This window comes from Cucurbita pepo, chromosome 9 (assembly GCF_057944985.1).
Source record: "Cucurbita pepo subsp. pepo isolate OVF chromosome 9, ASM5794498v1, whole genome shotgun sequence".
NCBI lineage: Eukaryota > Viridiplantae > Streptophyta > Magnoliopsida > Cucurbitales > Cucurbitaceae > Cucurbita > Cucurbita pepo.
The window spans coordinates 9,604,306-9,676,394 of NC_141806.1; the positions used below are offsets into that span (position 1 = coordinate 9,604,306).

Below are 72,089 nucleotides of genomic sequence, written 5' to 3' on the forward strand. Positions count from 1 at the left end.
AGTAATACTCACAACTTGTATAATTTAATGAACTAGATCTTCGAAGAGGTTCTTAAACTAGTTTGTAATAGTCTAAATAAATTCTAAAGGGAGTAACAGGATAAACTCTTAAGAGAACTTAAGGTTCTATAGAGTGAGCGTTATATAAAGCTCTCAGAGTATGAGTCTTGGATAAACAAAAATGTTTCTCTTGAGCACTGATCTTTCGACATAAGGCTCTCCATGCTTCAGTAGATCTTTCGACATGTTAGATCGGACGATACCAGTGACATACAAATCCCCTACCACAATCCCTCTTAAAGTATATAACATATGTTACATATCCATGCTTCGTAAATCCTTGGCCAACTTAATGCACATTCTATTCCACAAACTTCTCTAGGTAGACAAGGACTAAAGTTATTTCGATACAAACACTTTGGACAACGAAAGTTCTTTTAGAGGTATATGACGTAACAACCATAAAAAAAAAAAAATAATAAAAAATAAGAAACCATGGTAATTGATTTTTTCACCTTTCCATTAACCTTTCCCCACTTCTTCCCAAAAATAACTATGTTAACTTCCTTCTTTTACTACAAAAACAAAGAGAAAACAAAAAGGGTTTATGCACATTTAGTTTTGCTAGGAGAAGAGATGTCGTTTGAAGAGATCATTAGTCATATTTTATATCTTCCTCCTATTTTTTGATATCTTCCTCCTATTTTTTGAAATGTATTAATTTCATTGCAATTATTTAGATTTTTCTTAGAATTAAAAATGAAGAACAATTAACTTGTTATAGGAAATCATGATGATCTTAAAAAAAATAATAATAAATAGGAAAGAAAAAAAAATTAGGAAAGAAAAAAAAAAGTAAGAATCCATTAAAATTGGCCTAAAGTACTATGAATAAAAGAATAATAATAAATAAAAAGAGAGAAAAAAAAAAGGAAAAATAGAAGGAAAACCAATTGAGAAAGCTTAAAATGTTTTTAAATTGTTATATGAAAATAATATTATAACAAAGAATAATTGGATGGTTTGAAAACTCAATTGAGAAATAATGAAAACATGAAATTAAATTTTTACCAAAGAAATTAAGTGAATATTCAAAATAGGTGAAGTCTCGACATAAGTGAGAACGAATTCAAATGACGAAAACAAGGAAATTTGAAGCTAGATAGAACTTTAGCTAAGACCAACCAAATAAGTTGTATTACTGAATGCTCGGTCAAAAGACTTGTCTTATGTATGACGGCACGTGCTTTATGGCCTTTACACGTGTCATTTATGCTTTATGTTATGTGATGATATAATGATGTTGTATGATGATGTGATGATGTTATATGATGATATGATGATGTATGTGATGATATGAGATGATGACATGACGATGATAACATGATGATATAAGATGCATGATAATGAGATGACTTAAAATGATGATATTCCATATTAAGATGATGTGAATGTATTAAATGCCATGATGCATTATGACGACGAGTTTTCTGAGATACAACCCTAATTGATGTTAATGATGATGAACGTATTAAGCTAAATGCATGCATGTTACCTAGGGTAATGTGTGAATGCTGTATAGGTTTGTGCCATAAGAATGATTTAAAGATGAAAACCATAGGAACCTCATGCACACTGTGTGTTCATATACATCGGGTTACAACCCATTTATGATGATGAGCACAGACGCGTACACTATGGTGATGATGATGGTGATCATGTCTTGTGTCACAATCGTACTCTTGAAATAGCGGGATAGCAATTGTGCAGCACTTATTTTAGTAAAGCAAATAAGTCAGCTGTGAGAAATTCAGACATCGTGGACAACGTCGGCGTATATTTAGACCTCGAGTCATATTGCGTAAAAAGGTTTAGAAAACGTGTGCAAGGAAATACATTTGAAAATGGTTTGGTTTGAAGACTTTATTAAACCAACCTTATATGACCATAAGAAAATTAAGAAATACCACGGTTTAAATAGCATATAACTCAAGGTAGGTAGAAGTGACAACTAGTCATATCTCCCTCTAGTACATTTTTGGGCATTTTAGCCCTGACAGGTATAGACATGATTTTGATGAACAGTCACACCTCGTATTGACCCAACGTGAAATGGTAAAGGGCTATTTAGGATGAAAGCACGTAAAAAGGGTTTGGAACGGGCATGCAACCATGGACAACATGTCTTGGACAAGAAAAATCGAGACATCTGCCATGTTTTTTAGAGGTTTGTCTCTATCTCCCTCCTTCGGCGGAGGTGTTGGCTCAATGTCTCTCCCTAGCCCTTGGGTGAGCACTAACAGTGGTATTTGAGGGAAATGAACCCAACTGCTAGTAAGTCATTTAGCTGCTTGTAGAATTCTGCTTGCTTGGCTTGAGTCATATGACATTCGTTTGTGGCACGTGATTTTTTCCCCGATACGACATCAACCTCGCTATTTATCTGCCTAGGTAGAGATAAATAATTTTTCTGACTTCCTTGTCTCGTGTTGCGATGTTTCTGAGTTGACCGCGAGGCCTTTGTTGGGGTTGGCTTGTTCGACCTTCCCTCTTCCAATACGTTAATGGTAGCGAGCATAGGTTCATTCTGGCTTAGATCCTGTCTCAACTACAATGCTAACATCATCTTCACCCCTTCTAACTGCCAAGTGTTTATCTAGATAATCATTGGGTTTGACCTCGTTAATACTAAACTCTTTGCTAGGGGCATGAGAATGACTTTGTGTTCTAGTAGGAAATCCATCCCTAACATAATGTGGAAGTCGTCCATCTTGACTATTACAAAGTCATTTCGTCCAGTCCAAGTCCTCAGCTTGATGGAGTTCTCTTCGCAACTCCTAAGACGGGCTTTATCTTACCTGTGTCTCGATGCCAAAGGATATTCAAGCGTTTTGCTTCGATCTTCGTCATGAAGTTGTGGGTTGCTCTAGAGTCGACGATAGTGTTTCTGGGTGCTTTATGATTTACTCAAATCTCACCATACATGAGACCGTGTTTCATTGGCTCTTCTGTCTCTTCTGCTATTTTCTGAAGAGAAGACAAGTACTTTAATGCTCCCATGCGAGGTGTCCAACAGTCCTAGCTAACAGTATTTCTGTTTCTACCGTCTCGTACTCATCTTCTAAATTAATTTCAAGTTTTGCTTAGAAGGCGCATAATGTTGCTTTCTGTGCCCATTTGGATACTTGATGAGCCCCTTACATATGAAGCAAAAAGGGGTCATGGTTTTGACTCTCACAAGTCAGGCTGTGAGGTCTTCACCATGGAGTCCTAACTTTTTGTTGGGAGGATTTGTATTCCTCCTCCATGGAGTCCTAACTTTTTGTTGGGAGGATTTGTATTCCTCCTCCTGTCTTTGGATCTATCACTTTCCCCACCTCTGGGGAGTTTGGTCGAAAATTCTCATTTTTCATTTGTGGATGCTCTATTCTGCCTCATCCCTAGGGCTCATTGCTATCAAGATCAAACAATTATTTGGCAATAGCATAGACTCTGGAGAGGGTTTGAACTCTTTGTTTGTAGAGCTTGTTTTTCACCAACGACTTTAGTCCCTCGATAAAGTTGAAGATCTTGCTTAACGTAATCTCGAATACCACCCGTATGACTCATCTCTCTTAATTTTCTTCTAGCAATTATCTCGACATTCCCTGGGAAGAACTGAGAGCGAAGTTCTTATTTCAAGTTATCCCAAGTGTCCACAGTACATCGGCCATCTTGAATGTTCATGTACTTAGACTCCACCATAACTTCGCATCATTGGCTAGATGCATTGTTGCCAATATGACCTTCGCTTTCTTTGCCACAAGACTCAAAACGGTTTGAATAATTTAAGAAAGCAACGTTATATGACTATAGTAAATTAAGAAATACCACGGTTTAAATAGCATGTAATTCATGGTAGGAAGAAGTGACAACTAGACTGTTCATGTACTTAGACTCCACCATAACTTCGCATCATTGGCTAGATGCATTGTTGCCAATATGACATTCGCTTCCTTTGCCACAAGACTCAAAACGGTTTGAATAATTTAAGAAAGCAACGTTATATGACTATAGTAAATTAAGAAATACCACGGTTTAAATAGCATGTAATTCATGGTAGGAAGAAGTGACAACTAGACACCCCGTATTTACCCAACATGAAATGGAAATACCACGGTTTAAATAGCATGTAATTCATGGTAGGAAGAAGTGACAACTAGACACCCCGTATTTACCCAACATGAAATGGTAAAGGCCTATATAGTATGAAAGCATGTAAAAGGGGTTTTGAATTGAATAGGCATGCAACCATGAACAACACATGTCCTGGACAAGAAAGACCAGGAGCGAGCTGTCTGCGGACTCACGCTCGCAAATATAGGTCATGTGTAGGGAAGTAATACAAATGTTGCTGCCCAGGATTGAACTGGGGACCTTTAGTGTGTAAGACTAACGTGATAACCACTACACCACAGCAACTAAATGTTGATAATAAAAAAAATACTTAATAATTAAAAATTTTAATGTTTTAAAAAATATCCTTAGAGCCTCCAAAAGTTTCATCAATAATCTTTACACACGTAAAAAAAATCTTTAAATATATCTTTAACTTTTCAAATAAATAAATAAAAATAAAAAATACTTTTATAAGTAGTTGGTTTAAAAAAATAAATACCATAAGATCTTTTGAATTTTTTAAAAATTTAGGAATATTTTTATCAATTTAATCAATATTACACTTAATGAAATTTAATGACACAAAAAAATCGTCTTTGCTAATCCACTACACTATGCAGTCATTTTTTAAAGTTTATACATATACTTTAATATAAATATATATATTTATACTTTTATGTTTGAATTCCCACTTATCATACTATGATGGAAAGTATGGGGACCTGATCTATAATTGTGTGTTCATATGCATCGAGATACTTCCCCATTACGATGAGTACAGATACGTACACCATGATACTGATTGTGACAATCATGTTCGTCGCTACAACGACTGCAATTCCCTCTGGGTGTCCAACAACAGCTCATTAGTGAGTGCTAGCCCGACCAGCAGGCCTAGAGGGCGTGCGAGCCCATCTGGTGGATCCACGTTCACACGTGTGGGCCATGTGTAGAGAAGTATTACACATCTAATTTAGCCCAGATTAGAAAGTCGCCTAAGAGAATGAAATGATATTTTAAATGATAGGTCCCACCATGTTGCATGTGACTACATTTCATAACCCCAGTAGTGGGGTCATTGACTGAGTATTTATTAAAATACTTAAGCCATGTGTTACTCTTATTTCAGGTAAAGGTAAGGAACCCCTTTACAAATGACGATAGTGTCACATTGAAGACCATGAAACTTGTGTTAGTATAAGTTGCATGTTATTTATTTTGTAGTTCTTAAGTTAGATTAGGGCATCATTTCAATCCTTTTTTGTTTTATATAAATTTCATGTTGTTTTGTTTTAAGGTTTTGTTAGGAATGTTTTAAGTCCATGACATCATGTGTTATGAATTATTTAAATGAATGTTTGTGCAAAAAAAAAAAGGTCACATCATTCACATCGTAACGACTCTATTTCAGTAGAAAAAAAGGGTCGTTGCAGTTGGTATTAGAGCTCTAAGTTACAATTCTGCATACTAGTTTATGAGGTAGTTTTAGTACGTTCCATGGTCCCACCGCTGATGCTCCGTCGCCATCAAGTATGTCATACGTAAGATAATAAAAAAGATATTTAATGTTATTGTTGAGTGTGCTATTGTTTACTAAGTCATGTGTATCATGATATAGTGTATGACACGTTTTTTGTACTGAGAGATCCACACTTATGAGTAATTACGTGTTGATTATAGATCATGTCACTTAAAGGACGTGGAAGATGGTGTAGGGAAAGAAGATGACCCCCTATTAGAGGACGGGGTAGAAGTAGAGGGAATCCACCTCACCATCCCTAACAGTACCGGTTGCTGGAATGTACCCCATGACGACCCTGATGTTGGAATCATTCTAGGCTATAATTCAAAAGGTGGTGACCACCCAACAAACCATCAGCACGCAGTCCATGCGAGAAGCGCTATTTGCGGGATTTCAAGCGATAGATCATTGTGCCTTTTATGGTGCCTCAAAAGACCCAACAAAGACACAATTGTGGCTATCCTCGATTGAGACAATCTTCTTATTAATAAACTATTTGGATGATCAAAATGTGACATGTGCATCGTTTATGCTGAAAAATGATGCAGAGTTATGGTCGAAGGATAATCGGGAGATTCTTAGCCAAAATGGAAGTGTGATACAATAAATATATTTTTTGCTTTTATACTTAATATAGTTAATATATTAAATATCAATGTGAACCCTCTCACATTTTTTTTTTTTTTTTTTTTGTCTATTTATATTTAATATATGTAATATATTAAATAAACACATTAAATTAAATATATTTTTCTCTATTTTTATTTAATATATTAAATATTTATTTTCCTTCTTTATATTTAATATATCTAATATATTAAATTTTAATTGGAACTCTTCAAAATTTTCTTTTAACTAAAGGGAACCTTTTAAGTGTTATAGGGAGCATATGAGCTAGCAAGGAGACCTTATGAACATATAGATTATAAGATCCAGGACACAAAATTAAATAATTAAACTCTTTAATTAATCAATTTTCATTCGTTAATTATAGGTCACTCAACTATATATTTAGAGTCGCAATTTTATGCACAGTATGAGAAGTTGTGTCGATTGATATAATCATTACAAGCAAGTCAATAATTGCACTTCATATGTTCCAAGTGGCATAGTTTGAATACCTACCCTCAAAATTTCATACATTCAAAACAGTGTAGTCTGAATCATGAACATGATATACTGTGAGAGGTCTTAGGAGTTTCTTGAGTTTAGGTTTAAGGACCTTGGTCCCTTATTCTTGAGTGATACCTTGTGTTCTTCTAACCTTGGTAGTTGTAGAGCTTGTGTAGCATTTTTCTTGGTTTGCACGTCTTCAACATTATATAAATTCTAAGGTTTGTAATTTCTGGAAACATAAGTCGTATCATGTATTCTTAAGCTCTCCAAAACTTAGTAACATACATGAGTCTTGAGTTTTGAGAAGAATTACTCGAGGTAATTCCTTTAAATATTTCTTAAGTCCTAACTTAGTTTAGGTTTCAAAACTATTCTAATTAACTTGTATTAAGAAATTTTATTTATGATATAAAGTTAGTTATGAAATATATTTTATATAGCAGTGATCACTTAGGATTTTCCTTTACTTTTAGGAGTTCATTGCAATATATTTTATGTTATTGATTGGTTAATAGAATATTTTCTCTTATTTCTATGATTTAGTTGGTAGCTTGTATCCTATTTAAACCTTATAAACATTAATGAAAATTGGACTTTTGATCCCACTACGATTTCTTATTCTTAACATGGTATCTGAGTTTCTCATTTTTAACATGGTATCAGAGCAGGAGAAGAGGAAAAACATAACAGAAGAAAAGTGATAGAAATTGGAACAGAGGACGACGAATGAATTGGGATCACCTTCCACAAGATATATCATTCTTTTAAGCCCCCATCTCAAAAGTTTTAAGTTCTTGTCTCTATAGCGATTGTCCCTGATTGAGCACCGCAAATCATCAATATTTTTCCTTTCAACAATAAAATCAAGAACATATTCATTATCAAGATGTTTGTGTTGAGCTATCCAGACTTCGTCATCAACAGTTAGCCTGCTACTCAATCAGGATCTTGAATTGACTACAAATATTCTCAATCATTCTCCTAGACCGAGAACTGTGGTTGTCAAACTGTTCTCGATCGTCCAACATCAAAACTACGTTATAAGCATCTTCAAATTTCTCACCAAAGCTCAAAGGTGGCATGCTCAAGATGTTCGTATTTTAAAATTTTGGATGTTGATTTAACATATTCTTATTACATTCACCATTCTGATCAGCCATGAAATTCACTTGTTGGAATTAAATTAAATGAGACAAATTACCAATCTTGGATTATATCATTTATGCATGAACCAAGAAGTGATCGGGTAGGGTTTCATTCGATGTCCTAGGTAACTCGATCTTAATCCTGAGCTAACTATGAACTCCTATTTATTCAAAATTGTCCTTAGATATGCATGGGTGAGAGTGGCCCGAGTTCGCCGACTCAATGAGCCTCCCATTTCAGGGGTAAAACTAGGTGAATAGTTGGTGACATAGAGTGCAAGATGGAATTCCCTCCTACCCGCTTTTAGGGATAGTAGAGAGGTTGTTCCCTTAAGTACTGACTCTAGGTCTTGAACAAGGGGCCCCACCTTCTCATTGGCCCGAGAGAGATTCGGTTTGGTGGTTGGACCACAAACCAATTGTTCATTAGAGTATCAGTAGGACTTAAGGAATAAGAAGTAACTTTAGGGGTAAAACGGTAAGTTGACCCAACTCTAGTTACGAACAACCTGTGAATGATCGACTTACTAATCATGATTATAACAACTTGACAGAAATATATCTATAGTGAGGGGAGTGATACTAGGCTATACTGGAGAGTCCGGGTAGTTAACGAATATTGGTTAACAAGGTTAATGAGTTTAGCTAGTTGATCTTGGATCGTTAGAGCCCATGATCTGTAGGTCCATTAGATCCCCCAGCTAGCTCATATCGGACTAAACCTTAGAATAGTGTGACGAGTGAGTTTGAAGTGTTCGAATTCAAATTAAGGAATATGCACTAAATATATACGATATATTTAACCGCATTTTGTTTTATTATGAATCAAACAAAAAGAGAGAATTGGAGATATTTAAGTAAGATTTAAATATTTTAATTATGAATAGGGATTCATATTTTAATTTAAAATTAATTATTTAAATTAATTGTTGTATTAAAATAATGCAAAAATCCATGTGTGAATTATTAGAATATTGAGTGTAAATATATGGTTTAACCAAACTTGCATGTTTTCCGCATAATCCCAATAATAAAATTTTGAGTGTCAAAATTTGGTAATCTCAAATTTGTACGAGCATACAAAGACTCTATAAATGGAATAATCATATTCTTGGAAAAATGGTTAGAAAATCCCTCACAAACTCTCTCTTTCACATATACTAAATCCCTTCTAAGTTTAGTTACTCACTAGATTCCACAATCCCCGTTACAAGGAGAATAGTAGGGAAGACACTAGTGGTTCCAAGGTCGGAGAATAGTAGGAAGACACTAGTGGTGATTTGAAACCGGTCCAGGGAAGACACTAGTGGTGATTTGAAACCGGTTCAGGGAAGACACTAGTGGTGATTTGAAATCGGTTCGTGAGGAAAAATAAATTTGAACTACAAAAGGTTAGTCTTCAAACTCCTTGTGTTTTAATGTCTTTGAACATGCTAGTTAATTTACTGTAATTGATGTACTTAGAGTGTCTATGATCCAAATTGCTTCGGCATGTGTTATATTAATACCATCATAATCAAGTCAAATGTAGATTAGTATCAAAATCCGAATGGAAAACAATTGAATGGGAGTCAAATTAAGCTTAAAAGGGATCTCACACATCGATTCACGTGCCACCATGCATCAGAGAAGCCTCCCATGCGCACCATCACGCCCAGGTACAAACACGCCTTAGGGGGGAAGGACGTGTCTTTTCGTGCAACCATGTCGCACCAACAAATTGGTCTGTCTGAAGTTGAGTGCGTGGGTTCGAATCTAGAGACGCGTGCTGCAAACCCAAATTTTCTTACGCTGATGCATGGCACACTCGAAGTCAGGTCGAAGCACTGGTATGGGTCGCACGCGGGTCCTCGGGTTGTCGGTTCGGGTAGGGGCCGTCAACCTCTGAATCCTGTCAAACATGAGTTTTTTCGCCGATTTCTTCCCACGAAAATTGGCTTGACACGCATCATCTCTTACGGTGACGCGCGACCTCTTTTCTGCCTGACACGTGTCTCTACCGTCGTCTAACGCGTTCTTCTTCCTCTTCAGCGTTGTGAATTCCAAAAACTCTATTATTTTTTCATTTTCTTTGCATTTTTGTATTTCTTGAAACGTAACTCAACTTACTCTACTCTCCAATTGCCCTTTCAAAATTGAACAAAATCATTTTTCACTAATTACTAAACCACTACACCATTTTTTATATCGGTTCAAAAGCAAACTCAATTCTTTTTACTTAAATCAAATCGTTAAAATTGTAGGGATGTTTTAAATAATACACCACTATCTTTAAAAGAGTGGATTTACGCGTTTGAGCATAAATTTTATCCTCACAATAAAATCAAAATTTCTTTGATAAGATGAAAAGAAAAATAAATTGAAAGCTCAAAAGGATTCAAAATTGTAAAAGTTGTTGGAGAATAAATTGAAAGCTTCATCCACTAAAGTGATTATTCTTGTTATTAAACTTCATTCTTTGGTGTTTATTTAAATATTTTAAATAAAACTAATAAAAAAATAAGTTCCAATAATTCAAATTTTCCTTATTAGGCTCGTTGTGTTTTAATTGTTTAAATTAACTTAATTTCTACTAAAATAGAGTCGCTATCATATACACTACATGTAACAGCCCAAGTACATCACAAGCAAACATTGTTTTCTTTGGGGTTTACCTCAAAGTTTTTTAAAATGTGTTTGTTGGTAAGAGGTTTCTACACCCTTATAAAAGGATGTTGCGTTTTCCTCCCCAACGTGGGATCTCACAATCCACCTCTCTTTGGGGCTTAGCGTCCTCGCTGGCACTCGTTCTCTTCTCCAATCGATGTGAGATCTCACACACTTTTCTATGTGGAAACATTCATTTAAAATCATTCACAAAGACTTGTATGTTTGCATTAAAAGCTTGTAAATAAAACCATGAAAAAACCAATGTGAAATATAAATAAATCAAAGAGAAAATTTAAAACGATGCCCCAATCTAACCTAAGATCTACAAAAATAAAATACGACTATCCTACCACAAGTTCCATGGTCTTCAACGCGACGCCGCCATCAACCGTGCAAGAGTATCTTGCCTTTACTTGAAAAATAAGAATAGCAATGTAATAACTCGTACTCCTGACAATAAATGAGGAAAAAGCTACTTATACCAACATTTGGGTAAAGGGAAAAAAAATAATAATAATAATAACAACAAAAGAATATGACAAGGCGGAAAGGGAGGGCTGAGAGGAGGGGGTAGGTTTGCCACCTACCACGATTCCCTCATAATTTTCGTTGGTGAGAGGCCAAGATATTTAAATAAGAGAGGGGAGTTTGAAGGAAGGGAGTGTAAGCATTAGGCGTTTTATTGGAGTAAAGACAATGCAACGGGAGAAACTACCAACGAAGGAGCTCGCAACGTTAAGAATCCACCATCGTCACCACGGTGCACGTCGGGGAGAAACGTGAGGCCATAGGCTTGCAAGGAACGACTGTTGCTCGTAAACAAAGTCGAACGGCCAAGGGCCAAAGAAAAGGGAAGAAGGAACGTTGGCAAGTGACGAAGAAGCTGAAGAAGAGGAGGAGAGTTGCGGGGAGGAAGGAGCTGACCCGCTGGAATGAACCAACCGTAGGACCGAAATGACCTGCCAACCTGCACCAACCCGTCAACTGACCCTACCCACCTAGTGACCCGAAAGCAAAACCAGCCCAACTCAACCCATTTAGTTGACTCCGACCCACTACCCAGACCCGACCCAAAGGTAAGCATGACCCAAGATCTAGAGACTCAATTCTCGCAAATTGCACCGTTTTGACTTGATTTCTACCCCAAATTTCTATGGTATGATATATTTTCTTAATGTAGTACCTAATTGAGAATTTTTAAAGGAATTGGAAATTCTTGAAGACCCAAAACAAGCTCGGGAAGTCTACCACAAGTAAGTAACCGCATGGAGCAGGTTTCTAAGAAATGCTTGTAAGAGTCGATTTGGGATGTAGGCATATGATCTAGTACCATATTTAGGGATTGGTTAGGTGTAGTTCCATGAGAATTGTACTTTGATGACGTGAATGGTTATACCTTGATTTTTGTTAGGGTTAAATAGTTTCTGCTTGCATGAATGTGAAATCTCTTATAAGGGTTTGAATTTATGTGCTTCGTTGAAGTAGATTGTTATTACTTGATTAACATGGTGATGAATGTTGTATGCCTTGATACTTTGTTCTACTTGGGGTTTGGACAGCCCATTATTGCCCATTTGTGAGTTGAACCACTTGCTACGTGGTAGATAAAGTGAATTATGAATTTCATGGACCATGAGTTACCATTTTTTAGCTGTCACCTATAGGGGATATGGGTGGTCATAGTAAGTATACTATTGTAGTACCACGTCAGGGGTGCCTAGTGGAGAGAGCCATGACCTTTTTACTGATCCAACCCGAGTGGCATAGTGACAGGTAGTTTACTGTTATAGCCTGGAAAGACAACTAAGATAGGTAGATTTTACTGATTTGAACCCGACAGGGGTGTAAGACAGGTAGTTTACTGACTCGGCCCAGCGAGGCGTAGTGGCAGGCAGTTACTGATCTCAGGACAGATAGTTGATGTCAAGCACCACTAGAGAGAACCCTCTAATTTTGAGCTCAGTAGGTAGATGGGTATGAAAAATCCAAGTCAATATGAATCATACGGACTCCTCTTGAGACCTCAATTAATTTTGTTAGAGACAACTCCGAGCACATAGCCTAAGATTCTGAGAATAGGATTAAGTCCAACAAGAGACTACAAGTAGGTTGCTTACGGAGTATTTTTATACTCATCTCATGTTTCTATTTTCCAGGTGTTAAGGAGACCGATATCGGTGGTGGGAAGTGTGGAGCTGTGCGGCTGCAGAGGAGACCCTTAGATCGAGTCCTCTCTTTCCATGACGTTTATATATATATATATATATATATATATATATATATATATATATATATATATATATATATATATATATATTTTTTTTTTTTTTTTTTTTTTTTATGTTTATGTTTATTTTGGGAAGTCTCATGCTATTTTGTAACTGATTTTTGATGTGTGTCCGTGTATCTCCTTATATTTTGAAAACTATTTTGGATTTTAATGCTTATGAATAAACGTTAATTTTCTGTTGTCCCTCATTTTATAAAATGAAAATGTTGTAAGGCTTTTACCCTTGAGTCCACCTGGTGTTCGTGATTCGATGCGTCGGAGAGCATTCATTACAAGCACAAGGCTTGAATATTTATATTTTTAAAAAATACTTAGTAAGCGACCCACAGTTGGGGTCGAAGAATGCAAACATGTACAACATGAATGAGACCTATCATTTAAAATCGTTTTCTCTTAGGCGGTTTTCCAGTCTGAGTAAATTGAATGTATAGTACTTTTCTACACACATCCACACGTGCGAATATGGGTCGACTAGGTGGGCTCGCACACTCGTTGGGCCTACTGGTCGAGCTAAGTTCTCTAGTGCTATTATTGGACACTAGAGGAAATAGCAACTGTCGTAGCATCATGATAAACATGATGATCATTTCCATCTCATAGTGTACGTATCTGTACTCATCATAAAGGGGAAGTATCCCAATGCACATAAACATACAATTATGCATGAGGTCTCCATAATTTTTAATGGTAAATAAATCATGCAGGACAACCCCATTCATTTCACACATTATACTCGATAACATGCGTGCATAAACTCTTATAAAACCATTTCATTCATAGAATAACTTTTAAATATCTTATAGGTTATGCATTGTAAAATTCCTTACTTCAGAACACATCATAACATATCTTGGCCTAACACAATCATATCCTAACATAACATAACATAATTCATTTGTAACATAATTTGACATTTCATTTATACGAGAATGTTATTTGATATTTCGAATTTCTACCATAATATTATTTAACATATCTTGACATATCATATAGCGACATATATCATAACATAATACATATCACACATATCACACGTGCAGGGTCATTAGACATGTATCTGTTAAAATGTCATCACTAGCCCAATAGGATAAAGCCCGACCATTGTATGAATAATTATATTTATAATTTAGAATTTTAGAAATAATTTAGGAAAATGATTCAGGGATTTTATGAATAAATTTAGGAAAATGATTTAGGTATTTTAGAAAAAAAGGGAGAAATTTTAGGAATAGATTGACTACTGTATACTATACCCATCTATCCTACTTAGTTCATTATCCCAAGAAATCACAAGCAATACAAAATAGTAGTTTCTATAGAGTGTTTTGTAAATCTCTTCTCGATTGGTCTTAATAAAGTGTGCGAGTGTTTCTTACAGAGAGTTGTGTTCAACAATCTGGTATCAGAACGAGGTTAGTGTAGGTTATCTGATCTCTTGGAATTCTTAGTATGCTATGTGGTTGCAGCTCTGTCTGATCTTCCACATCAGTAACGATTTCTTGAGATTAGTAGTGAGTGAGTTTCTTTTGTGTCGTGAGTAGTCTGTGACTCTGCAAGTCTTGTGTCGAAAGAGCTTGTTTGGTATTACTGAGGTATAGCCAACACGATGGGTGATTTACAAATCGTTGGAGGAATCAAGAAACTCATCAACAACAACTACAACACGTAGGCAACATGCATGATATCCTATTTACAAAGACATGATATTTGGGAGATCGTTGGTGGGTGTGAAACTACGCCGCTAGAGGATGATTCTAACGGCGCCTTGCACAAATGGAGAATCAAAGCAGGCAAAGCAATGTTTGCCTTGAAAGCCACGATCGGAGAAGAGATGTTAGAGCATATTTAGGGATGACAAGACACCGAAAGAAGCATGGGACACGTTCATGATATTGTTTTCGAAGAAGAATGATACGAGGCTACAACTTATGGAGAATGAGTTGTTGTCAATTTCACAACGTGACATGACGATTGCTCAGTACTTCTACAAGGTCAAGTCGATCTGTCGGGAGATTACTGAACTAGATCCAAAGTCCGCAATTGGAGAAGATCGAATGAAGAGGATCATAATCCACGGACTGCGACCAGACTATCAAGCTTCATTATTGCTGTACAAGGATGGCCCACTCAACCATCACTTGTAGAGTTCGAAAATTTGTTAGCCAGCCAAGAAGCCAGGGCTAAACAAATGGGAGGCATCACATTGAAGGGTGAAGAAGAAGCACTCTACACTAGTGAAAGTCGGAGCAATAATAGGCCGTCTACCAAACGTGGATACAATGACGACAAAAGAAGAAGTCACCAAGGAACTACACAACCTGGGAGAACTCAAAAGAATGACAACCAAAGTTCTCAAAGGAAAAAATTTGAGGGCATTTGCTACAATTGCGGGAAGAAGGGCCACATGTCCAGAGATTGTTGGTTCATTAAAAAATCTGTCGAAAGCAATGTGGCATCCTCCAACATGGAGATGGAGGAGGAGTAGGATGCAGAGGTACTATATGCTATAGAAGAAGATGAGCTAGCACTCATGGCGATGATGGGAGACCATATCGATTATGAGAATGATTGGATCATTGATTCAGGATACTCAAATCACATGATTGACGATCAAAGTGGTGCAATGGAAGAGGGGTGGCCCTTAGAGAAGGAAGTATTACCAGACCTTGAGCAAATTGAAGAAATTCTTCTGACGGGAGAGCAAACTGAAGAGATTTTTCCACAGAAGACGGGGGAGCAAACTGTACGCATTTGCTTCAGTGCTGATGTGCCTGAAGATTCAAGTGACACTAGTGTTGGTGAGCAAGAAGTGACTCAACCAAGCGAACCTAGTGAGAAATAAAGGGCATATCAACAACTAAGACAGTTAGAAATAATCCAAAAGCCAAGTCTAGAGTATGTCAACGCAACTATTGCAGAAGACAGAGTTAATAAGCCAGAGATATATGAGGATGTATCACAAAACTCGGTTTGGCAGAAAGTGATTGATGAAGAAATTATAGCCGTGGAACAAAATCAAACTTGGAAACTAGTGCCAAGATCAAGAGATGTTAAATCTATCTTTTGCAAGTGGATTTACAAAATAAAGTGTACCCCGAATGGATTAATTGTGAGATACAAAACTGAGACTGTAGATCCAGGGTTCTCTCAACAATATGGACTAGACTATGATGAAACGTTTAGTCCAGTGACAAAGATCATTATCGTACAAGTTCTTCCAGTACTTACGGTAAATAAAGATCGGAAATTATGGCAGATGGATATGAATAATGCTTTCTTGCATGGAGAGTTAAATAGAGAGTTCTACATGGACCAACCAAAGAAATTCGAAAATGAAGTTGGAGTCATTGATCAATATATGCAAAATTCGAAGAAGCCTCATTTGGATGTGGCTCGATGGACTTTGAGATATGTCAAAGGTACAATCAATTACGATCGTTTATACAAAAGAAACGAAGACTGGAAGTTAGCTGAATATAGTGATGTCAACTATGCAGGAGACCACGATACCCAAAGATCAATCACTGGGTGTGTGTTCAAGCTCGGTTCGAGAACAATTTTTTGGTGTAACAAAAGACAACCAACAGTATCATTGTCAACTAGAGAAGCAGACTATAGAGCAGCTGGAGCAACTCAGGAAAATACATGGTTGAAACTTTTGATGGAAGATTGGCATCAGGAAATTGAGTATCCAATACCACTTCATTGCAACAATCAATCTGCGATTCGCCTAGCAGAAAATTCGGTGTTTCATGCTAGAACAAAGCATGTGGAGGTACACTACCATTTCATTAGAGAGAAAGTCTTGAAGGAAGAAATCGAGATGCAGCAGATCAAGACGGATGATTAAGTGGCAGACTTGTTTACAAAAGGGCTGAATACTAGCAAACATGAGAGTTTTCGCTGTCACTTCAACATGGTGCAACGAATGAGGACTAGTGTTGAGCGGGAGTGTTAAAATGTCATTACTAGCCCAATAGGGTTAAGCCCAACCATTTTATGAGTCATTATATTTATGATTTAGAATTTTAGAAATAACTTTAGGAAAATGATTTATGGATTTTAGGTGAGGTATTTTAGAAAAAGGTTGCGAAATTTTAGGAATAGATTGACTACCCTAGTATAAATACCCTCTATCTACCTAGTTCATCGTCCCAAGAAATTACAAGCAATAGAAACTGTAGTTTCTACTTTGTAAATTTCTTTTCGATTGGTCTTAACACGTATGCTAGTGTTTCCCACAAAGAGAGTTGTGTTCAACAGTATCATCATACATAAAGTACTTCTTCCAACCAAACCGATAGTAGAGTCACTTAGTCGATTGGCTTAAGCCAGAGTTACTAATTATTCTTTATACCAGCCTGAATTTGCTCCTCAAGTTCCAATTCAACCTTAGACCCATCATCTTAATAATATCAATTAAAACAAAATGACCGTGTAAGGATCATCCACCTTGTAGTCCAATTATGGAGGGTAAAGATGTTTTGTTTCATATTTAAAGTGATTATTAATTAGTCTAAAAAAAAAACTAAGTTCATATTTGTAATTAGCATAATAATTTATTTAGGCTTTAAACTAATAGATTACTAAATTTTATTAATCTTCAATTTAGATCTTATGTTTGATTGAATATAAATACGTTTGTGTATCTAAACCCTAAGATCATTGCAAAGCTTAATGAATTTTTGCATTATCATAAATTACAAATTCGTCGAGAATTGATATTAATTTTTGAATGGACATTTGATTGCAGCGTTTAAAGGAAGAAAATGATAAATACAAAGCTAAATGGAGTAAAATATTTTAGAAGATTCTTCCACTTCATTCATTCTAATCTCATCTCAATCACCATCATATACTAAAACAACAATGCGGTCAGCCATTGACTTGCTTCGCCGCCTCCATTTCTCTTAACCCCATTCGGCATAAATCCAAGCTGGTGGAAGGGCATTTGAGCACGAGGAATAGGATAAAGCACAAGAGAATTTATGGCGGCGTCGAAGCTCCAAGCATTCTGGAACCATCCTGCTGGCCCTAAAACCAGTTAGTTTCTTCCATTTTCCACAATCTCTGCTTTAATTCTTGTTCTTTAGCGGTCAAATTGAAGTATGGTATCTCATTTTTTTTCCTTTCGTCTTAGGTCAGAAGAATCTGGATCGCGAACGATCCATTTTCAATTTGATTGATTGCTTAAATTTTGCTCCGATGATCGTTGATTTTCAGATGCCAGATGATTTTATAGAATGATTAATGCAAAATCTAAAACGAGTATCTACCTACTATTAGTCACTCAAATTGAAACTATATCGTGAATGATCTGCATAATCCAATTGCTTCGTATTTAGAATCCATAGGCTACGTTCTTTCTCGTGAATGATCTTAATTCAATATTTCTTCGGGTTGTGTTCTGCGCAATTGAAGGCGTAAGGACATCCCGAGCAGAGGAAAATATTCAGAGGAGGAACCTTCGGATATTCCGCTCGGTAAGACTCACTAGATGTACTCGGACCCCTGGGTAACCTTTTTATGAATAGCTACCCCAATTAGACCATCCCATAATACTATCTTATGACAGCTTAGTTCATGTTGGGCTCGACTAGCTATGGTGAAATATGTCCTTGCCTGGGTAAGCCAGCTGGTTGAGCCAAAGTCTCATTAGATAGTTTTGGACAATTTTTTCCCACATCTGGGCTCTTATTTGCTTGTTTCTGCTTCATGATGAGGTTAACGTTACTAACTTCTTTTGGTTGTAGCGTGATAAATGGAATGTGTGTCTTTTGTCGAAATGGAATGCCTTATCTTTTTATTTTTTTCTTTTTTCTTAATGAGTTAAGGGCGGGGGTTCCGTTATAAATTAAATCTAGTATACCCAACCCAAATCAGCATATTTTTTTGTTTACGCCCCGTAATTCTTCCTCAGCCAGGCTTCGACAGAATAGGAAAGCAAGTACAAGTATTAGTAGAATAGCAAAAATGTGTTCCTCGTCATTAATATGTTTACTTACTTGTGGTAATCGTGACCTCTCGGGAGAATCGATGACTGCATCAAGGATGCACTTGCTAGTACTAGTACATCTGAGAATTCTTAATTGGCTAGTTGTAAATAGACCCAGACTGTGGAACAAAGGATTATCCTAGACCTACACCGAGGTATTGACGGTGATTCTCAAATATCGCAGAACAGAATTTGATATGATGAGATAGAATGCAATAGAAACAAAGACACAACCTCTTAATGCCCATTGCCTATCATTCTACAAGTTCTTTTCTTGTAGGGCATTACCATAGGGACCGTAATTCTCTAGTTAGAATCTTTTTTCTCAAGAAATTTGCCCGGACTTTCGCATATTATTGCGGTGCCGGTACATCTATCTTCATGTTAACGATCTTCTACTCTTTCGTTTTCGATCAAGTAATGTTGGTATGTTTCAAGTGACTGCATATCTGAACTGAAGGAAACTTGTTTCACCTCATCACTATATAATGACCCCTTTTGTACTTCTTTCCAGATAAGAACATTGTTTGTTATTAGTAAACAAACAACAAAAACTATATCTCTTCCTTGTTTCTCATTTTATGGTTTCTTATTAGCTTCTCTAGAATTGACATATAATGGTTGTGATGATTACAAGGCTTCTTTGTTTTCAACTAAAATGAGCAATCAGTAGAGGATTTCTGTGAGCTAATTCCTCTTTGTAATACAGTTCACTTCTGGGCACCAACCTTTAAGTGGGGTATCAGTATAGCCAATATTGCTGACTTTTCTAAGCCACCAGAGAAACTTTCTTATCCTCAGCAAATAGGTATGTGTTCTATAGCAAAGGTCATTCAAGCCATGTAAACTTTGCACCTTCCCAGTTCTTCTCTCGCCTCTATCGTTTCACACGTGCACTCATATTGCAATTTTGAGAAGATTAGTAACTTAATTTCTGTTCCCTACTATTATGGTTTGATTTTGTGTTCGCATAATTCCTTTATTAACGTTTTTTTCCCTCTTATCATATGCATCCAGCTGTTACAGCCACTGGAATTATCTGGTCACGTTACAGCACCGTGATCACACCGGTAAGTTAAAGAAATGACATGACTTATGATTGATGAAACATAAGGTGATAATAGTGTGACCATATGAATGACTTATATTTTGTAAAATATCACTATTACGAAGAGTGTTGGGCTTTCACCTCGTGTTGGTTTAACCTTTTTTTTCTTTCTTTCATTTCATTTTTAAACAATAGCATCCTCTTGATTAGTTCTTCTAGCCTGCTTAAGCTAAATGTTCTCGGAAGTGGCTTTGATAGCATTGAAGCATAAGACCTTGTCTTTGTCTTTTAACAAGAACCCACATAAGAAAGGGTGCAATCCTTGCTGTACTAAGTAGGGGAAGGATAGATTCATGTTGAAGCTTTGAAAGCTTTCCAGCATACATGGAGAGAAAAAGGACAGCTAGAGAAAGGATACCATCACTTTCACTTGTGTTTAAGTTTTGTTTAGTTTTTAATTTGATTCTAGGTGTGACCATTTGAATCGGGAATAGCTATGAACTTTATCATCGTTCTTGAGACCACCTTTTAGAATGGTCTGCAAAAAAACCTTTACCTTCTTGGGAGATCTTGCTCTCCATACTTCGAGGATTCACCAGGGAGATTACTGGTGCCACTATGAAGTCCTTGAAAAGAAAATTTGCAAGAATAGGCACTTGATTTGTCAAGAATCCTAACCCTTCGATCTTCATTAATGGTGAGAAGGCCACCATAAATTTTCTCCATCAGTTCCAGCCAATCTTTCCACCTTCTAATCCAAAAGATTCCTCCCAAGTTCTCAAAAGTTTGAGTGGTTGGTCTTTACGATCTGTTCCCTCCTGAAAGAAGTCTTTCAATTGCTTATCTGGGTATTACCAAAAATCTCCCTTTTCCACGGTTTAAGTTTCTTTCTTAGGGCTTGAAAGTTCCTCATGATTGAAGATTTATTATCCAGGTCTCTGGAAGCAATTTCATCTATCCTCTAACATAGTGAAGACAGTAAGGATGCTTCAATCAGCAGTTTCCAAAATCGAAGGAGAAGGATAGGGAAGCAATCCGTTGTCATTCTATCTAGCCAGTTCACTTTCTCATCACAGAACTTCCCCACCCATTCCTTACAGATGAGAAGTTGGTCATGCATACATGGCTGCACTTCTGACATTTGAATTTGTAAAACGCCTATTTCTAGGATCGAAACCAATGAGAGGTGGATCATTAATCACTCGAGGAAGTTTCGTCGCTTGCCGAAGTCCATTCGTATTTTGGTGCATCTACCAGTGTTTTCTTTTCTTTTTTTTCTTTTTTTGGAACTATCCTTTAGACCCTGTCCTTTTGGATTGAAACCGCTTTTTGTATAGTTAGTTTAGTGAGAGGGAATCCTTTTATTAGGGTTTTTCCTGAAGATTATGCTTGGGACTATCCTCGAACATTGAAATCACCACCTATGACCAAGTCACAGGAACAGAGACTGCCAGGTCTTCCAACCTTTGCCAAAAAGCGACTTCTTCGATATGAAAACAAATGATGAATCCAACTAATTAAAGTAAATACCTTCCAAACCTTATCAAGAAATGTCCAGGCTTCTTGAACTCCAGAAGACTTAATATAGGGCTTTTTCTACAAACAGCCACAATTTGGCTTTCTTGCAGTAATACAAGTCTGGATTTTACCCTCCCATGTGAAAGTGTTGATCAAGCATCCCTTCTTACCGTTGCTTCAAGCCCTCTTAACATTCCAACTTGAGATTCTCGTTGATTATTTCTCTTTGTAGTGTCACTTATCTCTCAAGCCTTGATCATAATAATTGAATAATTGTGCAAGGGAGCTCATTGAAGGAGTTTGTAACCGCTCAAGCCCACCACTATCAGATATTGTCCTCTTTGGGTTTTTCCTTTCAGGCTTCCCCTCAAAATTTTCAAAACGCGTCTGCTAGTGAGAGGTTTCCACACTCTTATGAAGGGTGTTTCGTTTTCCTCCCCAACTGATACGAGATCTCACAATCCACCCCTTTAAGGTCCAACGCCCTCGCTGCCACTCGTTCCTCTCTAATCAAGGTGGGACCCCCTCCAAATTCACCCCACTTTGGGGCCAGCATCTTTGCTGGCGCATCGCGTCATGTCCACCCCATTCGGGGCTCAGTCTCTTCGCTGGCATATCACTCGGTGTCTGATTCTTATACCATTTGTAACAGCCCAAGCCCATCGCTAGCGGATATTGTCCTCTTTTTCCTTTTTGAACTTCCCCTCAAAGTTTTTAAATAGAGGTGTAATTATGGGTATTATATTGTAGAATCTTGACCGAGGGAAATATCTTGGTTGAACCATGGAAGTATTTAACTGTAGAATTGTGTATTCCCAAGTATCTCTTATAGATCTCCTTTCTTAAACCTTCCTTCCAAGTACCTTGTCCAGCTAAACTAATTTGACGAATTAACATATTAATGTACCTTAAAATTGTATCTTAGCTAATGGCTACACTCTCTAACTCGGAACATCGTTTTATCATTTTTGGAAAATGCAGAAGAACTGGAACCTTTTTAGCGTCAATGTTGCAATGGCAGGGACTGGCATCTACCAATTGACAAGAAAAATACAGTAAGTCCTCGCTTCCCTAGGCTCGTAAAGAAAAAAAATACTGCATGGTCCTTGTGGGACATAAACAACATGCCAAGATTATTATTACCTTAAACTTTGCATAGTTCTTCATTTTGCCATCATTGATGGCCGACTAATTCAACATTTCATTTGCAAATGTTCCAGGCACGATTATTTCTCGAAGGAGGAAGTGGCTGCTGTCGAAGAATGATGACCAAATATTACATTATTTGCCTCTGTGATCACCTGAATTTCCCTCACGTCCATGTGTTGCCCCCCTCCAAATCTTACCTAGCAAAAGCTCCATGAATTTCTTTTTTTATTACGAATCGATTCATATCCTTTATCCTTTGTTTTACTTTTGTAGCCATGAAACTAAGCTTGAAACTGTTCGGAAAAATAAACAAGATCCTGATTTGCAACACTTCTATGAAACTGTAACGACCCAAACTCACCGCTAGCAGATATTGTTCTTTTTGAGCTTTCCCTTTCATGCTTTAAAACGTGTCTGCTAGGGAAAGGTTTCCACACCATTATAAAGGGTGTTTCGTTCTTCCCAACCAATGTGGGATTCTCACAATCGGCTTCTAAATAGATGAGTTGTGGAAATCGTGCATTAATAACGTCTTGACTGTTTGATCGAAATAGTAAGGCTTTCTTAACTCTTAGGGTCCATTAGATAATCATTTGACAGAAACCAAATAAAGCTAAATCCTCAGTGGATAATCGTACACAATTCCCTCGACTCTCGATACAGCTTCGAACATCGATATCGAATTTCAAAGATAAAATATGGTACTGTTTATCTTTTTCTGTGAACAAATCAAAATTAGCTCAAATAAGCAATCATATCATACTAGTATTGAAGAACCATATACTTCCAGGATTAGCAGAGATGTGGGATGTCAAGTAACTCAGTTCCCAACAAGAGAATTGAATTTGTAAGCACGAAACTGCAGCTGGTTCTAAAGGTTAGCCCTTCCTCTTGCCATCTCTAATGTGATCAGCTTTCGAACCAGCTTCGCCATCGTCGTTGAGAGCATTCAAGTTCAGACTTAAATCCAAAGTACTTTCGTTCAAATCTTGGCGCACTACATGGTCGTTGTCCTGAGACATGAAATCAAGAGGTGAACCGTTGAACCAGTTTCATCTCGAAGGTTGCAGGTTAACATGTTTATGACGAAAAATAAATTACCTGACTTTCGTCCATTGGGACATCGTTAATATCTGGTTTCTCGTCTTGACGCTCGCCCTTGGCACTTGCCACTGCACTTCCTGGTTCAACATCATTTGATTTGTTAGCTTCATATTCAACTTTGTCAGCAGCTTCATTTTCTGCAGCCTCGTTTTTCTGTTCCTCTAATACAGCAATCTGCAAATGAAATAGCCTCAAAATAAAACCCTTGACCTTTCATTAGGCATTTCAAAAGTCGTAATATTCATAATTTATGGTCATAAGTGTAAACGTAACCTAAGTAAATAAAAAGTACTAAAATGCATTAATGAAACATCATAACTCCAAATAATGATCCACCTAAAAATTTATAATAATGAAACTTCATTCTTCTTCAACCTGGCATGAATTGAAAAATCTCTTAATAATTTTGACAACATTTTCTTCACATTTTCCTTGAAGTTTATATTGCATGATTGATGTCTTGGTTCATATCACTTTCGAAAGAGACACCATAATGCCAACCACAAAATCTAAAGAACGAAGCCATTCAAATCTTCATCAACACATTTACACAAGATACACTAATTAGCATTAGCAAGGCTCTTTTAACAAAGTTCATGTAACGGCCCAGACCCATCGCTAGCAAATACTGTCCTCTTTGGGCTTTTCCTTTCGGGCTTCCCCTCAAGGCTTTAAAACGTGTATGTTAGAGGAAGGTTTCCATACCCTTATAAAGGGTGTTTTGTTCTCCTCCCCAACCAATGTGGGACATCACAGTATTCTTAGAATAGATCCTCCCAAGGACAACAAGCCAAGAAAAGACCTGCATCTTCTTTGAGACTTCAACTTCTAAAGTTTGGAGAACAAAAGATGAATGGCGGAAAGCGGGAAGGAAACCAACCAAACAAGTCTTACATGTGGTGATAAAATGGATCAATAGGCCACACACAACGTTAACTGACAAGGAGAAATGTTGAATATTGGGATAGAAAAAAGGAGTATTGTATAACATTGCAACATATATGACATGTAAACAGTGCCATTAAAATGGTGTCCTATTAAAACAAGAACTGTGCTTGTTTCAGCAGAGTTAATAACAGCAATACAAAGCTACAATCAACGCAAGTGTTAACAAAGTTTCTGTTTATTAACCGAGTTCTCACTATAGCAATATCCCTCTAAAACAAGCACCCTTTTTTGATAGGACATACTTTTTAACAGCATTAAAAAACTACGATCATTGCAAGTGTCAACAAAGTATCTGTTCATTAACAGAGTTCATTAAAGCAACATAAAGCAAATAAACAGTCAACGTACTTTCAAAAATTTTGTATTCATCAGGCAGTCCTGTCACTTTCAAACCACTTTTCCCTTTTTAAGATCCTTCATAGGGTCGCTAATTAAATGAAGTAGAAAATTTAAAAAGAAGCTCAATATGGGGCGGTCTTAATCATAAAGGGGAAAGTCATCTTATTAATTACTCGGAATTATTCACATCTATAGTATATTTAAACAAGAATGGCCATATGTAGGCTGTGCATTCTTTTAGGTAACTGGCCTTCCCAAATTGCCTTACACATGAGTATTGAGAACACCCTCTCCACTACCAAGTCTACTGAAAAAGAATTTCATCAAAAGGTCGTCCATCTATCATGTCTAACTGTTAGATGAGTTGCCTGTTGGAAACCTAGCCTAGAAGCACGGATATGAATTATGAGATCTCGCATCGGTTGGGGAGGAGAACAAAACATTCTTTATAAGGGTGTGGAAACCTCTCCCAAGCAGACGCGTTTTAAAAACCTTGAGGGGAAGCCAAAGAGGACAACATCTGCTAACGGTGGGCTTGGGCCGTTACAAATGGTATCAGATCCAGACACCGGGCAATGAGCCAGCGAAGAAGCTGAGCCCCGAAGGGGGTAGACACGAGGCGATGTGCCAGCGAGGAGGTTGAGCGCCAAAGGGGAGTGGACACGAGGCGATGTGCCAGCGAGGAGGTTGAGCGCCGAAGGGGAGTGGACACGAGGCGGTGTGCCAGCGAGGAGGCTGAGCCCCAAAAGGGGGTGGATTGGAGACTCCCACATCGATTGGAGAAGAGAACAAAGCATTCTTTATAAGGGTGCGGAAACCTCTCCCTAAAAGACACGTTTTAAAAAACTTGAGGGGTAGCCCAAAAGAGAAAGTCCAAAGAGGACAATATCTGCTAGTGATGAGCTTGGGCCGTTACATGAATACACAACAAGGATACTACATGACACGGACACAAAGACATGCTAATTAGGTCCATTAAACTAGCCTAGAATCACCGATATGAATACTCAATAGGCTCCTAAAAAGAAGTACTAATCACCAACCTAAAATGGACGAGTTTAAGAACAGAAACCAAAGGCTTCTAAAGCTACCTACCATTAGGTCCATTAAACTCTCCTCTTGTTCTGAAAACAATAAATACCGAGGATATTATTCAAACGAGTATCAACAACATTTGATAATCTTTACAACCTCTAGAAATAAGAGCTTCAAAATGGCCTAATTACTACGAGTATCCATATGAACACCCAGTATCCTCTTGATTTCTACCAAGGACGAGAGACGACCTTCCAATCGACCAAATGACTACCAATATCCTTATAAACCATAAGGACTGATTCGAACATTTAAAACCATAAGGACTACATTCAACTTCCTCCACTTCTAATTTTCTAAATTTGTAATTTAACCAATTTTTTTTTTTTCTCTACCATAAGAGCTAAGAAAATTTTCCCTATCCTTCCTGACCTTTTCACAGGATCTATCTTAAAGCAGAAGCCCTTTTGGTGCCACATTTTTTCAAAATACCAATGCAATAAATCTCGCAACTTCCCAAACCCTCACCACACAATCTCTCCACTTCACTCAAAATCCATTATAACACTCAAGCTAAATACCCTACAAAATGGCAAAGAAATTAGCACGCCACAAGACTGTCTTAGAAGCACCAACTCCACCCCAAAATAACAATCCTTATTCCAAGCCAAGCGAAACCTAAACGACTTTAGCCACTATGCCAAAAGAGGCCAAGTGTAATAACCCATACAGCTGACAATAAATGAGGAGAGAGAAGGCCAGCTGTACAACCCTTTTTGGGTAAAGAGGAGGAAAAAAAAAAGAGAAAAAAAAAAAGGAATAGGAAAGGGGCAGAAGGGGGTAGTAGGTCTGCCACCTACCCCGATTTCCTCTTAATTTCGATTGGTGAGAGGCCAAGGTGTTTAAATCAGAGGGAGGGGGTTCGAAGGAAGGAAGTGTAAACGTCAGGTGTTTTATTGGAGTCAAGGCAACGCCACGGGAGAAATTCCGACGAAGGAGCTCACAACGTTAAGGATCCACCATCGCAAGGCCATAAGCTTGCAAGGACGACCGCTGCTCGTAAACAAAGTCAGACAACTAGGGGCCGAAGTAGAGGAAAAAAAGATCGTGAGCAAGGGACGAAGAAATTTAAGAAGAGGAAATCGTGGTTCTCTACGACAGCAAAATGGAGGAAGAGAGTCATGAGGAAGAAGAAAAAGGCGCGACCCGACCCGTGCTACCGAAACCGCCTTCAATCGAGCGAGAGCGCCCGACCCGCCTTTCTCCAACCCAAGCTTACCCAACGGGTGCTGAATCGAACCGCTTAGTTAAACCCCCGACCCATCTAGTTGACTCTGACCCGCACCTAGACCCGACCCGAAGGTGAGCATGACCCAGGATCCAGAGACCCAATTCTTGCAAATTGCACCATTTTGACTCGATTTCTACCCCAATTTCTATGGTTATGATATATTTTCTTATTATAGAACCTAACTGAGGATTTTTTAAGGAATTGAAAACTCTTGAAAACCCAAAACAAGCTCGAGAAGTCTACAACCAAGTAAGTAACCACATATTGTTATACAATGATTTGGGGTTTGGATAGCCAGTTGTGTGTTGGTCCAATTGCTATGTGCTAAAGCATGCAAATTGAGTATCGCTATGGCTACTCATATCCTCTATGAGTGACAACTGTAAAACAAAACCGTAGCTCATAATCTTTGAAATACCCAATTCGCATTCTCTAGCACATAGCAATTTGACCAACACAACTAGGCAATATTGGACTATCCAAACCCCAAATCAATGTATAACAATGAATAAGACATACAACATGCTCATCGTGCTAATTAAATAATAACCATCTACCTCGACATATTAAGAAGTATATAAATCCAAACGCCTATCAGAGATTTCACATTCATGCAAACGAAAGCTATATAACCGTAACTATCACCAAGGTTTAACCATTTCCATCATCGAAGTACAATTCTCATGGAACTACACCTAACCAATCCCTAAATATGGTACTAGATTATTTACCCCCACATTTCAGATCGACTCCTACAAGCATTTCTTAGAAACTTGCTCCATGTGGTTACTCACTTGGTTGTAGACTTCTCGAGCTTGTTTCGGGTCTTCAAGAGTTTCTAATTCCTTCAAAAATCCTCAACTAGGTCCTATATTAAGAAAAGATATCATAACCATAGGAATTGGGGTAGAAATTGAGTCAAAATAGTGCAATTTGCGAGAATTGAGTCTCTGGATCCTCGGTCATGTTTACCCTCGAGTCGGCTCTGGGTAGCGGGTTGGAGTCAACTAGATGGGTCGGGGGTTTAACTAAGCGGTTCGATTCAACACCCGTCGAGTTAGCTTGGGTCAGAGAAAGGCAGGTCGGGGTGCTAGCAAGCCCGATCGAAGGCGATTTCGATATCACGGGTCGGGTCGCGCCTTTTCCTTTTTCCTCGTAACTCTCTTCCTCCCTTTCGCTATTGCAAAGAACCACGATTTCCTCTTATTAAATTTCTTCGCCCCTTGCTCACGATCCTTCTTTCCTCTACTTCGGCCCCTAGCCGTCCGACTTTGTTTACGAGCAACAGTCGTCCTTGCAAGCTTATGGCATCGCGTTTCTCCCCGACGTGCACCGTGGCTGCAATGGTGGATCCTTAACGTTGTGAGCTTCTTTGTTGGAATTTCTCCCATAGCGTTGCCTTGACTCCAATAAAGACATTTACACTCCCTTCCTTCAAACCCCCCTCAGATTTAAACACCTTGGCCTCTCATCAACCGAAATTAGGAAGAAATCGGGTAGGTGACAGACCTACCCCTTTCTGCCCTTTCCTATTCCTCTTTTTTTTCTTTTTTTTCCGTTTTTCCCTTTACCCAAAAATTGTTGGTACAACTGGTCTTCTCTCTCCTCATTTACAGACAGCCCCACAATAAGTGATAGAGATCCTCCGCCGGCCTCCTACAAAGAACACACCATTGCAGAAACAACACTAAGTAAGAATGTCTGAACAGTCTGAAGTGTCCGACTCTCCTATGTTAAATCTGTCACGCAATTGTTTCTACCTACCAGGCAAGTGTGGGGCAGGGAAGGGACAACCAACAAGTGGAAAAAAAGAAAACAACACGAGAAGCCCCTCCTAGCATCAAGGGTCTAAAATCTAAAGTCTCTTCTCTTCCAAATCACAAGCTTATCCCAGAGGATAGAAAGAAGACTCACCACATCTAACACCTATCTGTACAAAGAAGAGTGTTAGAAACCCAAAGATAACGACGAGGAAGGATTAGGGAAAGGTAAAATGGAAGCCATGTAATGCAACTTCTTACTTGATCGATGACATAATTGCAAGAACAACACTCGAACTGTCCCCAGCAGAACATTTAACAAAAAGAGAAAAAGAGGGGAGACCGAAGGCAACAACTTTCCTAAAGTTTTTGTCGGGCCTTTTGGCACCACCAACCACCACCCACTCAAATAGGCGTGGGTCATGTCTACTCACAGTCACTTTGTGTCCTAATACATCAGACTCCAAGAAGAAATGCCATAGTAATTTAGCCAACAGAGCCTCAATATGCGAACTCAAATTCTCAATCCCTAGGTCACTTAGCTCCACCAAATTAACCATCATCTGCCACCCAACCAGAATAAGGTACGATGTAGGGAGATGCTCACTTCACAGCCCACCAAGGACAAACATTATATGTGGTATCTATCTAAGACAGGATGCAGCTTGTCATATCCTACTTACAAGTGAAGTTTTAATAAACAGTTAATTCATATAGGAATAAAAAAACATATAAACTTGATTGGATGGGCAAGAGCAGTTTATCCAGCAAGACAAAAATCCCAACCACCAATGCACCATCACTATTTGCAAATTTTCCATCAAGGAGTTTCTTGAAGGATATTCGAGACAAGCATTGGCATAAATAACCAAAGGAAATCTGTCTACAAAAGCTTATACAGAGAACTCAAATGTACAAACTCTTCTTTAGAACGTGGATGATCGATCCCAAGTAACTTCCAAACAAGCTACCATGGATTTACAACACTGAATTAAACTTATAAGAAAATTGTTATACTTTAAGGGCCAAGGCATAGCAAGATGAGTCCCAAGGAATGCCAATTTTCTATTTTACAGTTCAATTTTGATTTGACCTTCAAAGTTAACCAACTGAACTGGCTTTCACTGTACTCGCAGTGGTATCATAGGACATTTTGGCATGGCTGCAGTAAGACTTGTAAACTAAACCATTCTTAGTTTCAGTGACAAAATCAGAATATTGGATTATAATATAATATTCAACAATCCCCTATTTGCCAAATTTCCAATGGTGAATAAGAATAACAGAACATTGTTCTACGCCCACTTATCGATACTTGATAGCATTTGAAAATACGTCACAGTAAACCTTTATGCTAAATCTCAACAGTTTACATTTAATTTGATTTTAGCACCGCTAATGTTAGTACAAAAGATGAAAAAAAGGCATGACATATATCCAAAATTGACTTCAAGGTAATAAAAAATCTTAATAAAGCTATCACACGCTACACAAAAAATTCTAATACACACCATAAAAATGGGTTTTATAAAAGGGGTCTCCTTATGATACATTTAAAACAACCATCTTCAACTAGGTACCTATGACAAGCTTAAAAATAAGAAAATTGACCATGTTGAATTCTTAAGAAGCTTGGGACTATTGCCTATCTAATTGATCTACCTATCAATCTTCAAATATCTAATAGCTTCAGCGTGAAAATTTTCCTTGGATGTTATCCTCGGGAGTGCAAAAGAACTTGTGAACAAAGTTATTCTAAAAGGGTGCAACTGATGTAGTATTCATTGAAAACAGCTTATAATAAAGTTAGCTGAAAATGACTTCATTCGCTTAGTTAGATACCCTTGTAACTTCAACCTATAAAACCCTGTATGCATGGATTCCTTGTACTTGTTTCAGCAAGCTTTTATTCTTTATTATAAGTTATCCAAATGCATAACGAGTCTCAACAAGTTCTGTATAGGATCCAAGCATATGTATATGTTGAAAATTTTGAAAGAGAAATTGAAAGGGTAACTAGAGAAGTATATGCATATCAACATGTAGAAAGATAACAACCAATTGAGATTTCAGAAGCTAGATATGTTGATATGCTAGATAACAACCAACATGTAGAAAGTGAAATTCCATCAAAATTGAGATCTAGTTTCTTTCAAAAATTAGTGGCAAGTTAAAGGGAATTCCATGGTTATAGAACTTCTAATAAGACAATATGCATGAATCATCGATTTTATCACAAAGTTGAATTCCCAAATCCCAAGGGAACACTAGATTTTATCGAGTAGATGCAGTGGAACCACATCTCCTGGGGAAATGGTTTAAGAATTTTCTAGTGTTGGAACTGAAAAGGTGTTCCAGGACTTCATTCAAATTCTTTTTATGTTACTAATACATTAGGAATGGAAAGTATAGCTTGATAAGCCTCATTATGAGTCTATACAAGGTGATCGAGAAATTTTTCACAGAAAGGTTAAACAGATCTTGTACTCCGATATGATTGGCTTTCACCAAAGATTGTCAAACCTTGGATCTTATTCTAATTGTCAATGAACAAATAGACAATGGAGGAAAAATGAACGATAAAGAGAGCTTTGTATGCTAGAACTTGAGACAGAATAACATAAGGTGGATTCGGCTTTTCTTTATGCGGATTTCACTGGAAAAGGTCTTGAACTTGAAACTGCCTACCATAAGGTGGATGTTTATCGACAACCAATTTTTTTAATAGAAGATCAAGAGGTAAAATTTGAGCTTCAAAAGGTATATTTAGGCAATAAGGCTCAGTTTCCACTTTCTTTCTATTATGACTGGTTGTTTGAGTGGGGTATTATCACATGCGTGGTTTATGGCCTTTTCTTTTAGAGCCTAAAGTGTTGGAGCAAAATAAAAGACAGAAACAAAAATTATTACAGTAAAAGGCTACAATTTTCTGTTTCTAAATTCTAGATCACAAAAAACAACACCAGTCACATAAAATGCACTCAATTGTTAAGAGGGTAAAGAAGAACCTCATGTACCATACCCCAACAACCAGTCCTAGAGGAAAACTTAACACCAAAATCTCAGGAAATCTTATAACAAATTCTCAAAGCAAAATAATATCTGCACAAAATATGATTTAGATCTTCTAATATTCCCTAATACAAAGCACAACACTTGAGGCCTAAAAGAGACAAAGATATTTAAATAAAATCCATGGTTTTGACGTTTCCCGACGCAACCAGCCAGGAGAAAAAAATTACTTCATAAGAACTTAGAAGTTTTGGCAAAGAAAGGAGAGATGAGCAATCAATCATGCATAAAAGATTTACAAGAAGTCCCTCGACGTTTCAAGTACAGTGTCACCAAAATTTGGAGAAAAGTGGGTGCCATGCAACAATAATAATGAAGATTCGTATGTGAACTTAAGGTCGAAAGTATCTTAAAAATGGAAGTTATGAGAAAGGGAAGGAAGGTTGTCATTCCACAACCGGACAGAATTAAGAAAGGAATCTTTCTGCAAAGAAAGGCTTCTAAGGTAAAGGAAAAAGGCTATAGAGGGCTTCACTACAATTCAATGATCTTCCCAAAATTAAAAACAAGGCTCATCTCCAAAGGAGAACTTGCTGAAGTTTTTAAAATGAGAAATGACTTTCCAGAGACTCCTGAGAGTTATTGTTCACAAAAGAAGAAATGTTCCGTCTACTCACGATAATCTTATGCTGAAGTATCCAATTCTAGAGAGGGAACAACTAAAGCTACTTCGCTGAAGTGACATTTCTTTTAATCAAGTTCCCAAAGCTGAACCCACCCTTGTCACAAAGCTTAGACACAACGTAATATCTCGGTTAACTAGTTGAGACCCTCTCCCTCCCCTATTAAAAAATTCTTAACTACCTCTAACACTTGGAGCAAACTAAAGGCATAATCTTAAAACAGGCAATAACGTTTTTTTTTAGTTCAACAATATGCAATGTGAGGATTCGAACATCTAATTTTTTGGTCAAGGTTATGATACCTTAATCAGCTGAGCGAACTCACTCAATTAGAGAATGTTGGGGATGTGAACATAGTCTCACATAAATTAGAAATGGTAAAATTTCCTACTATATAAATAAGGACAACATTTCCATTTATATAAGGCCTTTGGCATGAATGTAAAAGCAAAATCATGTGAACTTAGACCCAAAAGTTATAATATAAATCGAAAACATGTCCTCAGAACTATGCTCCAAACTTGGTCCTATCAACAAAATCCTCGAGTTCAAAATAACAAAGTGTTGAGCCTCAAAATCCTAAAACACATCTTTAGAGCTATGATCCAAACTTGGTCCTATCAACAAAATCCTCGAGTTCAAAATAAAAAAGTGTTGAGCCTCAAAAGCATAGTTACATGGAATTGTACATAAATCCTTAGAAGGCCAACAAAAATTACGGCCCCAGTTGTCTTGGCAATGTGATCCAAATAGTATAGGCAACATGCTTTAATAGAAAGATTGTAAGAGAGAGCCTCAATAGAGTTTTGTTTGCTGGAAGGATTATTAAGGGTGCCACAATGAGCAATACGCTTCAGTTATGCCACAATTTGATATGCAGTTTAGCCCTATCAGACAAAAGGTACTACAAAGAAGAAAATTTGACTTGGATAAGATTAAACAGGAGAGGTTCAAAGGTTTTTTGTCCAAAGGAAGGATAATTAAGGACTCTAATATGATATTGTACTTGTTGGAAGTAGGGAAAATATGACAAGATCTCCATTGTTACAATACCATTATCTCGGCAATAATGAGTCAAGCTAGTATTTGCAGTGAATCCACTTGTTAATTAGTCATGCATTACGATAGGAACTCCCAATTCTCACACCAAAAATAAGTTCGAAATGGAAAAAACTGGATCACGAAATTACGAAACATAATTTTATTGAATTGGATCAATACTTCCAATTGAAAGAATAAAGGATCCATGGAAAAAGGTAGAATTTTTTCTAATCGTAACTAAATCTTCAATTAAGCAAAACAATCATTGTAAGGTAAAACAAAAGGCAAAACTATGAAGCTTAAATCTAAACTAGGCAATATCATACTACAGTATAATATGGAAAACCCCATTGTCTTACTAGAGAAAATAACCAAGATATCCTCCGAGGATCAAGTGGAAGATATTGATCTATCACACTCAGAAGAAAGGCTTTTTTTTTTCCATGAGAAAGGACGCTTTAGACATTTCACAACCATAAGGCCCAAACAGGAGCAAGCCCTAGCGTTACGCCTAAATAGTAGGGCATACGCAAATTAGTATGTAAAAGCTAAGGTGTAGCTTGAAAAATCTCCTACAAGACACAGGTCCACATTCAAACCAACACATTTGAAACTTCAAATCATTAGAACCAACAAATCTACCGGAAAGTATTTAGAATTTCAAATTCAACAAACCCAGATAATCGAAGTAGAAAATAGAAAGCTGTTACCGGAATGTATTTGAATTTCCGGCGAGGAGGCTCCTCCGTCACCGTAGGGGTGTCGTCTTTGCCGGCGTTCTTGTCATCGTTGTTGCCATTGTTGAGACTCTGAGTAATAGGCGTCCATTTGTAAAGCAAAAGATGGGAAGCGTTATTAGTAGGATTGGCAGTGGCATTGGTGGTTACATTAGTGGGGGTAGTGTGGCGCTGAGAGTGAGAATGGTTGTTGGAAGCAGCGGTAGAGGGCGCAACGTGGACCCATTTCTTCTTCCACTTCCTGACGGGGCCGGTGAAGACGGTGGCGGGTCCGTAGCGAGTTGAAGAACGGCCGAGACGGGCACCAACACCCTCCATGGATCAAGCTCTGGTGGGATCGTGGCGCTGATCCGTTTTGGGGGAAAAATTAAAATTGGGAAATCCTTATCTCCCTCCTTCCCTCTAAAATGCCTTTTGGGTTCGTTCCAACTTAACAAAACACATGCCCTTTTACTCAACCCCTCTTTCCATCCTCGATTTGCCACGTGCTTCCGTCAAATCCTGACCCTTCAAAATACAAAAATCTCATCATTTTATTATTTTTTATATTTTCAAAAGTTTTTTTAGTACCATTTTTAAAAACCGTCAAAAACACCTCCCAACGTTTAAAAAACTTCAAACCTATATATTTTGTTTCAAAAATACCATTCAATTTTTAAAATTATTTCAATAAAAATTATTTCAAAAATAGTTTTTTATATAAAAAGTTTCGTTAATACTCTTCAACTTTTATAAGAACATCAAATACATAAATTTATTTTTTTTAAAAGTATAAAAATATTTTTACAAAAAGTATTGAATTTTCAAAATTAATATTAAAAAGGAAATAATTTATAAGGTGCTAATGCACCATTTCTGTTCCGGTTAGAACTCGATCATGAATCATATGTTATAGAATAATTTGTATTTGTAATGCCTCTAATTTTCTTGTCTAAATTAGAAACGTCACTACATGCATGCCTTTATTAACATATGCGGAAATTTAAATAAAGTGTTTTAAACGAAGTCATGGACTTATTCGTTTAGTTGAAACAAGAAATAAAAATATCATCGTGATATGAATTCAACTACTGATCATTTGCATGTACTCGAATGACCGATTACAAGAAGAAAGGTTAAGAAGATTCAAGAAGGCTAGATAGCGTAAAGTTGAAACAAAGACTTTTGAGCCCAAAAATCTTTATAGCATTAGCATATTAAATTAAGAAAATGATGGGGTGGCAATAAACTCCACTTGACATGTAAAAGTGATTAGAAGACTTTTGTCTTTGGTAGTTGAACTACTAATTAAGACAATTTATGTTATGTCTTATTTTTTTCAATTTGTATCTACTAGCTTTTATTCGTAGTTGTAGTTGTAGTAGGTTTGATGTTTAAACCGATTCATCGAATTAGTTTTGATCAAGCTAATTCTAGAGTGAGTTATCTTGAAATCTAAGAGTGACTATCATAGATTTCAAATTCGATCTAAGAGTTATCCATCTTCTAACCAACTCTTGGTTAGAATCAATTCGTTAAGTTAACTTTATATGTGAAAGTTTGCAAGGATTCTAGAAGGACCTCTAGCTTTCCAAAATTGAGCATTGTTGGCCCTTATCACATAGTCAAAATAAAACCCTTACATAGTATTTGAGTACAAAAACAATGCATACTATTGTCTCATCTCGACTTCCATGACCATCCAACATTCACCGTCATCCATGCAGGGTTTTAATAATATATGCAAAACTTTAAATAAAAACATTTTAGACGAAGTCATGGACTTGTACGTTTAGTTAAAATCGAGAAATAGAAATAACAACATCATAGAAACAAAACCTTTACATAATCTTTGAGTACGAAAATGAAAAACCACATATAAAACTACTAACTGAAAACAATGCATACTACTGTTCTATCTTAACTTCCATGGTCATTCATACATTCACCGTCATCCGTGCAAGGATGCTTTATCATTACCCGAAAAAAAAACATAATCATAGTGCATCATGACATCTCATACATTACATAGTTTATTGTGACATAACATTTCATTCATATCGTTATATCATTTGACATATCATATAACAACACATTCATAATATCACATCACATCACAAGGCATATCACACACATAATATGTGCAAGGTCATTGGGCATGTGTCATCATACATAAAAGAATTCTTCCAACTAGACCGGTATCAGAGCACTTACTTGATTGACCTAGACTGGAGTTACTGATTATTCTTTGTATTAGTCTAAGTTTTCTCTTTAAGTTCCAATTCAACCTCAGATTCATCATCTCCATGATATGAATTACAACAAAATGACCGCAAAGATCAACCACCTTATAGTCCAATTATTGAGGTAAAGGAATATCTCGACATATTTACTCTCTTTTTTCTTTCTTTACCAAATCAATCTATTATTTCGTATTTAAAATTTTTAAACTTAAAAATTTTGTGCGATTGTTTCATATAATCATTCATATTTATAATTACCCTAATATTCATATTTATAATTAAATTAATTTTTTTTTTTTTAATGGTTGTTATTGAATGACTCGAAAATAGAGGGATTATGAAACAATTTCATTACCAATCCAACTAACCTGAACTTTTAACCAGATATTTGAGGTGGACCAAATTATTTAAAATTTAATATTATTAAAAATAAAGATTTATGGAAATATTTTAAATTTTGTTGATAAAATTGGTAAAATGAAATATTGAATAAAGGTTAGAAATTTTGTTATTTAAAGTCTAATTAAAGCTTACATTTCTCCGCCTCGGATCTTTGCCGCAGGCGCACGCCCCTGCCGTCTCGCCGCTGTGATTTTTTTCTTCTCTCCGTCGCAACCTCACGCCAATCCCCTCTTCTTCCGCCGCCCCTCCACCTTTTCAATCTCTCCGTCGAGGGTTCATCTCAATTCTAATCCAATTTTTCCCTCTTTCGACCAGCCCACATTTTTCCTTCCTCTTCAATTGCGATCTGTCTGAACGCACAATGCTTGGCCTCCCTCAATCTCGAACACACGAGACGGTGTTTGAAGGAATTAATGTTTGAAAAGAGAGCACAAATAACAGGTTAGTTTCTTTCTTTTTGAAGTTCGACGATGCCTTATCCAGATTCAGATTAAGAATTGAAATCTTACTTCAAAAACACTCATAATCGTTGAATGCTACTGGTTTGGAGTCGGTTCTCGTTTGATTTCAGTTCCATCTACCTTAATGAAGGATGTTTCATATTTGAAAAAAATAAGTTCATGGATGCTGAGTAAATCTTAATTTGTTTTTCTTTTTCTGGTTTCAATTTTGTTTGTGATGAATGAACTGATTCTCTATGCTCGTAGTTGGCAACTTGTTTGAAGATTCTTATAAACATAAATTGTTGTATTGTGCAAATTGTGAAGGGGGGGATCGATTAAGGTTGATAAAACCTATTTTTGGTTATTGTAAACTGTGAAGTTTATCTATCTTACTGATTTGCTGGGTTCTCTTTGCATTTTATATAGTACCAATGGAAGAAAGTTTCATTTAATGTTTGTAATCTTGCGTCCCATTCATCTAGTACTGATGTCAATTCCTCTGAACTTTTAACTCTAAAGTACTCACTTTCTTATATTTCGATTTAAAGTTATGCACTGAAAGTTAAGTGTTAAATTTGATTAGTTGGAATACACCTGCATTTCCTTTGAGTAATTTGTGTCTTTGGTCCTCATGCTAATATGGTATTGTAACGTTGATAAGCGCCAACAATTGCTAGATTTGTAAAGCTAGAGGTCCTTCTAAGATCCTTGCAAACCTTCACAACTAACTTAACGAATGATTCAAACTAAGAGCTAGTTAGAAGGATGGTGGTCACTCTTAGATCCCTAAACGACTCACTTCAGAATTAGCTTGATCAAGACTAATCTAATGTATCGGTTTAACTTCAAACCTAAATCAAGAGACACGAGATTTTCGTATTCAAGTATGATTTTTAAACTTGAATATTACATCACTTTAAATTGGCTAAAAACATAATCCAAACATATTGGTCTAACTAAAGAAAATAAGACATCACATAAATAGTCTTGATTGATAGGTAGTTCAACTACCAAAAACAAAAAGTCTTCAAATCACCTTCTAATGTCAAGTGATGTTTATTGCCACTCAATTTTTTTCTTGATTTGATATATTAATATTATAAAGATTCTTTTGGCTAAAAAAATCTTTGTTTCAACTTACATTAGCGAGCCTTTGAAGATGGAATGTAAAGGTCATCTTCTTTACTCTGCTTCTTGGAATCGCTCTTTCGGGTATATGCAAAGGATCAATGGTTGGATTCATATCAAATGCCCAAGCTCTTGTTCGCTTATCTCATTAATTCATGTGGTTTGTGCCCATTGTGGCCTTCGCTGCCATGAATAGCTAGGCTGGGGATTCATGTGGTTTGTGCCCATTGTGGCCTTCGCTGCCATGAATAGCTAGGCTGGGGAGGGAATCAAATGAGAGGATATCTTCATCTGTGTAGGGTGCTTAGAAAGGAGTTAGACTTTGGGAAACTCATGGGACCGAAATTTTAAAGGTTGATCGTTTGGCTTCACGCCCTGCAGAAACCCGTTTAGATATGGTTTTCTACATTGAAGTATTTTGAGACTAGTTGCACACAAATGGTAGTTAATATTGGATTTATTTTTTTTATAAGAAGCATATTCCATTGATCATTTGAAATATATGCGACAAGGAGTCGATAAAAGGCCAAAAGGGTTCAGAAAAAAACATCCCCAATTCGCATTGACGAAAGAAAACATGATCTGGATCTTAAGCACCATTTAATATCTTATGGCAGCTGATGTTTTAGTTTATGGGATTGTATTTTCATTTGTTTTTTGAAACTGTAATTCAAACACTCCTAATATTAGCAGGTCATTTGGTTTGCAATGGATTCTAGCACCAATGAAGGCAGCTATAACACTCAACCCAAGTGGAGAAAAGTGGCATATGGAGGTATGCAACCCGGGTTCGATGACAACCACACCGACGAGTCTTTTCTTGAAGATATCGTCATGAATGCCAATGTCGTCAAGAGAGATATCCTAAAGGTGATGTTGGACTCTGTTTCCATTTCTGAATATCTATGCATCGTCGCCCTTGTTGGTCTGGTTTGGACATACACACTTAGATCGACTCTCGACGAGAATTCCCTCTTATTTCTTGACATTAGTCTTCTAGCTTCTGGATTTCTAATTCTTCTTTTCACTGAAGAAACACTCTCATTGAACCTTCTCCTCCACTATTTTCTCAATATATCATTTTTCACAACTGGGTTGTATGTCTTGGCTCCCATCTACCAAACTCTTACTAAATCCATTAGCTCAGATTCCATTTGGGCGTTGACTGTTTCACTTATTATCCTCCATCTCTTCCTACATGACTACTCAGGTTCCACTGTTAGAGCTCCTGGTAATCTTAAGAACCCAAGCTTAACCAGTTGCATTTCTTTAAATGCTTCTATTGTGGCCTCTGTTCTTATTGCTTCACGTCTTCCATCTCGGTTACACGTGTTCGCCATAATGTTGTTCTCCTTACAAATTTTCCTTTTTGCCCCTTTGGTTACTTACTCTATTAAGAAGTACTCTGTTCATCTGCATCTCTTATTCTCTCTCTGTTTGATGACAGTCACCTTGGTGTATGTTTATTTCCTACATCAGTTGTTTTTCATATTATTGGCAAGTCTATTGATTTTTGTTACAGTTGTTTGTCCTTATTGGCTTATACGAATTCAGGAATTCAAGTTTGAGATCAATGGTCCCTGGGATGAGGCCAAGCTTTGTTTTGATATTAGAGATTGAGTTTATGTATAGAAAGGGTAGCCGAAACGCGAGTTTCTAATATTAAGAACTAGAGAAAAGACTAGTTCGATCGAGGTCGAATTGTATTTTGAATGGTTATAGTTAGAAATACATGAATTTCAAATTCGATTCATCTTCTAAAGATTCATCCATCTTTACTTGATCTGAATGTTTTGAATTGTTTTTTAAGTTGGTTTGAGCTCCCAGATAAGGCAGGAAATGTTGTTTCTTCCTTCCTTTGATACAGAGGACGAAACTTCGTATGTTTGAATCTGGTGTATGTATCCTTTATTTACTACATACATTTCATAATTGATTCAAGCAAAAATATACTTAAAAGCATTTAACCTTCAAAATTATCGTAGATTTAAGTAATCATAAACAGAAAACGAGGTTTAACTACTCCCAAGAAGAATTTAAAATTGAAAAACATTGTTTTGCTATCCAGACATTGGGAACATAACTAAGATTGTAACGATCCGATTTTCGATACCTCGAATCATATGTTGCCACGTACACTTAAGGATAAAAAAAAGGTAAAATTGGAGACTCAAGGAATTTAAAATTTAAATATCCATTCTAAATCGAGGAAGAGTAGTTTAAATGTAGCCTTTGTGGAGTCAAATCAACTAGTAACTTTTGTGGAGTCAAATCAAATAGTAACTTTAAAATAATAGTAAAAATGACAAGAAGGAAGATTAAAATAATAGTAAAAATGACAAGAATGAAGAAGAGTGGATCTAAAATGCACCTTGTAGCTGAACAACTCCCTTAACATGGAATGAGTATAAAAATACATCCTATACATAGAAACTTAGGCTATGTGGTCATGATTGTCTTCAACGAGTCGCCCAAACTAGCTAAATTGCTATATCAAGCTTAGTAGGTCATTGTACACCTAATCTAGGAATACTTCTTTTAAGGAGTACTCAATGCCTCTCAGGCTCACCACCTATGGGTTTTTTGTTTTCTTGGTTCTAGGTTCACATGTGTCTAGGTCCTTCAAGAAGCACTCTAGGTGTCACGTATGTCTAGGTCTTTCATCGGTCTTGTGCGAGGAGTGTCACGGTCATGCTCATCCAAGGCGTGTTGTCCATGGCCGCATGCCCATGACAAGCTCAACCCTTTATGTCTTTTCATATTCTAGTGTTTTACTTTTGGATTTCTAGGAAGTATGACGTTTCAGAAATATCATGTCTAGGCCTGTCAGACATGAAATGCCTCAGAATGTACTATAGGGGGATACGACTAGTTGTCAACTTCTCCCTACCCAAGGTTATATACTGTAAGCCGTTGTTATCTCTCTTGCTTGCTTATATAACGTCTTTTTCAAAAATCTCTCTTTCGAAAATCTCTCTCTGCCCTCGTTTTCTAAAACCTTCTCTTAAAACCGAGGCTAGAGGCTCGAGCATACGTCGCTTGGCCGTAGGCGACGCAAGAACGAATTGGCTTAGCTCACTTGTCGTTGGAAAGTGAGCGCCGCACAATCGCAAGTCCGCTGCCATTAAAAGTGCGATTGTGGCAAGTGGTATCAGAGCTTTGTAAGCTCCGTGAAATAGCAAAGACCGAAAACATGTCGACGACAAAGTCGACACCCAAATCACAAGCCGACCGGCTTACTTTAATAGAGGAGAAAATGTTGTTCCTCAAAGAAGTCCTTGACACCATCCACTTCCTGGAAGCACGGGTGAAAGAATTGAGTGGAAAAGTCGTAGAGATCGACGCAATGGGTAACCGCCTGGATGGGTTGCCAATCGCAGAACTGATGTTTCGAGTGACCTCACTCGAAGAAAAAGTTGCTCCTACGAGCAGCCCAAGACCGTCTGGTAGCCCCGATAGCTCTGTCGCGCACAAGGAGGGACGTGGCGAAGAGTTCGACGTGCTACAAAATACAATGATGAGTTTGTTCAATGGATTAGCTGACGAATTCAGAACAACGATCGATGACATCCAAGAAAAGATGTCCACCATGAGCACTCGAATCGAGGTGACCATGAAAGCCGTGGAGAACGTCTCGGCTGGGCAAACTAATACAGGATCCAACAAACTGAAGTTTCTCGACCCTAGACCTTTCAAAGGGAACCGAGATGCCAAAGAGTTGGAGAACTTCATCTTTGATGTCGAACAGTACTTCAAAGCCACACCGGCTTGTACCGATGATATAAAGGTGACAGTAGCCTCGATGTATCTCATAGACGACGCCAAACTTTGGTGGCGTATGAAGGTACAAGACATCGAGAATGGATTGTGCACCATAGACTCGTGGGAAGACCTCAAGAGAGAGTTGAGGGACCAATTCCTCCCCAAAAACGTAGCCATCTAGCAATGGAAAAACTAATAGCCCTAAAGCAAACTGGAAGCATAAGGGACTATGTCAGACAATTTTCGACCCTGATGCTAGATATCAGGGGCACATCAGAGAAGGACAAGGTGTTCTTCTTTATAATGGGTTACAACCGTGGGCCAAAACAAAAATACATGAGAAAAAGGTCCAAGACCAAGCTACTGCAATTGCCAGTGCCGAGAGACTCCTAGACTAAGGGAACGAGGCGAGTTACCAAAGAAAAACAACACAGGCCCCAAACACTGGGGGCAAAACATATAAGCCGCCAGGTCATCGAAATGGAAGCCTCAACAGGCCAAATGGAGGTAACGACAGACTAAGCGGGTGGACAGATAGACCTCCTCAGAACAACCAAGCGGGGGCATCTCGAGGACCTTACCCTCAAAGGAACCACCCGACAACACCTTTACAATGCATATTGTGTAAAGGCCCCCCACAAAGTGTCCTACTGTCCTCATCGGGCCTCTCTCACTGCACTCCAAGTGTCCATTTAAGAGAGCAACGACACAAGAGTCGAGACTATGCTAGACAAGAAGGAAGATCAAGACAACCCCCGAATGGGCGCGCTCAAATTCTTGTCAGCCCTCCAACGGAAGGTCGACCCGAAGGAGATAATAGAGAAAGGGCTCATGTTTGTTGATACGACAATAAACTCTCGACCGAGCAAGAGCACTTTGATAGACTCAGGAGCGACTCACAACTTCATCGTCGATCAAGAAGCCCGAAGATTGGGACTCACCATAGGAAAAGACGCTGGAAAAATGAAAGCTGTCAACTCCGAGGCCTTGCCTATTGTGGGAGTTTCCAAAAGAGTCCCCTTCAAATTAAGGACTTGGACAGGAGAGCTGGACCTTGTCGTAGTTCGCATGGACGACTTTGACGTGGTACTTGGGATGGAGTTCCTCCTAGAACACAAAGTTATCCCAATGCCACTGGTGAAATGCTTGGTGATCACTGACCGCAATCCCATAGTAATACCTGCAAGCATCAAGCAGCCAGGTAATCTTAGAATGATCTCGGCCATACAATTGAAAAGAGGACTCGCACGAGAGGAACCTACATTTATGGCTATACCACTGATGGAAGAAGTGACTACTAAGGAAATTATCCCAGACGAAATCAAGGAGGTACTAAACAGTTATGCTGACATAATGTCAGAGAGCCTACCACAAACATTACCACCCCGTCGAGGCATTGATCACGAAATTGAACTCCTTCCCGGGGTTAAACCCCCAATGAAGAATGCATACCGGATGGCTCCCCCTGAGCTAGCCGAATTGAGGAAACAACTAGATGAGTTGTTGACGGCAGGATTCATCCGCCCGACAAAAGTACTTTACGGAGCCCCCGTACTATTTCAAAAAAAGAAGGATGAGATGTTGCGTCTGTGCATAGATTATAGAGCCTTAAACAAGGTGACGATACGCAACAAATACCCATTGCCGACAATATCCGACTTGTTCGACCAACTTCACGGCGCCAAATACTTCACGAAGTTGGACTTACGATCAGGGTACTACCAAGTACATATCGCCGAGGGGGACGAGTCCAAGACGACGTGTGTGACAAGATATGGGGCCTTTGAGTTCATGGTAATGCCCTTTGGCTTAACAAACGCCCCAGCTACGTTTTGCACGTTAATGAACCAGGTTTTCTACGAATACTTGGATCAGTTCGTCATAGTATACCTCGACGACATAGTTGTATACAACACAACCCTAGAGGAACACAAGGTGCACTTGAAGCTGGTATTTGACAAGCTGTGGCAGAATCAGTTGTACGTCATGAAAGAAAAATGTGCCTTCGCACAGACATGCATCAACTTCCTCGGGCATGTCATCAGTTGTGGACAGATCGGGATGGATAGCGATAAGATAAAAGCTATCCAAGAGTGGAAAGTCCGTACTTCCGTATCCGATGTGCGGTCCTTCTTAGGATTAGCAAACTACTATAGGCGGTTCGTCGAAGGGTTTTTACGACGAGCCACCCCCTTAACGGAGCTCCTGATGAAAGACCACCCTTGGTCGTGGTCAAATAAATGTCAAATGACATTTGAAGATTTGAAGGCAACCATGACGAGGGGTCCTGTCCTCGGGTTAGTAGATGTTACAAAGCCATTTGAAATAGAAACAGATGCTTCCGACTTTGCCCTAGGCGGTGTCCTTATTCAAGAAGGCCACCCCATCGCTTATGAAAGTCGAAAGCTCAATGATGCCGAACAGAGATACACTGTCTCCGAAAAAGAAATGCTGGTTGTAGTCCATTGTCTACGAGTCTGGAGACAGTATCTCCTGGGATCACAGTTCATAGTGAAGACGGATAACAGCGCCATCTGCCACTTCTTCGATCAACCAAAATTGATGGCAAAACAAGCCCGGTGGCAAGAGTCGTTGGCGGAATTCGACTTCAAATTCGAACACAAGGCAAGGAAGAGTAATCAAGCAGCCGATGCATTGAGTTGGAAGGGTGAACATGCGGCCCTGTGCATGTTAGCCCATATTCATTCAAGTAAGATCGATGGATCGATGCGCGACATCATCAAAGAACATTTACACAAAGACCCATCGGCCAAAGCCGTCGTCGAACTAGCTAAAGCTAGGAAGACACGACAGTTTTGGGTCGAGGGAGACCTTCTAATGACTAAAGGAAACAGATTATACGTCCCAAGAATGGGAGAATTGAGGAAGAAGCTCATTCAGGAATGTCATGATACCTTATGGGTAGGACACCCTGGGTGGCAAAGAACGTAGGCCTTAATAAAAAAGGGGTACTTCTGGCCGAATATGCGGGACGATATCATGCAGTATACCAAGACGTGCCTCATCTGCCAATAGGATAAAGTCGAGAAAGCCAAAGTCTCGGGACTCTTGGAACCTCTACCTGTGCCAACAAGACCTTGGAAAATTGTGTCTCTGGACTTCATAACACACCTCCCAAAAGTCGGAGAATATGACGCCATCTTGGTTATCGTAGATCGGTTCTCGAAATATGTGACGTTTGTTCCCACTCCCAAATTATGCTTGGCTGAACTAACAGCCCAACTATTTTTCAAACACGTTGTCAAGTTATGGGGCATTCCGTCGAGCATCATCAGTGATAGGGATGGTATATTCATTGGCACATTTTGGACCGAACTATTCGCCTTTTTGGAAACGACTTTAAGCATCTCTTCGAGCTACCATCCTCAAACCGATGGACAGACGGAACGGTTCAACTGCTTACTCGAAGAATACTTACGTCACTTCGTCGACGCTCGCCAGAAGAACTGGATACAACTGCTAGATGTTGCCCAATTTTGTTTCAATTGTCAAACGAGCTCGTCTACAGGGAAGAGTCCCTTCAAAATTGTAAGTGGACGACAATCGGCCTTACCACATATTATTGATCATCCTTATGCAAGAAAAAACCCTCAAGCTCAAAACTTCACAAGAGAAAGGAAGCAGACAACAGATATAGCCCGGGCATATTTAGAGAATGCTTCCAAGCATATGAAGAAGTGGGCGGACAAGAAGCGTCGCCCCCTTCAATTCCGAGCAGGAGATCAAGTCCTCATCAAGTTGAGACCAGAACAGATCAGATTTCGCAGCCGAAAGGACCAGCGACTAGTTCGAAAATATGAAGCCCCAGTTGAAGTCCTTAAAAAGATCGAGGCTACCTCCTACAGAGTTGCGTTACCCACATGGATGAAAATCCACCAAGTAATTCATGTGAGCAACTTGAAGTCTTATCACCCTGACCCGAACAACGACTAGCGAAATGTAATCACAAGACCGAGCATCGATCTGAAATAAAGAGACAACAAAGAAATAGAGGAGATCCTAGTCGACAGGGTTAGGAAGATAGGAAGACCCGTATAGACGATTCGTGAATTCCTTGTCAAATGGAAGAATCTCCCTACGGAGGAAACCAGCTGGGAACGCGCCGAAGATGTGGACTCCGCCGCCACCCACATCTCCAGGTTCGAAAGTAGTCGGTTGACAGGGACGTCAACCAATTAGGTGGGGGGAGGATGTCACGATCATGCTCGTCCAAGGCGTGTTGCCCATGGCCTTATGCCCTTGACAAGCCCAACCCTTTATGTCTTTTCATATTTTAGTGTTTTACTTTTGTATTTCTAGGAAGTATGACGTTTCAGAAATATCATGTCTAGGCCTGTCAGACATGAAATGCCTCAAAATGTACTATAGGGGGATACGACTAGTTGTCAACTTCTCCCTACCCAAGGTTATATACTGTAAGTCGTTGTTATTTCTCTCTTGCTTGCTTATATAATGTCTCTTTAAAAAATCGCTCTTTCGAAAATCTCTCTCTGCCCTCGTTTTCTAAAACCTTCTCTTAAAACCGAGGCTAGAGGCTCGAGCATACGTCGCTTGGCCGTAGGTGACACAAGAACGAATTGGCTTAGCTCACTTGTCGTTGGAAAGTGAGTGCCGCACAATCGCAAGTCCGCTGCCATTAAAAGTGCGATTGTGACAAGGAGCACCTCGAGTCATTGTGGGCCATGAAAAAACCCTAAGATAATACTTGTCGGTATGGAGGAGCCCTTTTCGCTATAAACGGTGACCGTACTCCATACTTATCTACCTATTGAGTTCAAATCGGTAGATTTTCCCTAATGGTGTGGAGCAACATCTACTTGTTCCTAAAATAAGTATACTACTTATCATTAGCCCCATTCCAGGCTCGAACAGTAACTACCTGATCATGTTCCCCATGGAGTTAGACTAGTAAAACTATATGTCACTATGCCCTATTAGAATAGTAAAACTACTTGTCACTATGCCCTTTTGGGATAGGACAGTAAACTACCTGCTCATGTACCCTCATCGGGTTAGAACAGTAAAACTACCTGTCTTAGGAACAATAAATACTTGTTACTTTGCCTTTTCAAGCTAGAATAGTAAACTACCTATTACTATGTCACTCAGGTTGGATTAGTAAAAAGGCCATGACTCTCCACTAGACACCACCAATATGAACTGCAATAGTATACTTTTTATGGCTACTAATATCTTCTTTCGGTGACAACTAAGTCACGTGTAACAAGTAGACCCTAACCTTTGTTGGTTAGTTCATGAACAGGGGTTGCACCCTATCCATCCCTACAAGGTACCTAATCAACTCAAGGAGGGTATGGAACTCATGACTAGGTGCTAGGACCAAAATATGTAAAATAGTAACTCATAGTCTATGGAAAGCATAATTAGCACTCTATAACACAACAATTGATCCAGCTCATAACTAGGCAATAATGGACTATCCAAACCCTAAATCAATGCATAACAACGAATAAAGACATACAACATGCTTATCATGCTAATTAAGTGATAATAATCCAACTCAACATACTAGGAAGCATATAAGTCCAACTATCTATCAGAGATCACAAGATCATGCATGTAGAAACTATATGACGGTAAATATAATTAAGTGGTAAACTATTCATGTCATCTAAATATAATTCTCATTAAACCAGATTAACTAAGCTCCTAAAAATAATATTAAATCATTGCCCTCAATCCAAATCGACTCTCACAAGCATTTCTTAGAAACTTGTTTTCAGACGGTTACTTATTGTAGACTTCTCAAGCTTGTTTCATGTCTTCGAGGATATTCCATGTTTCTCCAAAATTCCTCAATATGCCCTAAATTAAGTCAAAATAATAAAGCCAATGAAAATGGCTAGTTTCAAATTCGTTAAAGAGAAGGTTGAGAAACTAATCGTTGACATGCGTGTCACTCTTTCCTTTTTTTTTTTTTTTTTTTTTTTTTTTAACATCTTTTACACATGGTCATTATGGTCTATACAATATAATAACAAGCCGTAAACATGTAACCACCTACCTTTTGAGAGATGTCCTTCACTAAGTGACGTAAATTTTGAAATATATACAATAATTTAAAAAATTTTAAAAACATGTATGCATTTGATATAACTTATTTCAAACAGTAGTCAAATCCTTAAAATTTTACGTCACTTTAAAATTTTTAAAAACATGTATGCTTTGTTTCGTATTTAGTGACACAATTTACAAAATAAGGATGACAAAGTACATAAATACGAAACAAAGCAAAACATAACGTCTGAGAAATCAAGCCACCAATCTATCTCAATCCCCAAAAGCCTTGTAGCTCGTGCACACCCCTCGTCTCAACCGCTCTATCTAGCTTTCATCTGAAAAATTAGAGTAGCTTGATTGCGTAGAACTCAGTAAGTAGCTTCATTTTTAGTTTTCTTAGTTCGTTCTTAAGTTTTATTTTCATTAATTCTTCCGTTCATTCATTCCGCGCAACATTCATATTTAGAAGTTTGTTCCTAAGTTATAAATTTTCCTAAATATTTAGGGAAAAAGGGCAGAAACTATCAAGTTCTTTTCTCCTTGGCCCAATTTGAGTCATCAGTTCCTATAGTTTAGATCTTTTGAGCTCATCTTTCACACATGGTTCATTCTTAAGGTTTTAAAGTATCTTGGTTAGATTATGCTATTAGTTTATTTCATCGTCATCATCGCCATCATCGTCGTAGATATATGTATAGTAGGCCCTCAAGGTGACACTCTAGTGTTGTTTTCCAACCCATAGTTCTCATCATACCATGTTGGACACTGTTCTCAAATTCTCTACTAGTAGGCCCCATAATGTAATCATCATAAAAGAGGTTGTGACCCTCAATCTAGCCAACGCTTATCTACATATGTGGTCTCTTACTCTCATCCAACCAGATCATGATTAGGGACTGGTTGGAGACTCCCTAGCCGCATCTACAAGTCTCCACATAGTACAAATAAATCATAATCAGTCCTAAAATGTTATCCTGACTCTTGACATCTGAGCCTAGTTCACGATTAGAGATTAGTTGACAAATTCCTAATTGTTCTCGTATAACATCATAGCTATCTCATGCACGAACATATAATAAGAAGGAGATAGTATTGTAATCTAGACATGGATACATAGTCATGTTCTAAGTTTCATTAAATTTGGAGTTCATTTTGTCATTTTCATAAAAATCGAGCATTCTTCTAGTCTAACATACTTTTACATCAATTAACATAACTCATTTTAGTCCCAAACTTTTATAACATCTTATAACATGCTTCCATACATATACAAGGATAGCTTAGTTTGAAGTAGGTACTACTTACCATATTTGGAAAATTTAGGTGCTTAGTTTCTCTGCTCTCAAAGTCTGAATCCTCCCAAATTTCTCAAGTAGGTCGGAAATTGAGTCAAAATAACAAGTGAAAATAGCTTGTAAATCGGATCTGAGAGGTTTGAGAGGTTTAAGAATCATAAAAAGAGGGAAGATGTCAAAGGGTATTTATGTCATAATAAAACTCATAAGCATAAGTCAACCATAACGTCATATATGTCATAATAAAACTCTTAAGATTCATGGAAACTTCGGGAATTCCAAGTAGGTCATTAAGGATATTTTCATTTTTTACTACTTGAGTCTTGGTTCATACCCTCAAACATGTTCTTGCATACATAAATTCCTTATAATATTTCATGTCTTCATGTTTTTAAGTCTTGGTGATTGCACGGTTTGTGTTGTGCTCTTTTCTTGGTACCTACCTTTGGAGTGTTTTCTCTGTAACGACCTTAGATTTCTAGTAACCTAAAGTCGCTACCATCTTCATAACATAACCACTTATGCGTAAATAATCATTTAAAACGTCTTTGTAAAACAATGTCATGGACTTACACGTTTAAGAAAAAGGCTTTCAAGCAATACAAACGAAATATTAAATAAAGCAAAGTAAATATTAAAAATGACAACGCTCTATACTAACCTGAGGTCTAAGGATTTAAATACAACTATCCTATGCATGTGTCATGGTCTTTACTTGCGATGTCGTTATCAGTCGTACAGGGGTACCTTGCATTTACCTGAAAAATAAAAGTAGCACACGACTGGAGTATTTTAAAAAATACTTAGTAAGTGACCCCACTATTGGGGTCAAGGAATGCAAACACATGCCACTCATGATTATGGACCTATCATTTAAAATCATCATAGAGGTGGCCTTTATTCTAGACAAATTTGTTGTGTAGTATTTTTCTACACACGACTCACACGTGCGAGTGTGAGTCTACCAAGCGGTTCGCACACCCCCTGGACTCATCATAATCAAGCTAGCTGGTTGTAGCCGGACGTCCGAAGGTACAACAAACTCTCGAATATCATGCAAGGCATGATGATGATCATCATCATCATAATGTACGCATCCATACTCATCATCATAAAAGAGGAAGTAACCCAATGTAAATGAACATAGAATATGCATGAGTTCTCTATACTTTTCCTCTTAAATCATTCATGTAATACAACCCCACACATTCTTCGCATGTTACTCTAGGTAACATGCATGCATAAGCTTCCATACATTCATCATTTATTACATCATAGGGGTTGTATATCAGAAAACTTTTCATCATAATGCAACATGACATCTCATACATGCACATCATCGTAATATGAACTATTATCGTATTATGTCACATCATCATTATACATCTTATGTCATCATGTCATACTGTATCATCATTCCAGCGTACCATCATATCATCATAACTGAAGGAATTTAAAGGACAACTACAAGAATTACTAGATAAAGGCTTTATCCATCCCAATGTATCTTCATGGGTGCACCAGTGTTGTTTGTTAAAAAGAATGATGGTTCAGTGTGCTTGTACATCGATTATATGGAGTTGAACAAGAGGACATTGAAGAACAAGTCTCCCCTTCCACGCATAGAAGATTTATTTGATCAGCTCAGGGAAGCAACAATGTTGACCTACGACAGGTTACCTTTAGATCAAGATAAAAAAAAAAACTAAAAAAAAAGGAAGATGTGTCAGAGACAACCTTCAGAACAAGATATGGCTATGAGTTCGTGGTTATATCATTTTGACTTACTAATGCCCCTATTGTGTTCATAGAATCAATGAATCGAGTATTCAACGAATGTTTGGACACTTTTGTCATAGTTTTCATAGACGACATTCTGGTATACTCTAAGATGGACCAGGAACATCAATTGCATCTTCGAAAAGTCCTGACAATTCTAGGAGAGAATAAGTTGTATGCTAAATTCTCAAAATGTGAATTTTGGTTACAAAGGTCTAGTTTTTGAGACATATTGTGTCAGAGAATGGTGTCTCAGTAGACCCTACCAAGGTGGAAGCAGTCACTAAGTGGGCTTGCCCAACCACAGTCACTAAGGTACATAGTTTCTTGGGTTTGGCAAGCTACTATCGACGCTTCTACAGGACTTTTCCAAGATAGTTTCATCGCTTACACAACTGACCCGAAAGGGTGTGCTGTTTTTATGGACCAAGGGTTACGAGGCAAGTTTTCAGGATTTGACGGATAGGCTAGTGACTGCACACGTGCTCATGATGCCCCTAACGATACAAAAAATTATGTAATTTACAGTGATGCTTCCAAGAAGGGTGTAGTGTGTGTTGATGTAGCACTAGAAAGTCATTGCATACGTACCTCGACAATTTAAGAATTATGAATAGAACTATCTCATGCATGACTTGGAGAACGATGTTAGTCTTTGGATTAAAAATTTGGCGACACTACTTGTATGGGGAGAAACTCATATTTACATTGAGCACAAAAGTTTGAAGTATTTTTTCATCCAGAAGGAACTAGATATGAGACAATGAAGGTGGTAAGAGTTAGTGAAAGACTATGACATCGACATCCAATACCACCCCGAGAAGGCCAACTTGGTCGTTGATGCCCTAAGTAGGAAAATAGCCCATTCGTCAGCTTTAATCACTAGAGAGCCCCGAGTACAGACATAACTCGAGCAAGTTGGGACACGGTGGCAATGGAAGGAATTAGAGCACAACTAGCCAAACTGACAATCCAACCCACACTTTGACAACGGATCATCGATGCTCAAGTAGGAGATCCTAGGTTAGGTCAAACACTTAATGAGTTAGTGGTGGGAACCAGTTGATGGTTTCTCCAAATCATTTGATGGTGGATCACTGTGTCAAGGACGTTTATGTGTGCTGGTAGTGGAAGAATTGAAAAACGAGATCCTAGCCAAGGCGCATAATTCTCCTTCTCCATGCACCCAGGTGGTGCCAATATGTATCAAGATTTAAAACAACACTGTGGTGGTATAGTATGAAGAAAGATATAGCAGAGTTTGTAAGTAAATGCATGATATGCTAGTAGGTCAAACACCTAGACAGAGAATGGTGGGATTGTTGCAACCCCTCCATGTGTCCGAAGGGAAATGAGAGAATGGATTTCAGAGTAAGATTCTCAAGGATGTTTAAGGGATACACAGTCATATAGGTAATTGTGGACAGACTGACCAAGTCAGTGCACTTCCTCCCGGGTAAAGCTACCTATACAATGGATAATTTGGCACAGTTATATATATGTATATATATATATATATATCTCGAATTTTTCTAAAAATCTCGAGAATTCAAGCGAGATGCTGATTTCGCGGATTCATCCACCCATGTACTCTACAAAACCTCGCCACTTCTTCCCTCAAACCATCCAAAAGCTTCTACACTTCGATCTACAACGATATGCAGCATCTACATATTGAAAATACATAATTTGAAGGTACAAGCAAACGATAAGGTGACGAAAATCCTCCCTATTTGAAGGTACAACAATGTAGTGATGCCTCTGATTTAGGCAAGAATATCATGGGCATTACAGGTATCTTGTCTTTTCAAATGTTATGTCTCATTGAACATAGTATTTTTTGTTTAATTATTATATAAAAGTTGTGTCATATCGTGTTTGAAATGCACGTTGTACTATTCAATTGCACGAGAGTTTTAAATTTTTTTAAATTATTGTGTACTTTCAAATATTCCACATAAGTTAATGACAGTTTGTCACTTGAGTCTCTCGAAAAGCGAGTTGCTTAACATTTGATTTCGTTTAATTTCTAAAAAATCAAAGTCAATTTCAATGTTTGAACCCTTCATTCCCAACTTACATTATTTACATAAAGAAAACAACATGCAAATTTTTTAAATCCTTAACACCAAACAAATAAATAAATATATAATTGAAGCAATTCAAAGAGTTATAAGATTGCCTAAAATGTAATGAGGGAAAAGAGTGGTTTGCAACAATGCAATAGTTGGATGCCTACCTCGTGAAATTAGGGAATAAAGTCAAAGGTTTAGGAGCAAACAAACATATGAGTTCGATTCTTTCTTTTTCTGTTGATTCTCAATTTCGATGTCTGTCTTAGGTAAGAAGACCAACTTTCCAAGATTAATTCAAGCCAGTAAAGGACTAAGGTTGAGGACGAGAAAGGTAAAGAAGATATAAAATACCTAAAAGTAATATCTCTAAAATCGTATCAAGACATTCAAAAACGGAAAATACCTATAAATACGTACTTTTTAAAACCCTAAAAAAATATCATCTCATAATGCTAAGCATATGGTAGGAGGATATAGTTCTAAGGCATGAAAACTAACTTGCTTCAAAGCATATAAGGCATGTTTATGCTTTTAGATGGAATAGTATCCCATGTTCATGATCATCATGAAACATAATTCAAATTAAGTTGTAAATTGAACTTGCGAACCGACCCAATCCAAATTATAAGAGTTGGGTTTGATTGGATTAATTTTTTGAAACTAAATAGGTTGAAAAGAGAAAACGATGGATACAGTACTCATAGTAAACGAATTCTCTAATGTCTTTCCAGAAGATTTACCGAGAATTCCTCCTTCACGAACCATAGGCTTCTGGTGCGAACCGACTAGTGGGTCCATACTCGCACGTGTGGACCGTGTGTAAGGAAATTAAATACACATCGAATTGCCCATTTAAGATAGCCGTCGTATGAAAATAAACTTTTATAATAGGTCTCATTCACGAAATTGTATGTGTTTGCATTTAACTCCGATACAAGGTTCACATTTAACCTCGAAATAGACTCTTATGATAGGTCCAAACTTTTTATTCACATTTTTAAATAAATATTTCAATAGGAGATTACTATTTAAATAATCTATAATGAAAAGAAAAATGTGTGGATTTTTTATTTTTATTTGTATGAGGATTGAAATGGAAATTTACTCGAAATTAATGAATCAAGGTTTCTTCATTAAAATTGAAAAGAAAAAAAAAGGAACCGAACCGGAGTCGCTCGGGTGTCAGACCAAAAACCATTCCGCTATTCTACACTAGCTTTGTTGATAGTTCATTACAATTACATTTATTATTTTATTTGAAAAAATAAAAATTAAAAAAAAATCGCCGTTGCCGGGGATCGAACCCGGGTCACCCGCGTGACAGGCGGGAATACTTACCACTATACTACAACGACTCATATGATTAACGATGACATATTAAAATAATTAAATGTTTTTATCTCAAAGCTGTTGGTAGGTATCGAACCCGGGCCGGCCAGCCGACAATTTCAGAAAATTTATATTGGAAGTAACGATGCATTTTTTGTTGTTGCATCCGAAAGCACAGTAACGAAATTAATGAGTTTTTGGTGTTTATTTGTGTAATTAATTTGGTTGTTAAATTTGTATACATGAATGGCTAAACATGGTTATGGATCATTTTCTAAATTAGTGGACGTGGACTTTCATCCAACCGTAACTATTAAATTAAAAAAAATAAAAATAACATATCAATATTATTCGTTGCTTGGATCACATAATCATTTATGTGGAAACAAAATAAAAATTAAAATTTTGGAGAATCAACTTAGGACTCTTCTTAAAACAATCCTTCCTTAAATTTCTTGGGTGCGTATTAACAGTCTTATGACATGAAATTCCAATACCACTCCGGGAAGGCCAACGTGATCGTTGATGCCCTAAGTAGGAAAGCAGCCAATTTGTCAACTTCAATCACTAGAGAGCCCCGAGTACAGACAAAACTCAAGCAAGTTGGGACAACAGTGGCAGTGGAAGGAATTATAACACAACTAGCCAAACTGACAGTCTACCCCACACTTTAACAATGGATCATCGATGCTCAAGTAGGAGATCCCAGGTTAGATAAAACACTTAATGAGTTAGTGGCAGGAACCAATTGATGGTTTCTCCAAATCATCTAATGGTGGATTACTATGCCAAGGACATTTATGGGTGCTGGCAATGAAAGAATTAAAAAATGAGATCCTAACCAAGGGGCATAAGTCTCTATTCTCCATGCACCCTAGTGATATCAAGATGTATCAAGATTTGATACAACACTTTTGGTGGCGTAGTATGAAAAAAGATATAGGAGAGTTTGTAAGTAAATACATGGAATGTTGGTAGGTCAAGCACCTAAACAAAACCCTTCAGTGTGCCGGAATGGAAATGAGAGAAAATAGCTATGGATTTCATAGTAAGATTTCTTAGGATGTTTAAGGGATACATAGTCATATGGATAATTGTGGACAGATTGATCAAGTCAGTGCACCTCCCGGGTAACGCTACCTATACAATGGATAATTGGTCACTATTATACATGAAGGAAATTGTTAGGTTACATGATTCGAGATCCATGCTTTATGTGAGCATTTTGGTGCGGTCTTCAAAAGGCGTTACGTACTTGCCTTGATTTCAGTACAATTTTTCTTGCATAGACAGATGGTCAAACAAAACATGTAAACTAGATCCTAGAAGATATGTTACATGTTGTGTGTTAGACATCGTAGGTAGTTGGGACTCGAAGTTGCACCTTATGGAATTTGCCTACAACAATAGTTTTTAGGCAACTATTGGCATGACACCATATGAGGCTTTATATAAAAAACGGTGCAGGTCCCTATTATGTTAAGGCAAAGTAAGGGAACGAGAATTGATGGGTCTCGAATTAGTCCAAGTTACCAATGAAGCGGTGCAAAAGATCGGGACGAGAATGTGCACTGCTTAGAGTAGACAGAAGAGCTATACATATGTAAGTCATAGGAACTTGGAATTTGAGGTGGGCAACATGGTGTTTTTGAAGGTGGCTCCAATGGAGGGTGTTTTAAGGTTTTGCGTAAGGGAAAGTTGAGCCCACGTTTCATCGGACCTTTCGAGATCTTAGATCGGATCGGACCCGTGGCGTACAAAATAGCCTTACCAATGTCTCTCTCAATAGTGCACAATGTGTTTCATGTGTTCTTATTTCGCAAGTATTTGACCAATTCAACGCATGTGATAGACTATGAGTCCTTGGAGGTGGCTGAAGACTTGGTTATGAAGAAAGGCCGGTGAGGATCTTGGCTCGTGAGATAAAAACTTTACGCATTAGGAACATCGCTTTTGTCAAAGCATTGTGGAGAAACCAACAAATAGAGGAAGCTAAGTGGGAACGGGAGGATGACATAATTTGAAGGTACAAGAAAATGGTAAGGCGACAAAAATCCTTCCTATTTGTGAGCGTATCGAGACGGAAAACACGATGAGGGCTTGTAGTATTGTTGTGTGAGTGAACAGTAGACGAGTGGTGACCATAATCGAGCGTGTCTGATAAGAAAGGGAGAAGGCTTCGTGACACTTCTAGACTATCGAGTTGAGGCGACGAAGTCCACGAGTCGAGGATTGACGTGGAAGTTGATTCGGACGACCCCATACTCATCAAACCTAGCCACCCACTAATGCCTTCGGCCCAAAAGAGGAAATCAACCTAGCTGGAACGCGACCCATGTCTCTAATAAACCCGACTCAAAGTCTGTGCTTCGACCCGAGCAATGACTTGCGCTCCATAGCCCCGGACGTGCCAGGTGCATGCTCCATTCCCAGCCGCGACTCGTTCGTTAGTGCACTCCTTGGCTTGACTCTGGTGGCTTGGAAAGAGCTTATACCACTCCGTATACAATTTTATATCGTTTCTTATGTTTTCCACCCTTCTAAAATTGTTTTTGACCTTATGAAGTGAATTTGAGGTCAAACTCCTATTTACTCAATTATATTTAGTTTTGGGATAAATATTAAGAGTAATTATTATGTTTAGCTAAACTAGGTTAATAACATGTCCTAAGAATGTAATATGGGTATGTATATGCTGATTTAAACGTCAAACGACAGCCTTTGAGCAAATATAAAATAGTTAGGGACTCTGGCCAAAACCAAACAAGTAAGTGACCCTACTGTTGGAGTTGGAAGAATTATATGATGTATGATAACGCATGTCCCGTGGCCCCTGCATGCGTCATAATGTTATGCTATGTTTATGTGTGCTATGTAATGACGTATGATGTCGTGTTATATATCTATGTGTGATATCTATTCTGCCATGAAATAAAACACTGTGTATGTCATGCTACATTTTGCCATGTAAAGCTATGTGACGGATTATGTGATGATATAAGATGAAAGCCATGATGATTACTATATATACATGACGCATATATGTACTATGTCATGGATGGAAGGAAGAAGGAAATGATTTTGATGTTATGCTATGATTTTAAACCATGGGGATCTCATGCATTTATGTATGTCATGTGCATCAGGATACTTCCCTGTTATGTTATGTTAGTACGGATGCGTACCTTCGATATTTATGTTTGTCAAGATATCATACATGTCTTTCCCTTCCGTGGCATCCAACAATGCATTAGTGCATTGAGCCCCACCAATTCAGCCCTAGGAGGTACGTATACGAGCTCGCTTGGTGAGTCCATGTGCACATGTGTGGGCTGTGTTGGGAAAGTACTACACATTCAACCCTGCTCGAAACTGGAAAGAGCTCAACGTCATGATATGTTGTTTTAAAAGATAGGTTCTATCATGTATGTGTGTGTTTGCATCACTAACCCTAATGATGAGGTTACTTATGGAGTATTTTTTTCACGTGCTACCCTTATTTTTTTTAAGTAAAAGTAAAGTGCCCCTGCATGAATGACGATGGATGCTAGAATGACCATGGAAACTAAGATAGAACAGTAATATGCATTGTTTTCAATTAGTAGTTTTATAGGTGCCTTTTATTTTCGTACTCAACCATTTGGTTGAGGTTTTATTTTGACGATGCTATTTCTATTTCTTGTTTTAAATTAAACATATAAGTCCATGACTTCGTTTGAAATGTTTTATTTAAATTTGCGCATATATTATTAAAGGCATGCATGTAGTAACGGCTCTAATTTAGCCAATAATAATAATATAATAATAATAATAGGCACTACAGGTGTCTTGTCTTTTCAAATGCTATGTCTCATTGAACATAACATTTTCTTTCTAATTATTATATAAAAGTTGTGCCATATCGTGTTTGAAATGCATGTTGTATTGTTCAATTTAATTTAAAGGTGACGCGAGAGTTTTAAATTTTTATAAAGTATTGTGTATTTTTAAATATTCCACGTTAGTTTGTGGTACAAGTCTTTGGAAAAGCGAGTTGCTAATATTTGATTTTGTTTAATTTTCAATAAAATCAAAGTCAATTTCATCGGTTACTGAATGAACCATTCATTCCCAACTTACATTATTTACGTAAAGAAAATAACATACAAATTTTCTAGATTCTTTTACATATATATAAGGGGAAAGAGCGGTTTGCAACAAATCAATAGTTGGGTAACTACCTCGTAAAATTAGGTAAGGAAATAGAGTCAAAGGTTCACGAGTAAACAAACATGTGAACTGGATTCTTTCTTTTTCTTTTTCTATTGATTTTGACTAGGGATGTGTGTCTTAGGTAAGAAACTAGCTTTTCTTAAGACTAATTCAAGCTCCCAAAGGACTAAGATAGGAGACGAAAAAGGTAAAGAAGATAGAAAGAAAAGACCCAAAAATAGTGTCTCTAAAACCATTTCAAGACACTCAAAAACTCCCAATAATACTTACTTTTTGAAACCCTAAAAAAATATCAACTTTAAAGCCAAATCTCATAATGCCAAGCATATGGAAGAATATAGTTTAAGCTCGGTACCCATAGTAAACGAATTCTCTGATGTCTTTCTAAAGGATTTACCAGGAGTTCCTCCTTCACGAGCCATAAGCTTCAGGTGTGAACCGACTTGTGGGTTCATACTCGCACGTGTGGACCGTGTGCAAGTAAATTAAATATACATCCAATTGTCCATGTAGGAAAATAGACTCATATGATAGGTCCAATTCAGGAAATTGCATGTGTTTGCATTTAACTGTGAAATAGACACATTTTTAAATAAATATTTTAATAGGAGATGATGATTTAAATAATCTATAATGAAAAGAGAAATGTGTGGATTAATGAGTGAAAGTAAAAAATTGATGCAAGGTTTATTCACATTTATTAATCATTTTTTGAAATATGGTTAATGTTGATGTGGTTAATAATACACTTTACCTCAACCACCATGTTGTTAACATTGTTTAAATTGACATATTTATCCTTTAAAAACAGAATCAAATTTTATATTTATTAAACAACATATACTATATTTTACATTAACATTTCTTCATTAAAATTGAAAAGAAAAAAATATATATTCGAAGGTTTCCGGGATTCGAACCGGAGTCGCTCGGGTGTCAGACCAAAAAGCATACCGCTATTCTACAGTAGCTTTGCAGGCTACTCACTACAATTCATTAATTAGTTTTATTTACTAAAAACAAACAATAATCGCCGTTGCCGGGGATCGAACCCGGGTCACCCGCGTGACAGGCGGGAATACTTACCACTATACTACAACGACTTGTTTGATATATGAGGACATGTTGAAATATTATATCTTTTATCTCATAGCTCTTGGCGGGTATCGAACCCGGGTCACCCGACAGTTTCAGAAAATTTATCTCGGAAGTAATGAGTTTTTGGTGTTTATATTTTGTAATTTGGTTGTTAAATTTGTAGACATGAATTGGTGAACATGGTTAAAGAAGCACTCCAACTTAATAGGAAACTTAATAGGATACTGAGGTAGATGAATAATATGGTTTGGAGGTAGAAATGGATTCTCCCCGAGTCACAATGGTTGGATGATTAAAGTCTCACATCCGTTAATCTAGGGAATGATCATAAATTTATAATTAAAAAATACTCTATTCATTAGTACCAGGTTTTTAAGAAAGCCCAAAGCAAAGTACGAGAGCTTATAATCAGAGTAAGACAATATCATACATGTGGAGATGTGGAGAGAGATTTGAAGAGGGTTTGTTTTATTAAAAAAATATATTTTATTTATTTATTTTATTTAGACTATTACATAAATTTAGATTATTTTGAAGTAAAAATATACTGGGTTGAATGTTCATCGATTATGCATATATTTAAATAATTTTAAAGTATATTATTTTTCATTTTACAAATTCTTAAATACATTTTTTTTTAATTTAAAATTTTTGTTTTTGTGCAGGTGAGAAAAGAGAATGTGAAAATAAATCTATCTATTTTTCTTACTTTTAGAGTAATCAATTACTCAAGAAGTGTCGTATTTAGTTGTATTAAGTTTTATGGCAATGTTGAACCATGAATGTTACAATTCTGGCTAATTGTTGATGAAAAATTTGTTTGTTTGAATGACTATAGATTGATTTGAGTTTGTTTGTGAAATTTTAATATTTTTTTTTATCTAAGATTGTATTGAATATTTATGAACTTTGGATGAATAAAAGTTTATAAAAAAAAAATTATTTTTTTAACAACCCAACAACCCAACTTGAAAATTTTCGGGTTGGTTATGAAAATTTTCAGGTTGGGTTGGGTTATTAATCCAACCAGCCCGAACTTTTGAGTTAGTCCAAAAAATTCCCTCAACCCAATCCAACCCGACCCATTTACCCCCTATTAAAAACTAATTACTTAGAAGCATATAGGACATGTTTGTGCTTTTGAATGGATTTGTCTCCCACAATTAAAGATGATTACATGGAGAAGAAACACGATTGAAACTAAGGATGTACACGGAATCCGACAACTCCAAAATTCGAATCGTCCCAACCCAAATTGTAAGAGTTGGGTTAATTTTCTCGAATGGAATGGGTTCAATTCTGCTTTTGAGTGGTTGAGTTTATTGGAGTAGAACCAAAATAGGACATTTCAAATTTTCGAATCTGGTTACTTGCACTATTTTAAATATGTAGTTTTATAAAATAAAAAATGTCCAAAATTTGTTGTCCGTGTCTTTTAAATCAATTACTCAATTACTCAAAAAATGTCCAATATTTAATTTTAATTTTTTTAAACTGTCCAATTTTTTAAAAAATGTCCAATTACTCAAAAAATATGTAGTTTTATAAAATAAAAAATGTCCAATATTTTTAGATTAATCAATTACTCAAAAAAATATTAATATTTATTTATTTATTTTTAGTTTGCACGGTTGAACTATGATGTTAATTATCATTTTATTATTATTATTGTGGATATATTGATAAAAATTTGTATGTTTAAATAATGGTAGATTGATTTGTGTTTGTGGGTAAACTTTTAATATTTTTTATTTACGTTTTATTGAATGATTACGTAGGGTGGATAAATAAATAAAAAATTTAATTTTTTCAACCACTTAACAACTCAACTGGAACCTAATTAGGGTTGGTTGAGTTACACATCCAACCAACGAGAACGGTTGGTTGGTCTAAAAAAATTCCCTCAACCTAATCCAACCCAACTCAACTCATGTACACCAACGACCATAAAAGTGATGTATATTCAAATTGAAAATTCAAAGTTATTTTTTAAAAATTTTCTAGTATTTTTAAAATAAAATATTTATGATATTCATTCAAACCTAAAGTAAAAGTATATATATATATATATATAGATTTTTTTTTATCTTTTTTTAATTTTAAGTTAAAAATATTATTGAAATTTTAAAAAATTGAAATGTATTTTTGAGATGTATGGAATAGTTTTATTAATTTAGGAAAAAAAAAATGATTGCTGACTTGGCAAACCGAAATCTGAAAATGGATCGAAGTTCATCAGCATACAATTCCGACTCAGATCCGGTCTGAACCGGAGGGCCGAAAATCGTACAAAAGTACACCTGGCAAAACATTACTGAAGTGATGAAAGTGGGCCCCACCACCAATAAATCAAGAATGTCCCCCGTACGATGTGTACTCAAATACTTGCGTTTCACGTGAATATTTCCCATCACCATGCATTGTCATTGCAGTTCAATCCCACTCGCACTTTCCCACGCGCCCACTCCTCAATAAAGTCTCTCCCTTTACTTTCCTCTCCGATGAAGAAGCAATACAGGAGAAGAGGAACGGTCCACCCATCGCCGCCAATCTCCGACCACCTCTCGTTTCTCCCCGCCGACATCCTCACCCTCGCAGCGGCGCTCACCTCAGAGGACCGACAGGTCTTAGGCTACCTAATCTCCTCCGCCGACAAAAACTACTCCGGCCACCGCGGAAAGTCTAGCCAACAGAAACCCACTACCACCCCCAGCGCAAAGGTCGGTTCCGGTCACGCTCCGGCATTCTCGTGCGGCTGTTTCCGGTGCTACAGGAGGTAGTGGGTCCGATCGGGAAGTGATACACGAAATCATGGAGGCTTATGAAGAAAAATTAGCGGAGACGAAAACGGGAAAGAGGAATAAGAAGGAAAGGAAGAAGAGGAATGAAGGGATTGAGTCGGAAGGGAGGTTGATTGAAGAAAAGGGGAGGTTGACGGGGCAGGTGACGGCGGCGGCGAGGGGGAGGAAGCGGCGGAGAAAGGGGCGGTGAGGAAGATTGTGAAGTTTATAGGAGAAACAATCTGGGGAGGTTATTTTATGAGTTAGTTAATTAGGTGTAAATATAATAATCCAATGCTTTGGGATGTACAAATTAATCAATATTTTGTTTCTTTTCATGAATTATGCAAATTCAACTTCCAATTAAATATATATTTTTTTTTTTCATTTTTATATTTTATAAACCACCATAATCAATTCTATAACTTTGCCAGCCCCTTCGTCTATGTATTGTTACCATGTTTATTTGGTCGATTAATTACTTGCTTATCCCAACTCTAAAAGCTACTACTAAACATGTCACTTTTTCAGTCGAAAAACTTTCAATTTCTAAAATTACTCAGACTAAGACCGTTCATAATTCATTTGATTGTATATTTTTTTATATTTGTTTTATAAATGAATCATTATTTTAAATTATATATTTGTTTTAAATTTTTTAATATGGAGGAGTATTTAAAATACAATATTAACGATATTTTTATTACTTAAATGTTTTTTTTTTTATAAATATAATATAAAAAAAGGAAAAGTAAAATATTAGAGACGATGTGTAGTTTTAAAAAAAGTGGGAGAGAAAAGAGAAAAAAGAAAAGGGAAAAAGGAAATAGAAATGATGGCGACATGTCGGAAGGAAGGCATAATGAATAAAAATAGATAGATAAATAAATAAATAAATAAATAAAATAAAATAAATAAATAAATAAGGGTTTTCCCCCATGCCATTCCCTATTGCCCATCTTTTCTTTTTCCAATTTTCCATTACCCAACGTATTCCCAGTTTTCAAATTTATCACTTTTACCCTAAATATTTTATTTTTATTTTTATTCTATTTTTCAATTTTTCAAGTTTTAAATAAACTTAAATTTGTTTATTATTCAAAATTCATTTAACTTCACTCAAATCTAACATTTTTCTTTCCAATTTTCAACGAACAAAATTATCCAAATTCACCGCTAACAGATATTGTTCGCTCGCTAGCTTTGACTAGTCACATATCGCGGTATCCAAATTCACCGCTCAGATATTGTTCGCTCGCTAGCTTTGACTAGTCACATATCGCGGCCTCACGATTTTAAACACAGCTCGATGTCTGGCTCTGATATCATTTCTAATGACCCAAGTCTACCGCTAGTAAATATTGTGCGCTTTAACCTGTTACGTATGAGCTGTGTATAGTATATGGTACACATCCAAACCGTAGGAAAATACTCAAACCACGTGCTACTTCTATTTCAGGCTAAGACAAGATATTCGTGTACAGCTAACCACAACATTACAACTCAAGACCATGACACATGCATAGGGTAGTCGTATTTATTTTCTTAGACTTAGGCTAGAATATGATGTTTTTAATTTAAACGTTTTATTTATTTTATTGAATCTTTTGTTGTGTTGTTTTCAAAGGTATTTTCAAAACACGTAAGTCCATGACTGTGTTTTAAGATGAATATGACGTTTTATGAAAGTTTAAATGAAGTATTTCTGCATTCAATATTTATGATATGTAGAAAATTTCGAGTTGTTACAGCCTCACGATTTTAAAACGCGCCCATGAAAAACTGCCGTTTTTTTACTTTATCTTAAACGCTAGTTAATTTATTCACTAATTTTAACCGAAAATATTATTCAAAATAAAGTATTATTTTTGGAATATAATAATGTAAAAGAAAAGGGCATTTGGGTAATTGAATTTTGAATACCTTGCTCCCTGCGGCTGGAACATTAACGCAATAAAGAAGAAAAGGATTGGAGGGGTGTGTTTTGGAAATATGCAAACTATTGGGGTCCTCTCTTAATTAATTCTTTTTTCTTTCTTTTTTGGTAATAAAAAGACAATTGAATAATAAGAATTAAAAAGAATCCAAATTCATCACTTTCACCAATGGTCTCATCAAATCAAAGATTCCTTTCTTACAAAATTACAACAATATGTAACATTTTATTCAAATAAATAAATAAATAAATAAATAAATATCCATTTGGCTTAGAGGAATAAATGAACCAAAGGTCAAACCTTATTTGTATGGTCTCATGCTACTCGCAACTCTTTTCTTTGCTATGTCTTTTTGGTTGTCGATAACAATTTTAGAGGCATAGAAAGGAGTCGTATACTCCATTGCTTGAAAGTCCATCGAATATAGCTCGCATCTTTGATCTAGATGAGCTTTTTAAATACATTTGCTTGATCAAATTGCAAAAACCGTAAGTTTGGAAGGTCAATTTTCTTCCACAATTTTTTTGGTGTATTAGAATGTGAGGCGTAGTAGAAGGGTTTACTTGAACTTTTTTAGTACACTAAATTTTATATCATGACATGCATGATATCGTAATGTACGAGTGTGTACTAATCATACCAAGGAAGTATCCGAATGCATGTGAGATATAACAATCTCACTGTATGCCCAATTTAAAGTATCTAAGCTAAAATTAAGAGGTTTAATTGTGAGTACTAGATAGATTAAGCCGCTCAACGTGTTCTAACATGATGTAGTGAACATGGTTAACTTGGACTTTAAGGGATAGGTTCGGTCTAACTCCAAGGACAAACTAGTGATTTTAGCTTAAGCTATCCGAGTGAGTGACTTTACTATTGGCTTAGTTAGATGAATTGTTTGAAGCATGGCTGATGTGTGCCCTATGACCCCTGTACATGTCATGCCTTGTGATTGATTTATGTCTGTTTATTATGTTATTGTTGTGATGTGATTAGGTTATGTTATGAAACTTAATGCAATAATTTTAAATTATGGGATACTTTCCCACTGATTAGTACATACGTGTATGCTACAATGTTATGATACGGTATTGTGCACACCACAATACTATGCCCACTCCTTTCCCTTCGTGGTATACCGACAATGTGAGTGTATTCTAGTCGAAAGCTAGATCCAGGGGGTATGTATACGAGCTCACTTGAGTTTCTATGTGCGCGTACGTGAGCCATGCATGTGTAGCAACGTATACACATCCAATTTTGCCGGAATTAGAAGTAGAGACCAAGACCATGTTATGATGTTTTATGAAATGATAATTCAAAATCTCAAGTCAAGTCAAGTGCTACGTACGTGAGCCATGCATGGTTACTTACTCCGTATTTCTTAAAATCTCAAGTCAAGTGCTACTTTTATTTTTCAGATAAAGGTAAAACAACTCTGTATGGATGACGACATAGCGGTGACGGCCATGAGATCAAAACTAGGGTAGATGCGTTCATGTTGTTTTTCTTTTTTAGCTTATAAGGTTAGATCAAGACAAATACTTTATTTTCTTTATTTTATTTAAATGTTTTCTGCCACACGTTTTAATGATTTTACAATGAATGTGTAACTCCATGGCCTCATTATGAAATATTTCTTTTAAATGAATTTTTTCGTGAACGGTAGTTATGTCATGTATATTGATGACATTGATTTTAGTAGGACATTAGGGTCGTTAGAAAAATTATGAAAATGATGACAAGTAATATGTATGTGTGTCTCATAATAATGATATGCCATGAAAAAAAATGGAGTTATGCCTTGCATACATAAGCTTATGCCATGATTTAAAGTTATGGAAACAACGTGCATTTTTGTATGTCACGTGGATTGGGCTATATGGATGCGTACATGTCATGATATTATGCAGGCTCCTTTCCCTTCGTGGCTTTTGGCAGCATGAACGTGCACTAGCTGAAGGGCAGGCCCAGTGGGTACGTATGGCTACCTAGTGGGTCAATGCACACGTGCTTAGGCCGTGTGTAGAGAAGTACTACACATCCAATTTTCATCCCACTGAAGATGAGAGTTCTAGGCCATGAAATGTTTTTATGGGAGGATATATCACACCATGATTGCTAGTGTGCATTGACCCACTAGGGTTACTTACTCAATATTTCTTAAAATACTTAAGTTACGTGCTACTTTTATTTTTAGGTAAATATAAGACATCCGTTTATGGACGACGACGTTATGGAGGTCATGGTACTGAAACTAGGATAGTGACATTTATGTTTAAATTGTAGCCCTTAGGATCATGACGTTTCCATTACTTTAAACTTATTGTTATTTCATTTTCATTATTTTATTGATGTCTACTTTTATTAAAATGATTTTATGAATGTTTAAGTCCATGACATCGTTTATGGAACGTTTTAAATAAAAAAAATTCCGTACATTATAGACCTGTCATGCAGTGGCATCTAACGGTTAGAATTCAAATTAGAGGTCGGTTGCTTGCTGATCAGAGATATATTTTCGACGAAAAATCTAGAAAACTAAATCTCCAAATCACGATGATTCTAGAGGTTTTAACGTCGGTTGAAGCTCCAAAGTCTAAGGTTTGGCCTTTCATTTGGAACAAGAATAAAGTTGAGTCGAGCTCCCAATCTTGAGTTATAGCAGTTGAATTTTTGAGTTTCTTACTCTCAAATTTCTTCCAAATTCGAGAGAAATTGTTCACGGTCTCCTTCAAACTTGTTCCTACACCTTCTAAACAAGATTACCCATAAGTTTGGTGAAGGAACCGAGCGCTGAAAGAGCCTAAAACTCATTCCCCCAATCCTATCCGCCATTGAAAAACTTCAAAGGAAGCTTGAAATTACAATCCAAGCCTGCACGGAAATTCTTCAAAGTGAGACCAATCTCATTCAGTTTTTGTACCTTCAAGGAACACTTTCGTAGAAAACCACAAAGGCTAACAAGTTTAGGAGCATGCTTAATTAAAGAAATTCAGTTTCAGGGTCAATTTGGAGGTAAGAATCGAATTCCCATCTGCATTCCATTTTTCTTAAAATTGGGTAGCTTAAGAGGATTGAGATGAGTAACTTTGATGAAGGAATCAAGGGCTAACTCGTCCTAGAACAAGCTGCCCAAGAAAACAAAAATTTGTGTTTTCGTGTGACATGCAGACCGAGGACAATTTCTCAAAATTAAGGTCACACACTCAAAGACGTTCCTCCTAATTTATTTAACTAGAGGGAAGAATAAGGAAGAAGTTCCATTAAAAAGTTGGGTCCAGAAAACCTCTAGAAACGGTTGCCCAATAAGATTTTTCTGGGTTGAGCTCCAACGAGAAAAACAAATCCCGACGAACTTTGGAGGTGAATAACTTAGCCTATAGTCCACGAGAAGATATGAAATCAATCCGTAGCTCTTCCTTATAACACCTTTAAGTTTCATGAAGAAATCAAGGGCAGAAATGTTATAAACAGAGCGGAGGAAACAAAGTTTTAGGTGGTGACAATGTTGGTCGCGCACATCTTCCTTCGAGAGGAAGAAGATGACAACGTGGCTGGTTCAGTTGAATTGGCCATTTCAACACAAAGCTAGACCCTCCCTTGATTTTTCTTAATTTTAACTCTCTTCTAGACTGGTTCTCATGAAAAAATTTATTGTAACGAACCTACAGTCGCTACGGTATACATATCATGAACATTTAATGCGAAATACCTCGTTGAAAACTTTATAATAAAAACCTAACCTTGTTTTTACATGTAGTTTCTAAGGCTTTTGAAATAAAATAATGCATATTGAAATAGCAAGAAATAACATAAAATTAAAATGTCATATACTAACCTATATGCTACTAAATAGAAACAGATTGAACCTATACTAACCTATAGTCTACTAATTCAAAATTCGAAACTACCCTAAGCATGTGTCACGGTCTCCTAATTGCGATGACACCATCAGCCGTATAGGGGGTCTTGTCTTTACCTGAAAATAAAGTAGCACATAACTTGAGTATTTTAAGAAATACTCAGTAAGCGACCCATTTATCGGAGTTAAATGCAAACGCATACAATTTCATGAATGAGACCTATCATAATAGTCTAGTTTTCTACGACGGCAATCCTAACGGCAACTTGGATGTGTACTTAATTTCCCTACACACGGTCCACACGTTCGAGTATAGATCCACCAGTCGGTTAGCACACCTCATGGACTCCTTTATGGTTGGGCGAGCATTCTCTGGTAGCTGTTGATGCTGGACACCTATTAGGAATAACGACCGTCACGACAGCATCATGATAAACATAATGATCGTTCTCCTGCCTCGTAGTGTACACGTCTATACTGTTGGATCGGTACGACAACCCTAGAGGGAGGGAATAGGGTTTTAACAATAAAATTATTTAAATGTGATTAATTTTCCTAATTAAGATTTTTTTTTTTAAGAAATAAGTTAAAAGATGATAATTAATACATGCAATAAATCATCGTAACCATTTCAAAATTAAATAGGAAAGAGTTAGAAAATATAATACCGTGGTTTTACAGTGGTTCTATCAAACTCGACCTACTCCACTCTCCAAGTGCCTCTTGAGAATTTGAATAAACTTTTCTCGACCCTTTCCTTAGATCAGAGCCCAACCGCTACACCGCTCCTTTTACGAGTTCAATAGCAAACTCAATCATTTCCACGACTCAGGATCAAACCGATACAAGTGTCTGAATTTTTGTAAGAACACACCACAACTCTCTAAGAGAGTAAATTAGAATTTGATCACTCACAACTATTTCCTTACAATACACACCACAGCTCTCGAGTAGATTTACAATTTGATCACTTACAATTATTTTCTTACAATATAATAAACATCCGTCCGTAACCCGATGAAAAATATATAAAATTGGAAGGTTTACAAAGAGCAATAGAGGGTTTAGAAAAATTTAGATGAAAAACTCATGGAAGTGATGTTGTTGTGAAAAAGATGGAGAGAGATGTGTTTAAACAGGGAAGAGGGGGCAAAAATAGGAATTGATCCGTACTACCAAAGAAGTGAATTGAAACGTGTACCATTAATTTTTTTTTTTTTTTAATTTATCGTTAAAAAACGTAGACCACGTGTTTTATTTTTATTTTTTTAAATTAAATATTAAAACATTTCAAATTCATTTTTATTATTTATATGTATATATTTTTAATGTAATAATATATTAATAAAAACAATGTGAGTAAGATATATTTTTATAATTCAAATGATGTATAAATAATTTTATTTCTATTTAAAAGTAATTGGAAACGACACCATTTGTTACTCGTCCAAAGTTTTGAGTGTCATATTTTGATTGGTCTATGATGTCAATTTTGTCTCCACATCATCACGTCGGGTATCCTGTTTCGATTGAAACTTCTTCGTTTTCGTTTTAGCTCTGATTTGAGTGATTGAAAAAGGCTCTGAAATCGTTATTCTCAATCTTACACTATGAAAATTCAAAATACTGATCGAGAATGTTTGCTTAATCCACCCTATCTAAATGGTGGGAAAGTTATCTATTTATAATCAAATAAATTACAACCATATGGAGAGAGTAATAAATGGAGATAACAATAAAGGGAAAGATAATGTGGTAAGAAGGCAAATATCTAGATATTTGCCTACAATAAAATATTATATATGATATATATGGTAAACTATAATTTAGTACTAAATATCCTTAACACCCCCGCAAGCTAAGCGTCGGATCTGAACGAACGTGAAACTTGGATCTGTAAAATTCAAAGAGAGGTCGAGAAACACTTTTCGTGAAGATGTCAACAACCTGGTTCGAAGGAGGCGTAGAGAAACACTTTCTTGTCCATCGAAAACTGTAGAGGGATCGCCGCTCAGCGGTGCTGCCTTGACTTCAGCGAGAATATGTCTAACCCATGAAGAGGGATCGTCGCTCAACGACGATGCTGCCTTGACTCTGGTGAGAATATGTCTAACCCAAGAAGTAGAAAGGGAAACCTAGAGCAAGAGACTAAGACAATATTGAAGCCAGAAGAGTCGCCACAGTGGGCGAAGAGCCAATTTTGGCGAGAAGGAAGGCGGCGACTTGGTTGGCGAAGAGGCCAGTGCGGCACCCAGATTCCAAAGGTAAATCTATGTAGAAGGTCGATGGGCTTATCGAGAACAATAATTTTAAATAGCTAAGCCTAATTTTACATCAAATAATTTAATCTTACTCCTGATGGTTTAAATGAGTTAAGCCTAATTATGCATAATACTTTAAACTTGACTTCAATAATTTTAAATAGCTAAAAGATAGTCGTATTAATCTTAAATGCTTTCGAAGAATTGAAACTAGGAGGAAAGGGTCCAAGTATATTAAACCCAAGCCGGATCAGCCAAAATGTCGGTCTTGAATCGTTAGAAAGTGTATTCTTCGACTGGCTTCAAACAGTTGAAGTGTGATGCTAAAATGAAGTGAGGGATCTCCCTTTTATGGTGGAGGCCAACCCCCACTTCTTAGCTTTAAGAAATGTGGGGTTAAAATTGTGAGTTATTATATTTATGGTTCTACAACCTAGACACCCTAAGGACTCTGTCAAAGAAGATTTGAAGTAATTCAGATACCGGAAGCTTGAGAACGAAGGTCTCGAACATCGACGACGAGGTGAGTAGCCATCTTAGACTTTTCTTAAGAAATATTTGTAGGAATCACTTGGATTTCAATATATACCCTAAGTCATATATGAATTAAGGGAATATTAAAGAAAATATAAAAAACCGAGAGTTAAGGCCTTAAACTGATCGATTTGCTCGAAATTTAAGTAACTTCAAAATAACCTACTAAATAAAGTTTGTTGCCCATGAAATTTTAATACATAACATATTATGATATGTTAAGAATATATATAGAATTTGGTGGTCATAGGACAAGGTTAAGTGTGTAAAATGAGCATAATGCCCCTAACGTAACCTAACTTCGGTTCATGCTCTAAATGACCTTCAAGCAATGAAAAATTGTAATAGGCCTTATTTTATGTTAATCGATGACATGATAAAATTT

General features: G+C 37.0%; 3 protein-coding genes, 3 non-coding genes and 1 pseudogene across 7 annotated transcripts; 3 read left to right on the forward strand and 4 right to left on the reverse strand.

Moving 5' to 3' along the window:
* Positions 1-4,388: 4,388 nt before the first annotated feature.
* Positions 4,389-4,461, reverse strand: TRNAV-UAC (transfer RNA valine (anticodon UAC)). The gene has a single exon. It is a non-coding gene; the product is annotated as a tRNA-Val (tRNA).
* Positions 4,462-17,729: 13,268 nt separating this feature from the next.
* LOC111784728 (mitochondrial pyruvate carrier 4) lies at positions 17,730-22,920 on the forward strand. Its single transcript, XM_023665335.2, has 5 exons — positions 17,730-17,923; positions 19,585-19,683; positions 19,893-19,945; positions 22,423-22,496; positions 22,662-22,920. Exons 1-5 carry the CDS (start codon positions 17,869-17,871, stop codon positions 22,705-22,707), a joined length of 327 nt encoding a protein of 108 aa, XP_023521103.1. The 5' UTR covers positions 17,730-17,868; the 3' UTR covers positions 22,708-22,920.
* A 278-nt stretch (positions 22,921-23,198) lies between these two features.
* Positions 23,199-34,946, reverse strand: LOC111784726 (uncharacterized). Its single transcript, XM_023665334.2, has 3 exons — positions 34,514-34,946; positions 23,692-23,868; positions 23,199-23,603 (listed from the first exon to the last, which is right to left on the reverse strand). The coding sequence occupies exons 1-3, from the start codon at positions 34,856-34,858 to the stop codon at positions 23,469-23,471; spliced, it is 657 nt and encodes a 218-aa protein (XP_023521102.2). The 5' UTR covers positions 34,859-34,946; the 3' UTR covers positions 23,199-23,468.
* Positions 34,947-37,289: 2,343 nt separating this feature from the next.
* On the forward strand, positions 37,290-40,503 carry SETH1 (phosphatidylinositolglycan synthase family protein). 2 transcript variants are annotated; one of them, XM_087126774.1, is made up of 2 exons: positions 37,290-37,605; positions 39,426-40,503. In XM_087126774.1, the coding sequence occupies exon 2, from the start codon at positions 39,444-39,446 to the stop codon at positions 40,353-40,355; it is 912 nt and encodes a 303-aa protein (XP_086982900.1). In that variant the 5' UTR covers positions 37,290-37,605; positions 39,426-39,443; the 3' UTR covers positions 40,356-40,503. The 2 variants fall into 2 exon arrangements, with proteins under 2 accessions (XP_086982900.1, XP_023521105.2); XM_023665337.2 differs by having other exon boundaries at positions 39,429-40,502.
* Positions 40,504-54,971: 14,468 nt separating this feature from the next.
* Positions 54,972-55,043, reverse strand: TRNAD-GUC (transfer RNA aspartic acid (anticodon GUC)). Its single transcript has one exon. It is a non-coding gene; the product is annotated as a tRNA-Asp (tRNA).
* A 5,217-nt stretch (positions 55,044-60,260) lies between these two features.
* Positions 60,261-60,332, reverse strand: TRNAD-GUC (transfer RNA aspartic acid (anticodon GUC)). Its single transcript has one exon. It is a non-coding gene; the product is annotated as a tRNA-Asp (tRNA).
* Positions 60,333-62,556: 2,224 nt separating this feature from the next.
* On the forward strand, positions 62,557-63,477 carry LOC147791272 (uncharacterized; annotated as a pseudogene).
* The last annotated feature ends 8,612 nt before the right edge of the window (positions 63,478-72,089 follow it).

Excerpts from the sequence above, each read along its gene's own strand:
- LOC111784728 (XM_023665335.2), top strand. The coding sequence starts at position 17,869 with ATGGCGGCGTCGAAGCTCCAAGCATTCTGGAACCATCCTGCTGGCCCT. Across the intron at positions 17,924-19,584 it reads TCCTGCTGGCCCTAAAACCA|TTCACTTCTGGGCACCAACC; the intron begins GTTAGTTTCTTC and ends TTTGTAATACAG. Across the intron at positions 19,946-22,422 it reads ACAGCACCGTGATCACACCG|AAGAACTGGAACCTTTTTAG; the intron begins GTAAGTTAAAGA and ends TGGAAAATGCAG.
- LOC111784726 (XM_023665334.2), bottom strand. The coding sequence starts at position 34,858 with ATGGAGGGTGTTGGTGCCCGTCTCGGCCGTTCTTCAACTCGCTACGGA. Across the intron at positions 23,869-34,513 it reads GGAAATTCAAATACATTCCG|ATTGCTGTATTAGAGGAACA; the intron begins GTAACAGCTTTC and ends TTTCATTTGCAG. Across the intron at positions 23,604-23,691 it reads TCCCAATGGACGAAAGTCAG|GACAACGACCATGTAGTGCG; the intron begins GTAATTTATTTT and ends TTCATGTCTCAG.
- SETH1 (XM_087126774.1), top strand. The coding sequence starts at position 39,444 with ATGGATTCTAGCACCAATGAAGGCAGCTATAACACTCAACCCAAGTGG.